This window comes from Henckelia pumila, chromosome 3, assembly GCF_033568475.1.
Source record: "Henckelia pumila isolate YLH828 chromosome 3, ASM3356847v2, whole genome shotgun sequence".
In the NCBI taxonomy this organism is placed as follows: Eukaryota; Viridiplantae; Streptophyta; class Magnoliopsida; order Lamiales; family Gesneriaceae; genus Henckelia; species Henckelia pumila.
Genome location: NC_133122.1, coordinates 153,788,781 through 153,860,869, shown reverse-complemented (window position 1 = coordinate 153,860,869; position 72,089 = coordinate 153,788,781). Strand labels below are relative to the sequence as shown.

The window sequence follows — 72,089 nt, the reverse complement described above, 5'->3', positions numbered from 1 at the left end:
GGGAAGTTGTCTCCGAGATTCATCGGTCCATACGAGATTCTTGAGAAGATAGGCGATCTTGCCTACAGACTTGCACTTCCTCCATCTTTATCTGGTATTCATGATGTTTTTCACGTCTCCATGCTGCGAAAGTATCATCCAGATCCTTCACATATCCTTCAGCCTGACGAAGCCGAGTTAGACGAGACTCTGAGCTATTTTGAACGACCGATTCAGATCCTTGATCGGAAGAAGAAGCAACTCAGAACCAAGTTGATTCCGTTGGTGAAAGTGCAGTGGAGCCATCACAGGGTCGAGGAAGCAACTTGGGAGACAGAATCCGATATGAGACAGCGTTTTTCTGAGTTATTCGGATGACGTGAGTTCTTCTTACTATTTTAGTTCTTTATTCTATCTTATGAGTTGCGATTATTATTGATTTCGAGGACGAAATCTCTTCTTAGAGGGGGAGAATTGTAACGCCCCGTTTTTATCTTAAATGAGTTTATTTGAGTTAATCGTAGATTACAGAGTTCACGAGCCGACTTGATTTTGATCAAGGTCCATTTTGCAAATTTTGAAAATTTCAGGGACTAAAACGCAAATATTGAGTTTTATATATTATCTACACTTGTGTTGACTATTCCAAGCACTCTCCTTCCTCCTCCAACCGAGAGCCTCCATTTTAGACTCCTTCTTGAGCTTTTGAGCTTTGTGATTTCATTCCAAGCTCGATCCGGCCGCTGGAATTTATTTCTAAAGGCAGATTAGCGATCACTGCAGCGAGAGCTCCGTTTTATCGTAAGTTTTTCTACGATCAGATACATTCTAGTTTTTGGATGTTGTTAGAATCGTTCGAGATTCGAGTATGTTGTACTTGGCGGAGTTCTGATCGCTTATTATCTGTCAGTTTTGAAATAGAGCGACGTTCGGAATTGTTTTGATTTTTGGAAGCTATTTTCGAAAGTTTGAGTTTTGAGATTGGTTGGGTTGGAGCTTTTGTTGTTGTATTAGAAATGATTCGTATTGATATCGATATTGAAATGTTGTTTGCGTTTCCGGTTTGTTCAGTTTATAGCCGTTATGCCGTCAGTTTGAGCTTCGAGATTTCAAACCGTTTTGAGTTATTGAACTTGGCTTGTAAGTTGATCGTGGTTATTGATCATTTATTGTATCTGAACAGATTCATTTGGAGTTTGTCAAGCCCAGGGTTAACAACATTTGATCGTCAAGAGTTGGACGAAGATCGGTAAAGAGTTTTCCTTGAGCCGTCGATTGTTGTTTAGATTGTATAGTTGTTGATACAATCTTTTGTTGTAGCTTTTCCAGAGTTGGAACTACTTGCCTTGAAAGGTAAAAGCAGTCATAGTTGTGCGGGATAGCATACTCGGGACAGATGGTTCTCGAGTTTGCCTTAAAATCACATATTGCATCGATACTGGTTCTAGTTTATGGAACCTGCATTTTGTTGATTATTTGAATGAATTATATGGCTAAGTTCCTTTTGTTCCCATATGCATTCATATTGAGCCAGCACTATTGTTTCGATGGGCAGAACAGCCAGTTTGTTAGACGTTTGGGAGTTATAGTCGAGTGGCCTAGGACGTAGTCGTTGCGCCTAGTGCTAGCATACTCATTATAGTTGCTCAAAGTCTAGAGGAGTGGGATACGTGGCACCACCTCGATTGGGAGAGTCGGTGAGTCGTTACGTGATCTCATCCTTGGGATCCCAAAAAGCACAACAGTAATCCCTCGTTTATCAGAATTGATATCCCGATTTAAAGACATGCATTTCATTACGTTGTTATTTGATCATGTATTGCCTTGGAAGCATGTTGATTGATTGTATTACTTGTTATGTTGCTTTTTTTGGGAATATCATTCTCACCAGTTTATCCAGCTGTTGCTTTGTTTTGTATGTGTACTTGGCAACAGGAGGGGCAGGATCAAGTCAGCGTAGACCTGGTTAGCGTCAAGAGCAAAAGATAGAAGTGAGACTCGTTTAGAAGTCGAATCAGCATGTCAATCTAGTTTATGTTTTGCGATCATGTTTTGTCATTCGAACTTCTCGTTTTGTATTGCAAGCAAGAATCGATGTAGGTACTACCGAATCGAATGTTTTTCTTCCCTAAACTATTCTTGTATTGTTATTGGCTTATCAGATACTTTAAATGCAAGTGTTTAGGTTTGGTTGGATTTCTTTTCTGTGCCTTAGATTTCTGGGCAAGAGGACGGCGCGGGCGCGCTGACTTCAGCGCAGGCGCGCGATCGTCTTTTTTTTTAAAAAAAATTATTTCTTTGGTTGCTTCTAATCTTGGTTCTTGTATGCTTATTGGTTGTTTTGTCTGAGATTAGTTGTTTAGAAACGAGGTCTTACAATCAGGCTCAGGCAACACCTGACGATGTTATAGGAAGTAACTGTTCGATTTTTGGTTATTCTGCTCATGTATTGATTGATACGGGTGCGTCTTACTCTTTTATATCTTAGAATTTTGTATTGATGCATGCCTTGCCTTGTGAGCCTTTGTCTGCTGTAGTAGTTGTTACTTCACCTTTGGGTGGGGAAATTGTGTTCGTAAGATTGGTTCGGAACTATAAACTATATTTCGAAGGTAACATGATTAATTTCGATTGTATTGTGCTTGGACTGTCAGATTTTGATTGTATTATCGGTATAGATGATTTGACCAAGTACAGGGCTACCGTTAATTGTTTTTAGAAAGTAGTCCGTTTTAGACCGGAGATGGCAGAGGAGTGGAAATTTTTCGGTAAGGGTTCTCGATCTAGAATTCCTTTAATATCTGTTTTGTCGATGACTCATTTGTTACAGAAAGGAGCAGAGGGATTCTTGATCTATGCAGTGGATGTTCTGATATCTGGCCCAGAATTGGTTGATATACCAGTGGTTAGAGATTTTACTGACGTCTTTCCAGATGAGATTCTTGGATTGCCGCCTATTCATGTGATCGAATTCAGCATTGATTAATTGTCAGGTACTCAACCGATTTCTAAAGCTCCATATCGTATTGCACCGGTCAAATTGAGAGAATTAAAAGAACAGCTCAAGGATTTAATTTCCAAGGGATACATGAGACCTAGTGTGTCGCCTTGGGGTGCTCCTGTTTTCTTTGTGCAGAAGAAGGATGGTTCTATGCGGCTCTGTATTGATTACCATCAACTGAATCAAGCGGCGGTAAAGAACAGGTATCCTTTACCTCGAATAGATGACCTTTTTGATCAACTACAGGGTTGTTCTGTCTGTTCTAAGATTGATCTGAGGTCGGGATATCACCAGTTGAGAGTGCGTGAGGAAGATATTCCTAAAACTGCATTCAGAACGAGGTTTGGTCATTTCGAGTTTATAGTCATGCCGTTCGGTTTGACTAACGCTCCAGCAGTTTTTATGGGTTTGATGAACCGTATCTTTCAGCGTTATCTGGATGAGTTTGTAATTATTTTTGAAGATATTCTTATCTATTCGAAGAGCCGTAGTGACCATACAGAGCATTTGAGGATCGTCTTGCATATTTTGCGGGCTGAACAGTTGTTTGCCAAGCTGTCTAAGTGTGAGTTTTGGTTGGATCGAGTTGTCTTTTTCGGTCACATTATTTCTGGAGATGGGATTTTTGTCGATTCCAGCAAGATCAAAGCGGTTATGAATTGGCCTAGACCGACATCGGTGCCTGAGATCCGAAGCTTTATGGGTTTAGCTGGTTACTATCGCAGATTTATCGAGGGATTCTCATCTATTGCAAAGCCGATTACCCAGCTGACTCAGAAGAATGTGCCTTTTATCTGGATTGCAGATTGTGTGGCTAGTTTTGTTGATCTGAAGAAAAGTGTAACGCCTCGAATTTATCTTAATTGACTTTATTTGAGATAATCGGAGATTACAAAGTTCAAGAACCGACTTGATTTTGATCAGGGTCTATTTTGAAAATTTCGGAATATTTAGTGACTAAAACGCAATTTTGGACTTTGTTAGATATTTAAGCTTTAGTTGAATCTTCTCTCCACTTCATCTCCTCCCTCACGCCTCCTCCCTCCATTGAAGATGCCTCCAACGTTTCTTCAAGCTTGTGATTTCAGTTTCTGGTCGATCCGTCCGTTAGAATTTATTTCTGAAGGCAGATTAGCGATCACGGCTGTGAGAGCTTCGTTCTATAGTAAGTTTTTCTCCGATCAGTTATACTTCCTTTTTTGGATGCTGCTAGAATCGACTGAGTTTCGGATATGATGTTCTAGAGATAGTTCTTATCATTTATTCTCAGTCAGTTTTGAAATAGAGCGTCGTTTGGAATTGTTATGATTTTTGAAGTGATTTTAGAAAATATGGATTTTAATATTTGTTTGTTTTGAGCTGTTATTGATGATATGATATTGGTTTGAGCATATTCGATACACATACTGCTGTCTGTGATTTTGGATTGATCTAAATATATAGCCGTTATGCCGTAGGTTTGAGTTGAGGGCTATAGTTTGGTTTGAGTTGATTGATCCTTTTTCAGTCAAGTTTGAATGTCGATAGTGATCTCGGGCCTTTATTACTTCTTTTGTAGATTCGTTTGAAGGTCGTTGAGTTGCGAAGTTTCAGGAGTTGAATCGTTTTGAAGATTGAAGCCGATATAGTATCGATTTTCTTATTATCGATATAAGATGTTAGAATGAATCTTGATTGAGGAATCATTGTTGTTTCCTGGTTTGGAGCATCGACATTTTTGAGAAGAGGTATAAGACGACTTAGACTTGAATGGAACGATTAACTCGAATCCGACTTGATACGAGTGTTCCGAAGAAATCACATACTTCCATGTTAAATGATTTGCTTGATTTTAGTTGAATGAGTTATGTTTTGCATTGCATTCATATTGATCCAAATGATTTATTTCATTTTGAGTTAGACGTTCTGAGAATTATAGCAGGGGGCATTGGCAGGTGAATTACTGCAATGACCGACTTAACCTTCTATAGTTGCTTCAGAGTCTAGAGGATTGAAGTACACATCTTCCACCTCGAAAGGGGAGTTCGATGTGATTGTTGTGGTATTTTATCCTCGGGATCCCAATAGAGGTAGAGAATAACCGGAGTAACTTTTGATTATCCAGACTTGATAATCCCGGATTTTAAAGACATGCATTTCATTTTAGATTCCTCTTTGAATTACATTGTTGAGAATTGGATATCATTAGTTGATGTATTGAATGATATTACATGTTTGTTGCTTATACTGGGAATGTTTTTCTCACCGGATTATCCGGCTGTTGTCTTGTCTTTTTATGTATGCTTGACAACAGGTGGGGCAGGACCTAGTCAGAGATCGCATGGATAGTAGGGATGTGAAGATAGAATGAGGACTTGGTGTTTTAGAAGTCGAATATGTAATCAAACTTAGATTGTATTCGTACTCGTTATGTTTTGTATTGAATAAGCTAGACTGAAGCATGTTCTACTAGTTTAAGATTGTAAAACTCTAGACCTACCTTGTACTTGCATGTTTTATGAGTTGTAGCATGTTGGAATTGAAGATTTGGATTGTGTTAGCTTGGAATTTGATCTGATGAAGTTTTTATTTTGCTGGTGCAACAGGGCACGGACCCCGTGCCACATCCGTGCAAGGGTCCGTGTCCCTTTGCCTTTGTTAAAGTGTTGAAATTTTGTGAGTGCACGAACCCCGTGCCACCTCCGGGTGAGGGTCCGTGTAGTCGGTCAAAAACTCTAGTTTTTAGTGCAATGTTTAAGCACGGACCCGGACACGGAGGTGGTGCGGGGTCCGTGTGTGCTTTGGATTAAATGCACGGACCCGTGCACGGATATGTGCACGGGGTCTGGGCATACTCTTTAAAAAAATCCTCTTCTTCTTTTATTGCTTCGGTCTTGGATCTTGTATGCTTATTTATTGTTTAATACGAGATTAGATGTTTAAAATCGAGGTCTCACAAAAAGACTGACCAGTGCTTCGATTCTATCTATTCCATCAGGTACTGGAGGTTTTACCGTTTATTGCGATGCTTCTAACCGAGGCTTAGGATGTGTTCTTATGCAGCATAAGCATGTGATAGCGTATGCATTGAGGCAGTTGAAGCCGCACGAGAATCAATATCTGGTTCATGATCTTGAACTCGCCGCAATCGTATTTGCTTTGAAGATATGACGTCACTATCTTTATGGTGAGTCTTTTGAGATATTTTCTGATCATAAGAGCCTTAAGTATTTGTTTTCGCAGTCAGAACTGAATATGAGACAGAGGAGATGGTTAGATTTGTTGAAGGATTTCGACTGTGAAATCAAATACTACCCGGAAAAGTCGAATGCAGCTGCAGATGCCTTGAGCCAAAAGCTTTGTTCTTTATCTCTTTCTACTATCGGTGTTTCTCAGTTGATCGACGAATTTTGCACTTCTGGTTTGGAGTTTGAAAAATATAGGAGGACTATCAGAGTGTTTGATATTCAAGCCGAACCAGAGTTGTTTATGAAGATCAGAGAGGCACAGAAATCCGATCCGAGTATTCAGATTTTGATAGAGAAAGTCAGATCTGGGCATCAGTCTGAATTCCAGGTTAGAGATGATGTTTTGTTTGTGAATAACCGTATTGTTGTGTCTGATGTTTCTGAGTTGAGACAGCTTATCTTTTGAGAGACACATTGCAGTCGGTTCAGTGTTCATCCTGGAGGTCGGAAGATGTACAACGATCTGAGGAGTCAGTTCCGCTTGCTTTATTCCGTACAGGATGACATATAATCACGATCAGATGGCTGAGTTGTATGTTAGCAACATTGTGAGATTACATGGTGTGCCGAAGTCGATCGTTTCAGACCGAGACCCTAGATTCACCTCACACTTTTGGCACAGTCTTCAAGATGCACTTGGTACTCGATTGCATCTGAGTACAACATATCATACTTAGACCGACGGACAGTCAGAGCAAACTATCCAGACCATAGAGGATATGCTTCGAGCAGTAGTGCTAGACTTTGACACTAGTTGACAGAATTCTTTGCCTCTTGTCGAGTTTTCTTACAACAACAGTTATCAAGCAAGTATCGGAATGACATCTTTTGAGGCTTTGTACGATAAGAAGTTCCGATCTCCTTTGTTTTGGGATGATGTGTCCGAGTCACCTGATTTGGGACCGGATATGCTTCGAGACATGGCAGAGCAAGTAAAGATCGTTCAGACGAGAATGAAGTCAGCTCAGGATAGACAGGCGAAGTATGCGAATATCTGACGTAGACCTCTGAGTTTTGATTAGGAAGACCGAGTATTCTTGAAGATTTCTCCTTTTAGAGGCACTGTTAGATTTGGAAAGAGAGGGAAGTTATCTCCGAGATTCATCGGACTGTATGAGATTCTCGAGAAGTTAGGCGATCTTTCCTACAGACTTGCACTTCCTCCATATTTATCTGATATTCACAACGTTTTTCATGTCTCTATGTTGCGAAAATATCATCCAAATCCTTCTCATATCCTTCAGCCTGACGAAGCCGAGTATGACGAGACTCTAAGCTACTTTGAGCGACCGATTCAGATCCTTGACCGAAAGGAGAAGCAGCTCAGAACCAAGTCAATTCCTTTGGTGAAAGTTCAGTGGAGCCCTCATGGAGTCAAAGAGGCGACTTGGGAGACAGAGTCTGATATGAGACAGCGGTTTCCAGAGTTATTTGGATGACGTGAATTCTTCTTTCTGTCTAGGTTCTTTATTCTATCTTATATGATTGATTCTTATTGATTTCAAGGACGAAATCTCTTCTTAGAGGAGGAGAATTGTAACACCCCAAATTTATATTAATTGAGTTTATTTGAGATAATCGAAGATTATAGAATTCGAGGATCGATTTGTTATTGATCAGGGTCTATTTTGCAATTTTTGGAATTTTTAGGGACTAGAATGCAAAATTGGAATTTGTTATATTATCTACTACTTGTTTGAGTTGACTAAGTCCTTATCTCTTCCCTTCTCCTTCTCCAAAACCGATTCCCTATATTGAAGAGACCCAAATGTGAGCTTCAAGCTTTCAGATTTCGGTTTCTGTTCGATCCGTCCGTTAGAAATTTAATCCGAAGGCAGATTAGCGATCACGACATCGAGAGCTTCGTTCTATCGTAAGTATTTCTCCGATCTGTTATGTTTTATTTTTTGGATGTTTTTAGAATCGTATGAGTTTCGAGTATGATGTTCTTGAACTAGTTCTTATCGTTTATTCTCAGTCGGATCGGAAAAAGAGCATCGTTCGGAATTGTTATGATTTTTGGTAGCATATTTCAAAATTTGGGTTTTGAGATTTGTTGGGTTTGAGACTTTATTGATGAGTTGGTATTGTATGGAGTTTGTTTCGATATTGTACTGCTGTCGGTGTTTTTGGTTGATCAGAATATAGTCGTTATGCTGCCGGTTTGAGTTTTGGGTTATCGTTTGATTTTAATTGATTGAACCGTGTTAGTTTGGGTTTGATTGTCATTGTTGATCCTATTTTGCCTCCATACAGATTGGTTTGAAGATTTTTGAGCCTAGTGTTAGTAGAATTCGAATCGTCGGAGAGTTAGTCGAACAACGTTAAAGAGTTTTACCTTGATCGTTTGAATTATTGGTTGAATAGATTTTGATATTAATCTTTTATTGTAGCGTATCCAGAGTTGGAGCTTTTGAATCGAAAAGGTATAAGCAGACATCGGTTAAGCGGGATAGAACACTCAAGATAGATGGTTCTTGAGTTTTTCTTAAATCTCATACTTGCATTAATACTTGTTCTAGAGTGGGGAACTTGTATTTTGTGATTGAACTCTTGTTATTAATTGAATTATGGTTTAATGCTTTGTGTTTTATATATGCATTTATCTCGAGCCTAAATCTTTGATTTCAGCGGGCTGTACGGCCCTTTTAGATGATTTGGGGGCTATAATCGAGTGGCCTAGGACGTAGAAGTTGGCCTAGTGTCAGCATTATTCTTGTAGTTGCACCAAAGTCTAGAGGATAGAGATACGTGACACCACCTCGATTGGGAGAGTCGGTGAGTTGTTACGCGATCTCATCCTCGGAATCCCAAAAGTATAGCAGAAATTCCTTGATTATCAGAGTTGATATCCCGATTTTAAAGACATGAATTTCATTCGTATTAACATTGAATATGTTGTCTTTATATCATGTTATTGATATATTACTTGTATTGCATGTTATGTTGCTTTTACTGGGAATATCATTCTCACCGGAGTTATCCGGCTGTTGCTTTATTTTGTATGTGTACTTGGCAACAGGTGGGGCAAGATCGAGTCAGAGGAGACTTGGTTAGCATCGAGATCGAGGGATAGAAGTGGGACATCGGTTTAGAAGTTGAAAAGCATGTCAATCTAGTTTATGTTTTGAGAGTATATTTTAGAACTCGAGCTTGTTTGATGTATGTTGTATCAAATATTCGAATATTGAGGATTGAATGTTGTTGACACATGTATTTGTATCTCGGCATTCTTATGTTTGATTTAAGGTTGAAGTGTTGATGATTTTATTTCCAGTTTTCTGGTTCAGAGTATGGCTCGCTTGAGCGGAGGTTTATTCTCGCTCGAGCGAGGGGCCTTCTTTTTTAGGCAGAGTTTTGCTCGCTCGAGCGGGTGTGTCTTACCGCTCGAGCGAGCGATCTTCATGAAGGCGGGCAGAGTTTTGCTCGCTCGAGCGGGCGTTCTTCATCGCTCGAGCGAGGCTCTATGCAAAAGAATTTTTTTTACTATCTTTTAACCTTGGATCTTGTATGCTTAATTATTGTTTAATCCAAGATTAGATGTTTAGAATCGAGGTCTCACACATTGGGTATCCGGATGGTTTGAAAGGATATAAAGTTTGGAACCTAGAGTCAAGATGTGGCGCCTAAAATTCAATCTACTAAATCGCATGCATTAAATTTAATAAATATTAGGATTATTATTTTTAAGTTTAATTGATTTAAATTCTTTATGTGAAATTATGTGTTAATAAAATATTTTATTATTTATTCAAATGATTTTTATTGTACTAACTATTTAATTAATGTTTTTAATTATTTAAGTTTATTTGTCAAAATGATTTTTATTGTGCAACTTAATTGTTTTAATATTTTAAAAGTTTAAGTTTTCATATTTAAATGATTTTAATTTTTTAGTTTATTCTTTAAATTATTTTAACTGTTTAACTTATTTGTTTAAATATTTTCGAGTGTCCAACTTATTTATTTTAAATAACCTAAGTTTAGCGACTAGTTATTTTAAATTATTTTAAATGCCTAGATTATTTATTTAAATCCTTTTTAATTGTCCAAATCATTTTAAAGGTTTTTATTTCCGCTTGTGTATTTATTTAAAACTGCTTTTAAACATTTGTCTGGTTTGTTTAAAATTATTTTAATCCCTCTTCTTTTTATTTAAATATTTTATTCGTTGCTGTGACATGAGAATATTTAAAGTGTTTAATTTTTGGATTTTCAAACTTGAGTATTTGCGGGAATTTGGACCTAACACTTTTACTCGCACCATTTAAAATATTACATATTATATATTATACATCATATTTCTTGCACATTTAAAATTTATGTCGCTCGGCCCAATTTCTATTCTTCCCTAACCATTTTACACGGCCCATTAAGGAATTTACCTAACCCAACCTCGGCCCATTTCATTTCTAATCCCCTCTCCAAGCAAATGCCGATAGAACCCATTCCATTTTTTCCCCTTCTTCTCCAATAAATCGAACGTCACTTATTTATCTTCTCCTTCAACCTTCGGCCACCGCAACAGGGGTTTTTCCTGGCAAAACTTTCCACCAGGCGATCTGCTCGAGCTACACCATTTTCCAGCTCGATTTCAACTCCATTTTTCCAGCTCCTAGGATCGGCCATAGCTCACCCGAGCTCTTGCTTCTTCGATTTCTAGCTTAGGCAAGAATGTGGCTTCCTTTCTCACTTTGTAGATGTGTATGTTGTGTGTTTGAATTTATATATATAAACCTCACATTTTCCAAAAAAAAAGGAACGAGTGCCCTGTTTTCTTGAATATTTTCGGTTATGGGAATTTATGAATTGTAGGTGTTTGAGAAATGTTCACATTATGATTTTGTTGAGGAATTGAATATGTTATGGCTTTAAAATGGTGAATGCATTGATGCCATGAGATTTTCAAAAACATTTCCAAAGTTTCTCCAGTGCATTCGATTCTTGACTGATGTGTTGATTTTTGTGATGCTTCGATGGTGATTTAGAGCTACCATCGATGATATGTAGTTCACATGGTAGCGGTTAGGATGACTTGAAGTTAGCTTGTGGGAAGGGGTGAGGCGCATTCGAGTAAGGAGGATGGTTGGGCTCGGTTTGAGGTGTTTTGAGGCTGCCATGTTGGAGCTAAGTTTAAGCAGGTTATGGGCGGGTTCTAGGTGTTGGAAATGAACCTAAGTGCTGGTCTTGACCCTAGCTTAGAGGCTTTGAACTTGGGAGTCACGTAGCTAAGCTTTTGGTTGAGGGTAAAAGGCAAGGTTTGAGCTGAATTTTGAAAGTGTTTGAGCTGCCCGGAAACTTGTAGTTAGGGTTGAGTTCAAATCAGGTTTTGGCCATGGTCTTGGGTCGGAAACTAGTTTAGGATGTTAGGATTACAATGGTGAAGGCGGGAGTTAATTCGGTTAAGTTTTGGATGGAGTTCTAGGCGCTTGAATGGCTAGGTGCAGATTTTGGAAATTTAAGGAGGTTGTTGTCCGGAAAAGAATTTTTATAGAATGATTGGATAAGGATAATACCTCGAGGATAACTTTCTTATTTAGTTCTAAGTGTCACAGAGTCGTGGTTCAAGAGGAATTCTTTTTCAATAAGAATCGAGTAAGTTACAAGTTTTACGGCTGAACCTCTCTAAATGTATTAAGCGCTAAATTATGGTTTAGATTTCCATCCTTGGTTTGCTCCCTAAATCTCCATCCTGGTCATCCATATTTGAGTCTCTTGCATGATTATCGAGTAAATATTTACAAGTACGTTATAATTACATATGCATGCTAAGTCCCGAATCAAGAATGAAAGAAAAATATTTTATGAATGAAGTGAGATTATTGTGACTATATTTATTATGGGTTTGGACGAGTTGGGAGACGTTCTAGCTTCCCTTACCACCTGATGTGTTTGGACGAGCTGAGAGACTTCTTGGATTCCCTTACCAAATTTATGGGTTTGGACGAGTTGGGAGAAATTCTGGCTTCCCTTACCAGAGCAAGACGAGTTGGGGGATATCCTGACTTCCTTGTGGCATAGTGCACTGCAGCCATGATCATGATCGAAAGTACAGAGTCACAATTCAAGGATCTAAGTTCAAAACATTTATGACCATGTTTCAGCACAGTTTATGCAGTTACATTGATTATGTTTGACTTACCTATGAATATGTTTTATTTATGTTCACTTCCTTTTTAGAAATCTTTTGTTTAAGTTAAGGGCACAAAGTATTTTTAGTACAAGCTATTTTTAATTTGCGTGTGCATGTATTTATGTAGTACTCGTTATTTCTCCCATATTATTGCTGGGCCCCTAGGTTCACTACATCTACTTGGTGCAGGTTTAGGTTATCATTGAGATTGCAGGGCGGGACTATCGAGTGGACTATGATGCGGGCTCGGCACATCCCTCTGACCATGCCAATCTTCTGCAAAAGTTTATTTTAGCGCTTTAAAGTCTTTTATCTTGTTAATTTAGTAAATGTAAATGTAAAGATAATATTCTTTGGAATTGTTTGTGACACTTATGTATAAAATCGTTTAACTTTTGGATGTTTGGAGTGTCAATCTCTTTCTCAGGTTTTCGTTTATTTTCTTTTCTCGGTCTAATTTATTTAGTGATGTTGGTTGGGTTTGTAATTTTGCTGTCTGTGTCAGGTGGGTTGTTATTTAAATAGATAGGACATGCCGAAATTTTTTTGAAAACCCGTATTTTATTCAATAATTAATTATAAGAAGTAGTTGGTTGTCTCGTTGGTATCAAAGCATGGTTCTGATTTGGGTTGTGCCTACTTTCGATTGCAATAAACTCGAGAAATCTCGCCTCAAAGTCTGTAAGTTTTTAAGAAATTTTATATGTTAGTCATGCTTGAATTAATACTCTAAATGTTTTGATGTCATCCTTTTGAGAATATTTTCAAACTAGATGTTTAATTATTTAATTGTGTAGCTCAATGTTTTTATTGTTTAAAATTTCTTTCAATAGTTTAAAGTGTACTATTTGACTGTTTATTTTATAGCATGCGGTTTCAAGATAAACGGAGTTGGGGTACCAACATTCCTTCCAGTTTTAAGCAGTATGTGATTGTTGTTTGAGTTATTAGGTAGTACTAATAATTTTGATGAGTTTGTATGAGTTTGCTGAAAAATATTAAACTTGCGTATTAGGAAATATTAATTGTGTGCTATTATTGTAAGTTTTCTTATACTGGATTCTAATCAGATACAACTAAGTGTATATTTTGCTTGGAATTTTTTAGGCGAGTGTTTAGTCAGTTAAGTATATGAATCGTACTCGTGTGAAGACTTGGGTTACGAACTTGATTTTATATTATTATGGATAGTTTAAGTTTTTCATTGTTTATTTGGGCTAGTATGATTTTTGGGAATAGTGAGTCAGTTACTATGAGCCTTTCAATTTTGTGAACTATTATTTCGATCATTATTTCCTTATTCTTCATTTGTGCTTGTATCCATTGCAACATATACTTTTGAGTATCTGAAATTTCTTTGCACATCCTTTGTTCTTTTATGAATTTGTATGACATCAGCCAATGTTGTATTCAGCTACTTTGGCATTGGTTGAACATCTTAATAAAATCTTGTTCATGTTTTACACTTCTTGAATTTTTTCCTTGGTTCTAGAGTCACATGTTGATGTGAGTAAGATTCACCTCGACTTTATTTTTGTGATCTACTTATGTTGTGGTTGACATTCGGATATGTCTTAGGACCTTTGTTTCCCCTGACTATTAACTTGTGTGAACCTCTCTCGACTGAAGTCACACTGACTGTCTTAATTGTGCTTTGATTGTTGAGCATGATTTCATTACCCATGGGTAAAAGATCACGAGATTTGTATCTTGTTGGCTCATATTCATTATTCATGGAGCCTCTATTATTATTCATTCACCCCTAAAATTGAATTATGAGTGAGTTATTTTCACTTATCTAGATTTTTATTTTCAGCTCGTTTGTTTGTAATACTTGCATTATTTCATTCCATAATTAAACAGCATTACTTGGATGTTTGTTTCCTTTTATGATCTATCATGATGAAAATATGGGTGGATCATAATTTCAGTTATTATTCCAAATTCTTGTGTTGAGAATTGGCTCGTAACCGCATAGTAAGTGTTTAAATTGTTGGAATTTAGTATTAGTATTAAATAAAATCCTAAGTTATTGTTGTGATCCGAGGAATGACGACTACTAATTATATCTAGTTCTAACGAGAAGACTACTAGTTAAGTGAATTGGTTGAATGGGTGTTTCATATCAAATATGATCGTTAAGAGTAAACTGATGATTTTGGTAAGTTAATGGGTGAACAGTTGCGAGATAGGAAATAGAGTTGTTCCTAAAGACTTTTGGGTACTTTACATTTGTATTCTAATATTTTGTGAATATCAACCGGTAAGGCTATTACATCAACTATGAGAATAGAATGATGAATAGAATATTCAGATAGTTTTATTTTTTGGATAAGCTGTAGATTTATTTATCGGTGAAATACTAAGGTACTAGAGGAACACTGAGGAAGCTTGTAAGATCGGGTTAAAAACTCTTCAAGGTGTTCAATTGTATACTAAGTTCTTGAAATATAAATTCAGGTTGTACATATAATAATTTGAGAATGATGGATTTTTAGACTTGCTGTCAAGTTGAACTAGGGATTTGAAATATGACTTCAGGTGATACGTGAGAACTATTTGGTATGTAGAGATGATCTAATCCAATAAATGGATGATAATTCGTGGTATATTTTGGCTACAAGGATAAATATGGATTATATAGTCATTGCATCTGAGATAGAGAAAATTGGATAAATCTGTTGGGAAATTTTAACTAAGAAGTTGAACTTTCGGTAGAATCAAAGATGCTAGAGATGAACGTATAAATTGGTGAATGGATAATTGGAGTCTGTTTAGTCACCTATTTGGATTCAATATTATAGGTTTATACCTCGGGACTGAAAAATAGTGGGTTTTATGGTTATATTTTCTTATCAAGGGTTGGATTAGATTTATTTATGGAAATAGGTCGATTAATCCTAAGTGGAGGAAAGTCGTTAGTTCCACTTGAAGGTTAACTGAACTAGAGCCGTTGCTTAAGGAACTTTTTAATTATCCTTAGAAGCGTTGTGAGATGCAGTAACTAATAAGGGATTGAGCATAGTCCAAGAGCATTAAGCAAATCATTGCTAATAAGTGGCGTAGGCCTTTGAAATTTCAAACTGGTTATTATGTTGTTCTTGAAGGTATCATTGTTCCGTAATATTAAAGATTAAGGAATATAAGGAAATTAACTCGTTTTGTCGATCCTTATGTGATTGTTGAGGAGATTGGTAATTTTTTTTATCGTTTGGGCATGCCATAGAGATTTGATGTGGATGTATGGTCAGATCCATCTCATATCTATATGTCTAACGAGGTAGAATTGTATAATCTCTTAGCTATCCTATTTAAAAAAGTTTAGTGTTGGTTGCTAAGTATTTTGTGAACTTGTGAATTTCTTAAGATCCCGAGTTGTATATTATATGAGTTAAGTTTAATTGGTAAATAGACATTAAGCATAGCTTCTTTGTTAGAATTTTTTTAAGTTATGGTTGAGGTCGACATAAATTATTTATTGGTTATATGGACTCTATTGCTTAGAATTCCGACGTAGGATATAAGGTTAGCAAAATGTAGGTCGTGCAGTAACATAAAGATCTAAGAACTTGTAGGTTGTAGAACTTATAAATGCGGTAGGATGACGTTTTTAAGTTGATAAATTTAGATTGAAGGTAAATTGAAGAGTGATAAAATTGGGGATAAGACCACTTGGGAAGATGTAGAAATTGTAAATTTTATATTGCAATAAGAGTTAGTTAGATATTTGATGACATAGATATCAATAAGCATCAGAGTGCGTAGCGAAATCTAATTTGGGTCAACTCATGTGGGTGCTAAGTTGAAAAATTTAGTGTTGATCTAGTCTAAGGTATCCGGACCTAGTTAGTGAGTCTTGAATTTCGAGGACAAAATTCTATTTAAGGGGAGAAGGAATTGTGGCGCCTAAAATCCAATCTACTAAATCGCATGCATTAAATTTAATAAATATTAAGATTATTATTTTTAAGTTTAATTGATTTGAATTTTTTATGTGAAATTATGTGTTAATAAAATATTTTATTATTTATTCAAATGATTTTTATTGTACTAACTATTTAATTAATGTTTTTAATTGTTTAAGTTTATTTGTCAAAATGATTTTTATTGTGCAACTTAATTGTTTTAATATTTTAAAAGTTTAAGTTTGCATATTTAAATGATTTTAATTGTATAGTTTATTCTTTCAAATGATTTTAACTGTTTAACTTATTTGTTTAAATATTTTCGAGTGTTCAACTTATTTATTTTAAATAACCTAAGTTTAGCGGCTAGTTATTTTAAATTATTTTAAATGCCTAGATTATTTATTTAAATCATTTTGGATTGTCCAAATCATTTTAAAGATTTTTATTTCCGCTTGTGTATTTATTTAAAACTTCTTTTAAACATTTGTTTGGTTTGTTTAAAATTATTTTAATCGCTCTGCTTGTTATTTAAATATTTTACAACTTGCCGCGACATCAAAATATTTAAAGTGTTTAATTCTTGGATTTTCAAACTTGAGTATCTGCGGAAATTTGGACCTAACAGTTTTACTCGCACCATTTAAAATATTACCTGCTATATATTATACATCATATTTCTTGCACATTTAAAATTCATGTCGCTCGGCCCAATTTCTATTCTTCCCTAACCATTTTACACGGCCCATTAAGGAATTTCTCTAACCCAACCTCGGCCCATTTCATTTCTTATCCCCTCTCCAAGCAAATGCCGATAGAACTCATTCCATTTTTCCCCTTCTTCTCCAAGAAATCGATCGGCACTTCTTCTCTTCTCCTTCAACCTTCGGCCGCCGCAACAGGGCTTCTTCCCGGCAAAAATTTCCACCAGGCGAGCTGCTCGAGCTCCACCATTTTTCAGCTCGATTTCAACTCCATTTTTCCAGCTCCTAGGATCGGCCATAGCTCACCCAAGCTCTTGATTCTTCGATTTCTAGATTAGGCAAGAATGTGGCTTCCTTTCTCACTTTGTAGATGTGTATGTTGTGTGTTTGAATTTATATATATAAACCTCGCGTTTTAAAAAAAAAAAGGAACGAGTGCCCTGTTTTCTTGAATATTTTCGGCTATGGGAATTTATGCATTGTAGGTATTTGGGAAATGGTCACATTATGATTTTGTTGAAGAATTGAATATGTTATGGCTTTAAAATGGTGAATGCATTGATGCCATGAGATTTTCAAAAAAAATTCCAATGTTTCTTCAGTGCATTCGATTCTTGACTGATGTGTTGATTGTTGTGATGCTTGGATGGTGATTTAGAGCTACCATGGATGATATGTAGTTAACATGGTAGCGGTTAGGATGACTTGAAGTTAGCTTGTTGGAAGGGATGAGGCCCATTCGAGTAAGGAGGATGGTTGGGCTCGGTTTGAGGTGTTTTGAGGCTGCCATGTTGGAGCTGAGTTTAAGCAGGTTATGGGCAGGTTCTAGGTGTTGGAAATGAACCTAAGTGCTGGTCATAACCCTAGATTAGAGGCTTGGAACTTGGGAGTCACGTAGCTAAGCTTTTGGTTGAGGGTAAAAGGCAAGGTTTGAGCAGAATTTTGGAAGTGTTTGAGCTGCCCGGAAACTTGTGGTTAGGGTTGAGTTCAAATCAGGTATTGGTCATGGGCTTGGGTTGGAAACTAGTCTAGGATGTTAGGAATACGATGGTGAAGGCGGGAGTTAATTCGGTTAAGTTTTGGGTCGAGTTCTAGGCGCTTGAATGGCTAGGTGAAGATTTTGGAAATTTAAAGAGGTTGCTGTCCGGTAAAGAATTTTTATAGAATGATTGGATAGGGATAATACCTTGAGGATAACTTTCTTATTTAGTTCTAAGTGTCACGGAGTCTTGGTTCAAGCGGAATTCTTTTTGAATAAGAATCGAGTAAGTTAAAAGTATTACGGGCAAACCGCTCTAAATGTCATAAGCGCTAAATTATGGTTTAGATTTTCATCCTTGGTTTGCTCCCTAAATCACCATCCCGGTCATCCATATTTGAGTCTCTTGCATGATTATCGAGTAAATATTTACAAGTACATTATAATTACATATGCATGCTAAGTCCCCAAATCAAGAATGAAAGAAAAATATTTTATGAACGAAGTGAGATGATTGTGACTATATTTATTATGGGTTTTGATGAGTTGGGAGACGTTCTAGCTTCCCTTACCACCTGATGTGTTTGGACGAGCTGGGAGACGTTTTAGCTTCCCTTACCCAATTTATGGGTGTTGAATCCTGACTTTTGGTGATAACAAAAAATATATCATTGTTTTAGAACGGCCGACATTTACTTGTATGCACAGGTAATCTACCATCGTCAAGACATCAGCTGACCAAGAGATATGAACTGGAATATGTAGTATCAGCTGATCAAAGCTTGTCAATCGAGCGAGACATATCTACCGGCTAAGATATCTATTGAACTTTGAAGGTGGTCAGCTACACGCTACATTTAGAAGTCACAGATTCCCAGTTCTCGGAATGTTGACAAGACAATTTAAATGCAAAGAACGAAGCATTTAAGGAGCCGTCTGATAAAGTGAGAAAGCCATAAATAGCATTTAATGTGAGAGACACATTGAATGGACAATTAAAGGCGCTTCTAGTACAAGATATTCAGAAGATATTATTAATATTTGACAACAGACTCTTTCCTACCGTTGAACAGAAGAGAAAGACGTTGGAGAAAATTGATATAAATATCAGTGTCTTTCTACAAAGAAGCAAGGCCACGATTACAAAGAATTTGCATACTTGAGCTCTTGAATCTACTTTGAATACTCGACCGCTCATTCAACCCTTAGCTAAAAAAACATATCCGATCTACAAAGATATCTTTTCAAGGATCACTCAAATTCAGCTGTTGTTTGAAGTACACCATCTGCTACAAGGATTTGAGAGTCTAAGTCCTTAAGAAACTTAAACGTTTATCATCATCAACTGAAGAAAGAGTTTGATAAGAACTTTATATCTTATCACTGTGAATCTAGGATTTCCATCTTGGGCATTGGATAAGTCCTAACTTGGATCGGGTGTATTGCAGACGTTGTAATAACCAAAGTCTTCTAGTGAATCCTTGCGAGGTGAAAAAGGGGTGACGTAGGAGATTGAGCTCCGAACATCCAGAAACATATCTGTGTTTATTTACGTTACTGCATTACAATATTCCATTACTATCACCTAGCATATTAAGATTTGTTTCCACACTATCATAAGTAGCTCTTATACTTCTAGCAAGCTAACAGAAAATTGGTTGAGTAAACTAACATTTGCTCAATCACATTGCATTAGAGTTAAAGATTATCATAAGTGTGTATTCACCCCCCCCCCCCCCCTCTACACACACATTCGATCCCTGACAATGGGTTTGGACGATTTGGGAGAAATCCTGGCTTCCCTTACCACCTATAGGGCAAGATGAGTTGGGAGATATCCTGACTTCCTTGCGGCATAGTGCACTGCAGCCATGATCATGATCGAAAGTACAGAGTCACAATTCAAAGATCTAAGTTCAAAACATTTATGACCATGTTTCAGTATAGTTTATGCAGTTACATTGATTATGTTCGACTTAGCCATGCATATGTTTCATTCATGTTCACTTCCTTTTTAGAAATCTTTTGTTTAAGTTAAGGGCACAAAGTATTTTTAGTACAAGCTATTTTTAATGTGCGTGTGCATGTATTTATGTAGTACTCATTATTTCCCCCATATTCTTGCTGGGCCCCTAGACTCACTACATCTACTTGGTGCAGGTTTAGGTTATCATTGAGATTGCGGGGCAGGACTATCGAGTGTACTGTGATGCGGGCACGGCACATCCCTCTGACCATGTCAGTCTTCCGCAAAAATTTATTTTAGCACTTTAAAGTCTTTTATCTTGTTAATTTAGTAAGTAAATGTAAAGATAATATTCTTTGTAATTGTTTGTGGGCACTTATGTATTAAATCGTTTACTTTTGGATGTTTGAAGTGTCAATCTCTTTCTCAGGTTTCCGTTTATTTTATTTTCTCGGTCTAATTTATTTAGTGTTGTGGTTTGGGTTTGTAATTTTTTTGTCTGTATCAAGTGGGTTGTTATTTAAATAGATAGGACATACCGAAATTTTTTTGAAAACCCGTATTTTATTCAATAATTAATTATAAGAAGTAGTTGGTCGTCTCACAAGAGGTCCAAAGTACTTCAACACCAGAGATGTAAAGTTTGATGAGACGAAACTGAGATATAAAATGAATATGGAAGGAAAGGGCAGTGATCGAGATCAGTGAGAACCTCAAATTATAGATGGAGTCTTCCTTGCAAGATACTGGTTCAGAAGAGGTGCAAGATGAGAATATGACAACAAGTGATCCGAAAGAGGATTTGAGTACTTATATTTCTTGCTAGAGACAAAACTAGAAAGGAGATCAAAGCTCCAAAGAGGTTTGGAGAAGCTGATTTGGCTTGGTATACACTTACAGTAGCTGAGGAGGTGGAGTACTCAAGGCCTAATTCATATGCTGAAGCTATGACAAGTAAACACAAAAACAAGTTGATGGAATCTATGAATGAAGAGATGAACTCACTGCAAAAGAATCAAACCTGGACATTAGTAGACAGACCGAAGCATCAGAAGACTTTGGGATGCAAGTGGATCTATAAACAGAAGGAAGTAACTCCTGGTACAGAACAAATCAAGTATAAAGACAGATTTGTTGCAAAGGGTTTTGGTCAGGTAGAAGAGATAGATTTTAATGATGTCTATTCTCCAGTGGTAAAACATTGTTCCATCCGGATTATGTTAGCACTGGTGAACCAGCTTGATTTGGAGCTTGAGCATCTGGATGTGAAAATTGCTTTTCTACACGGTGACCTTGAAGAAACCATCTATATGGAACAACCTAAGGGATTCTTACATCAGAAAACACAGAATAAGGTCTTCTTATTGAGAAAATCCTTGTATGAACTTAAGCAGAGTCCGAGGAAATGGAACAGGAGGTTTGATGAGTTCATGATTGTTATTGGTTTTGTGAGAAACCAATATGATAGATGTTTCTATCTGAAGAAGGATGAAAATCAGGTTATCTTGTACCTACTGATTTACGTTGATGATATTCTGATAGCAAGTAAAAGTAGGGCAGAGATATCATCCTTGAAACAACAGCTCAACTCAGAATTTGAGATGAAAGATTTAGGAGAAGCAAGGAGAATTTTGGGCATGGACATAATGAAAAACAGGAAAAGGAAGGAGATTCATCTGAGTCAGAAGAACTATTTGAGGAAGGTGGTTTTGAAGTTTAACATGAATCAAGCGAAGCCTGTTCTAACCCCTCTAGGACAGCATTTGAAGCTATCATCTAGTCAGTCACCTGAGTGAGGAGGACAAGGTGAAGATGGCTTGTACTCCATATACTAGTGAAGTTGGGAGTCTCATATATGGAATGGTATGTAGAAGGCCTGATTTGGCACATGAAATCAGTTTTGTGTCAAGGTTTATGGCTAATCCAGGTACATATCATTGGGAAGCTCTTAAATGGATTCTCAGATATCTCATAAACACTACTGAGCTTGGGTTGAAGTTTGAGAAACATCAAGATGGAATTGATCCGGTGGTTGGATATGCGGATTCGGATTTTGCTGGGAACTTAGACACGAGGAAGTCATTGACTGGATATGTGTTCACCTTTTACGGCACGACAACTACGGCACGACAATTACTTGGAAGTATAATCTACAGTCAGTGGTTGCCCTTTCTACCACTGAAGCAGAATTCATAACTGTTACTGAAGCCATAAAAGAAGGGTTGTGGCTAAAAGGGATGATAGCAGACCGTGGTGTGAAGCAAGATCAAGTTGTAGTACACTGTGATAATAAAAGTGCGATACACTTGACAAAACACCAAGTTTATCATGAACGTTCGAAACATATAGATGTGAAGATGCATTTTGTCATAGATGTTATTGAAAAAGGAGATGTGATCCTTGAGAAGATAGCATCAGAAGAAAATTCTGCAGATGCTATGACAAAGTCACTGCCGTATGCTAAGTTCAAGAAGTGTTTGGACTTAATTAATGTGGTGATTGGAAATAAGCTAAAGGAGGCTAGATTGGAGAGCAGCAACCAACGTGAAATAATCAAGGTGGAGATTGTTGAAGTGTGCTTCTATCAGCTCGACTGGAAAGGAAAAGAGAAGGGATCAGATCGAAGAGCAGTGGTCAGATGAACTTAGTGCCAGATAATTTCATGGTCAGATCAAATACTGAGATCGGATTGAAGTTTATGGACAGATGAGTTCTTCAGGCAGGTCGATTGCTCGAATACTGGGCCTTGGTCAAAAGTCAGTTCGATTGTCCGTAAAGCTGGAGTGAAGTTTGAAGGCAGATCGAAGTATGCGAGCAGACCAGATTGATGTTAAGAACGCTTATCGGGTTGGGCCATGTTGACTGAAGAATGGTCCAAGAAACTTACCGACCTAAAAGCCCACGAAGAAAGTCGGTGGCTTCTCTATAAATATTGATCAAAGTTGCGATAGAAGAAAATAACAAAATTACAAAACACAACTGATTCTTCAACCTCCAAACGATTTCGAGAGAAAGGAAGAACAGAAATCATAGAGAGGGAACTATTGCGCTGATTGTGGCGGGAGAATTCAAAGTGTTGAAGTTTGAATTGTGTCTGTATCTAACATCTGAATTGTTCTGGTCTGATTTGTAATAAGCTCTAGTTTGAGCTTGGATTTCTTTCTTGTTCGTGATTAATAAAGTGATTGGTGTTTCTCTCCCGTGGACGTAGGCAAATTCATTGCCGAACCACGTAAATACTTGTGTTGTTTAAATTGCTTTCGTGTGAGTTGGTGATTGATCTGTGTGTTGAGTTTTTATTGGATTTTTGGGATTGTGTTCTTGTTATTGTTGTGTGTTTGTTTGGTGAATTTCCAAAGAATATCGAATTTGTTCTTTCGATCCTAAATTTTTTTTTTGAGGCTTAATGTTTTGTCATCACTAAAATAAATTGCCAGATCTCTTAGTTTTGGTAATAACAAACAATATTTTTTGTCCTTAGAACAAGCCGTTTTTAATGTATCAACAAATAAAAGACAACTTAGTCATTGATTCAGAGTAAAGTCTCTCAACCATTTCAAGGCTTGGTCTCAACCGCTCAAAGAATACTGAGTATTTAAATTCTTTCAACAGCTCCAAGATTATTGAACACTCATAAGATCAGCCATTCAACCGTTTACTGAAGCTCATGACTGAAGTACAATCATGCAATCACTTAAGTTAACACATTCAACCGTTTTTTTTATTTTTTTTATTTTTTCCATTCAACCATTGTTTTTTACTAAGAGTAAAGTACTTCAACCGAAATTTCTTCAATTGATGCCTACCGCTTGATGAACAGTCCATTCAACCACTAAGTATTTTTCTGATATCAGTTGTTAAGATCGATTTTGTGTGTAGAGAGGGGTCAGTACACACTAAAAAAACTTTTGAAGATTTTAAACTTTCTCCAAAACGGACTTATATATAGTTATTAGACTATGAAGACTCGGTTTCTCAGCTTTCATAAAAACGGTCGAACACTGAAAGTAGTGCGGAAAACGGTACGATAGATTCAATTGATGTTTAAATGTTTTCAACAAATCTCCAACACAAGGTAATAAATAAAATAAGCAAGATAAGTAAATTACATGATATTTTTACGTAAGTTCAAAAGAAAATCCTTCTACGTCTCTCCGTTTTCCACTTAGGAAGATTTTTACTAGAAGACTTTGGTTTTATAAATTTCGTAACAACCCACTTCTACTATAGAACTTTTTGTTTATCAACGTTCAACTATAGCCTATTAAATGCAAAAGTAAATTTGTCTTTGTCCTTTCTTCACTTTATTTACTATTCCATTAATTTGCAGTTTGGAATTTTCCTAAAGCGGAAAGAAATCATTTTGACTAGCCTAAAGTGATCGACTTGCAATTGCTTATTTTAGGCAAACATTCAGAATTTTTGAATCCAGCTTGTTTCTTGTGTATTAAATATCAATGATATTTTTTGATATTTTTATCATGTGTGATGGGTAACTTTTCCTTGAAGTATCACACTTTAAATATCAGAGAAATAATGAGCGGTTGAATGGACTGTTCATCAAGTAGTAGGTAGCGATTGAAAGAATTTACTCTTATTATAAAATAGCGGTTGACTGCGCTAACTTAAGTGATCACGTGATTTCACTTCAGTGAGCTTAAGTAAATGGTTGAATGGCTGATAGTCTTCAGTAATATTGGAGCAGTTGAAAGGCTTAAAATACTCATTATTCTTTGAGCGGTTGAGACCGAGTCTTGAGATCTATTGAGAGACTTTACTTTGAATATTTGATTAAGAAGTCTTGTACCTGTTGATACATAAAAAAACATCTTGTTCTAAAGTTAATGAGTCATTGTTTGTTATCACCAAAACTAAGAAATCCAACAATAGTTCCTTTTGAAAACATTAATGCATCCCCACCTGCAGACTCATCATCATATTTATCATACTCGGATATAGATAGTAGTTTGATCTAAATAATAAGTATTGTGTTTGGGCTGGTCATCCAAGGTAGCAGTAGTAGTATCAGCAATTGGAATTAGTGGAGAGGTAGTAGCATTATCAGCCGTAACTGCTGAACCATGTTCGCATGAAATAATAAAGCTAAATCAAGATCAAGATCCTAACCTGACCAAAATCAAAGATCAAATCAATGAAGGAAAGAGTCTTGAACACCGAGTAAACAACAACAATGTACTTTGGATGCAAGATCGGATGTGTGTGCCCGACGTTGAAAACTTATGCCAAGAAGTCATGGTGGAAGCACACAAGTCAAAATTTTCTATTCACCCTAGAAGCACCAAAATGTTTAAGGAAGTAAAGAAGAGATTTTGGTAGAATGGAATAAAGAGAGACGTCACAAGCTTCGTCTCCAAATGTTTGGTTTGTCAACAAGTGAAGCCAAACACCAAAGATCTTGTAGATTGTTGCAACCATCGGAAATTACGGAGTGGAAATGGGAGCACATCTCCATGGATTTTTTAGTAGCATTGCCGAAGTCACAACAGAAGCATGGCTGTATATGGGTAGTTGTGGATAGACTCACTAAATCCGCACTTTCCTACCCAAACACATGAAATACAACTTGAACAAGTTGGCAACTCTCTACATAGACAATATTGTGAAAATACATGGAGTACCAGTCAATATTATTTCAGATCGAGATCCGAGGTTTGCCTCAAGAATTTGGAAGAGCTTCCAAGAAACAATGGGTACCAAGGTAAAACTGAGTACGACATATGTTAGGATCGAATAATTCTGAATATGATCGAATGAATGTGTGTAAAGGGGGGTGAATATACACTTTAAAAGTTTCTTCAAAGGTAAACTGAATTCAGTTGAGTTGGCAACTGAAGTCTCTCTTTATCGGTTGTCTATGATAATTGGAAAACAAATGATTGTGCGAAAATATGCCAACTAAAATATTAGAACTATTATAGTGTATGGATTGGTAGTTTCAAGTATAATTAAGCTGAATGCATGTAAAAGACACAAGAATATTTTTGGATATTCGGAGACTAAAATGCTCCTACGTCACCATTTCTTTCACTTCGAAAGGATACCACTAGAAGACTTTGAGTATTACAAGTTTTTGCAACACTCCACCTCAGCTAGGACTTACCCCACTGCTTACAACTGAGACTCCGAGACTATACAATACAAATTTTTCCTCGAATGATAGGTTACAACACATCAACTGAGGTTCCACAAAGAATGTTTACAACTTGATATCCAAGCACAATGTGATCCTTAATGATCATATGTATACTATGTAGTTTTTTCTTTGATCTTCGGCACTTGTATGATTCTTCAACTTAAAGCTTGAACTCTTTGAAACTGACTTCAGTTGACTTGAATAATGTAGTAGAGTTCTTTCACGAGCCGGCGGCTTTTTCAAATGAGCTTGCTTCCTATTAATAAACGTAAAAGCAACGATAATATTATTTGAAATATCTTCGTAAAAGAGTCGTTTCTGTGTCTTTTATTCTCCGTCAACTCTGAATTCTTTACAAACAAATAGTGCGCCTGTACAGTATCCGTTTGTGCAAAAATCCTTACCCAGAGCTTTAGATAGTGTAAGGCTCGAAAATATTAAGTTCTTAATGACGGAATTTAAGATTTAAATTCTGAATAAGAGTGAAAAGATGAATTTAAGAATTTATGGAAATCATATATTTCAATTTTGGGTCAAAAATATTTAATTTGAGGATTTTTCGGATTTTAAGATTTTAATATCCGAAATTCTTAAATTAAAAGATTAAAAATATTTCAATTGATATTTATGGAATTTAAGATGTAAATTCCATGATTATAAATATCAAGGATTTAATTTGAGGATGAAATTCGAGAAATGGCCAATTTGCAAATATTGAGAAATTCAAGGACTAAAATGTGATAAGGTCCGAAATAATTTAATTTTAATCAGAGAATATTTAATTTGATAATATTTAGAGTTTAGAATTAAATTCTAATATTCTAAAATTATTTAGGATTGAAATTGAATTAAATCGCTTGTCCGGGGACTGAATTACAATTAGGCCAAAGTTCAGGGACCAAAGTGCAATTTGCCTTGAAACTTGCCATTTAAACGTGAATAGGGATTAAAGTGGATCAGATTCTCAGCCAAGAAACCGAGAGAGAGGGAGAAAGGGGTTTCAAGACATTTTCGATTCTTCAAGCTCCGATAAAAATCGATCCGCCCGGTAGAATTTTTGATTGAGCATATATTTGCGATCACAGCTCCGAGTGCTATGTTTTGACGTAAATTTTAAGAAGTTATACCATGTTTGAATTTTAAGTTGTTGTTAGAATTAAGATTTGATTGTATAAACATGTTCTAGCATATATGACGATAGCATATCTAAGACGGATCGAGAAAAGATCGTCGTTTGAACCTGTTTATGAATTTTTGAAGATTATTTGCAATTATGAAATTTAGGGGCTGCATATTTCGAAATTCAGCTGAAGAATTGAAGATGATATTATGTTGAGATTATAGTATTGATGACGTTCATGTGTTTAGAATTTCCGATTTTGATCCGTTACGCCATCGGTTTGAATTCCGGTCACGTGATCAAGTTATTAGATTGTTTGATAAGAATGAAATGATATTGAAAGCTCATATTGGATTAGATATCAATGCATTTCAGATTTGAATTGCAACATATCGATTTCGAGTCGGCGAACTCGAGAAATTAGCCTTTGAACCGAGAAAGACTGAAGAAGGTGTGAAGCTAGTTTGCCTTGAATGATTGTACTGATTTGAGCAGATTTGAATAGAAGTTCTTTAATGTCAGTTGTCCAGACTTGGAGCTTCTCATATTCAGAAGGAAATGTATGAATATACATTAATAAGATGGGCAGAATAACTCGAGATTGTTTCTGATTATCGAGTTGCCTAAAATCACATACATGCATGTTTAATATATGTTATTGTTTACGTTTACATAAATGGGATAGATTATTCAAGATATTTATCTTCTTGAATTCCCAGAATATTTATGTAAATGTTTACTTGTCTTCTTTGATTTATATTATGTTCTGTATTGAACATGTTTTACGTATTCTATGTGATGCTTACAGATTTTTCGGTATCCTTGAGTGTTATATGATCATATGATTATATGATTGACGTGTTCAAGATGTTGTTTTAGCTTATGTATGATTTGATGCATCCAGATTATGTTGCATTCATCTTGAACTCCAGCCTGAAAAGCACAGAGGGTTGAATGGCCTAGAGTGCAGATGACGTTTGGAGAACTGTAGTTGAGTGGCATGGAATGTAGATTTACTTCCAAAGTCAGATGACTCATGGCACGGAATATAGATTTATTTCCAGAGCTAGAAGACTCACTATAGTTGCACCAAAGTCAGGGGAATTGAGATATTCAACACTACCTCGAGTAGGAGAGTCGGTGGTTGGTTAAAGATTTTATTTCCCCGGGATCTCTGAGCTACGATTTATTGATATCAGATTTGATAGTCTATTCCTTGACACATGCATTGCATTTATGCATTAACCTAGAGATTACTATGGTTTAGAATATGCGGTCATAAATGCTAGCATGTTAGTATTTGACATTCAAGATTTGAATGAGTTTATATGCTTGGTTTTATTTTATCATAGATGAACGAATATACTATCATGTTTTGTCTGTGATTACATGATTTGAGATTTAAGATTCATTTGGCATATAGATTTAATATGCTTAAATGATGTATATGTATGCCGTTCATACTGAGATTTATTCTCACTGAAGTTATCCGCCGGTTGCTTTGTTTGTATGTGTGCATTGCATCAGGTTGGGACATAAACAAGTCAGACTTGACTTGGATTGCACGAGATTGAAATATTAGAAGTGGAGACTCGGGTTTTAAGCAGATGACATGTATTTTATGATTTGGTAATTATGTTAGAACAACAAGCACTTTTGTATATGTTGTTGTTGAGTATTGATTCATGTATTACAGATATGAAGATTGATGTTTAAATGCATGTCAATTATGTAGAATCATGTTGGAAAGCTTATATGATATATTATATCATTATTCAGACTTGATAGCGTAAAAAGACTGAATTTTATGCACAGGGCACGAACCCCTTGCATGCCATGTGCATGGGTCCGGATGGACTCTGTCCCAAAATGTTTTGAGAAAAGGAGGCACGGATCCCGTGTAAGCCTCCGTGTAAGGGTCCGTGTGTCCTCTATTCTGCAACTCCTTTGAATTTCATTTTCTGCATAGGCACGAACCCTTGTTCAAAAGCTGCACGGACCCCGTGCAATGGTCCGTGCAAGGGTCCGGACCAAGGTCTGGTGTGAGTAGAATTTAAAAAAAAAAAATTCAGTCTTTGATTTCATTCGTTCAAGTGTGATTCTTTTATGATTAAATGTTAATTTACCCCTTAAGATGAGATTAGCACCCGAGGTCTCCACAACAGGTGGTATCAGAGCGTAAAGTCTTGGACTAAGATAGAAGTTGAGCGGGATAGATTGAGTCGCATGCATTTATAGTATTGCATGATTATGCTTTACTTGCTTTACAGAATTGTATGCGACTATGATCTCTTGAGTGAACACTGCTTGCTTTACTGAGATGCGAATTACATCCTTATATGCTGATATGTATGCCTGATTTCTTGAATTCATTAGAATAAATGAATTCGTTGCAAGCATGTTCTATTTGAAAAGCATGAGAATTTGCAAGCCTGTGTTTTATTCAGAAGCATGAGATTATATGTATGTTATACTGAAATTGTATTTTATAATCTCTGCCATATATATTGCTTCTGTTATCGAATAAGACAGATTGTGAAAATAGCATGAGAACCTCAGACAGAACAGAACCACAGACATAACAGAACAGTGTTGAGGTAAGTTTTTGAGCCGATCAATATGATGATTGCACTGAGGAGTATGTTAGTTGAACAACTCCAAAGCTATTAATCACCAACTCAGAAAGATACAGAATATGCTATGTCTAGAAAGAGGTTGAATTGAAGAGCTGGATCAGTTGTTCAAGAGAAGAATATTCAGATGAACATAGAATCAGCTTGATTTATATCAATTCCAGGACTTAGCAAGAAGTTGGTGAAGTTGCCAGAAGAAGTATTGAAATGTTTGGCAGGTAAGTATACAGAATTGTTTCTTTTCGTATATGATAAAGAAGATAGAAAAGTAGACTTTGCATAATAGAAGCATAACGACTTCAATGAGTTGATTTCAAGCCAGTAATAGAATAAACGAAATCACGAACCAGTAGTACAAGGCAAAGTTGAATTTTTATTCACGCCTCTGTAATTGTGAAAACTATTATCATCACCTTCACTATAACTTTCATAGCAGTATAGCTATGAAGCAAGAGATAGTGACAATAGCATCAAAGATCAATTTAGCCTAAACTCCAGCACATAAAGAAATATAAGCATAGCTTCCATAGCTGAAATAGATCAAGAGAATATTTGAATGGCAGATAATTTCATAGGCAATAAGCCAATACAGAAAATAAGGTTCAAGTTGTATCAGATAAGAATATTACAGGTAAGTGAGTTAATTCTAGTTAATCGCTTATATATTGATTGCATAGCATACATTTATAGATCAGTGATTTGTTATGCTACAATCCGTATCTGATGAGCATTTATTTATCGTATTTGCTGAGATTTTGCCTTTGAGTAGATGGAACACATTTGCAAGATTAGTCATAGAAGATGAAATACAGAATTGAGGAAAATAAAATTGAATGTGCTGATATCAGGCGTAAGGTATTAAGCTAGCATGCATTATAGATATTAATGCAATAACTGAGTACCAGTTAACAGCTGATTGAATCAGTGCACTGATTAAGCAATAAAAATGACTAGAAAGTTATGATATGAGTTTCAGACATTAGATGTTTGTTATTCGGTACTGGGTATACAAAGAGGAAAACGTCGGAAGAATTTTAGTTGATGTACTGAATTAGTATAGAACTAACCTAGAATTGACAGATATGTCAGTGGTTAGAATATACAAAAATATTCAGAAGACATATTCCGACTTTTCTACGAAATTAAAGGAGTTCTATAGAAAGCAATGTCTAGTATGAAAGTCTGATGACAACTCGTATAGAAGAGCATTACTTGAACTGAAGAACTCCAGAAACAGCTAGAAGATTGAGTAGAAAAGAGTTATTTAGTACCGAAATGATGATTAGTTCTATGACAATAAGTTAAGTCGAAAAGATTATATTCGACTATTGTCAGCTGAGAATTAATAAATGAACTCATGTCAATAGAGAATAAGACAAATCAGTTACATTTGAGCTTTCTCTTCAATTTTGTTGAAGCTATTACATCATAGAAATCATGATTCTTGAATTTCTTGATATCGATTCTGAGGTTGTGTTATTTGACCTCGATCGATTTTGATTGACTCTTATTATTTTGCTAGAGTCTGCTTTACTTAACTCGCTGTCATTCAGAATATTTGATTTTGTCTGACATTTCCTTGAGCGAGGTTCTTTGATTGAAATTTGAGAATTATTGATTATTTGATGTATCCATTCAGTGTATCTTGAAGTATTTGACTCGTAATTGATAGAAACTCAGATTCAAAGTATCCATAATATTTATGGGTTGATTGCATAATTTGCTAGTACTTGGGAAATAGAAAGAAGAAAAGTAGATTAATGCTTGATCGAGTGACTACAGATCTATAATTTTTATACGTGAGTTGCTAGACAGATACTCATACAATTAGAATTGTTGCAATCCAAGATAATATTGATTGGTTTGGAAAGATAAAAGCAACATGGATATGAGATCAAGCAATGAAAATTAGATTGTAAATGCTAGATTAAGATATGAGATAAGATAGCAGATCAGAACAGATGAATTTTGCGGTGAATAATCGTTTGAATATGCCAGATATTCTAGATATGGAATATCAGATTCTGAAAGAGGCATAGGACAACAGATTGAATATCCATTCAATTGTTTACACATGTATGATTTACATGTAGTCATTACTTGGAAATGAGTATTGGTGAAAGAAATGAAAGCAGATACGACAGAATTGACATTACCAATACTACTATTCCAATAAAATAAGCAGAAAAGAGGAACTCAAGTGGTTTCTGTAACAGATTAGTTACATAAGAGCTGAAAGAAGATCAACTTTGCAGAAGATTTTAGTTCGAATCTACTCGAATCGTCATGATTTTGCGATTTAAATTGTAGTAGATTTCGACTGATTCACGAATATGTTGTATTAGATATGATACAAATATAAAGAAATACTTGTTATGAATTTAGCAAGATGATCAGATTACAGAAATTATTGAAATCTATTGTCAAGATAGAGACTGTAGATTTGTTTTCTAGATTGTGGCACTGATTTTCAGATGTTCTGAGTGTTTGGTTGTATGAGATTTCATTATACCATCCTTCGATTAGTGGAATATCAGATGTGATTATCCAGATTTCTGAGGATATGCTCAGAACTATAGTACTAGATTCGGTACTAATTGATTGATTATGTGCCATTTGATTACCATAATTCCTGTGACAGCTATCTGATAGATATAGAGACAGTCTTTTGCATTTAGGTGATAAGAAAAACATAATTGTCTTTATAGTGAAACGATATTTCAGAAGTATCAGCTATCAGACCAGATATGAGTCAAGAAAAGATAGAGAATTTGAAGATTGATTTGAACATAATAAGAATAGAGCAGCATTGACAAAGCTAGCAAATGAGCAATAGATATAGATTTTGAAGCCTGAACAGAATGATCAGCAAAGAAGTTCTTTCCAAGCATCATTAGGTTCAGAAAGAGATTTAAGACTCTATGAGTATTTGATCTGGCTTATTGATTAATACTCAATCTCGAATTGTCAGACAGATGACTTGTTATCCATATGCATTGGCTGAAGAATATCAGCTAGAATATGTATTTTCATTCAAGTCAGATAACTAATACAGAGTTAGATCACGAGAAAGAGCAACTTAGAGCTAAGTTGACTCAGTGATTATATGTTCAGGAGAATAGATATGATTGCAGAAGCGATCAGAAAGAAGAATAAGATACTATAGAAGAGAATATATCAGAATAGATATCTAAAGCTCAGAGAATTGAAGTGAGTATTACTTCAGTCAGCTATACAGCTTACGAGAATCAGCAGTAAGATCGAATGCGATTTCGAGGACGAAATCATTCCTTAGAGGGGAGGAATTGTAAGGCCCGAAAATATTCAGTTTTTAATGACGGGATTTAAGATTTAAATTCCGAATAAGAGTGAAAAGATGAATTTAAGAATTTATGGAAATCAGATATTTCAATTTCGGGTCAAAAATATTTAATTTGAGGATTTTTCAGATTTTAAGATTTTAATATCCGGAATTCTTAAATTAAAAGATTAAAAATATTTTAATTGATATTTATGGAATTTAAGATGTAAATTCCAAGATTATAAATATCAAGGATTTAATTTGATGATGAAATCCGAGCAAGGGCCAATTTGCAAATATTGAGAAATTCAAGGACTAAAATGCGATAAGGTCCGAAATGATTTAATTTTAATCCAAAAATATTTAATTAGAGAATATTTAGAGTTTAGAATTAAATTCTAATATTCTTAAATTATTTAGGATTGAAATTAAATTAAATCGCTTGTCCGGGGATTGAATTGCAATTAGGCCAAAGTTCAGGGACCAAAGTGCAGTTTGCCTTGCAACTTGCCATTTAAATGTGAATAAGGATTAAAGTGGATCAGATTCTCAGCCAAGAAACCGAGAGAGAGGGAGAAAGGGGTTTCAAGCCATTTTCGATTCTTAAAGCTCCAATAAAAATCGATACGCCCGGTAGAATTTCCGATTGAGCATATATTTGCGATCACAGATCCGAGTGCTACGTTTTGACGTAAGTTTTAAGAAGTTCTACCATGTTTTAGTTTTAAGATGTTGTTAGAATTAAGATTTGATTGTATAAACATGTTCTAGCATATACGACGATAGCATATCTAAGACGGATCGAGAAAAGATCGTCGTTTGAACCTGTTTATGAATTTTTGAAGATTATTTGCAATTCTGAAATTTAGGGGCTGCATATTTCGAAATTCAGCTGAAGAATTGAAGATGATATTATGTTGAGATTATAGTATTGATGATGTTCATGTGTTTAGAATTTCCGGTTTTGATCTGTAACGCCGTCGGTTTGAATTCCGGTCATGTGATCAAGTTATTAGATTGTTTGATAAGAATGAAATGATATTGAAAGCTCATATTGAATTAGATATCAATGCATTTCAGATTTGAATTGCAACATATCGATTTCGAGTCGGCGAACTCGAGAAATTAGCCTTTGAACCGAGAAAGACTGAAGAAGGTGTGAAGCTAGTTTTCCTTGAATGATTGTACTGATTTGAGCAGATTTGGATAGAAGTTCTTTAATGTCAGTTTTCCAGACTTGGAGCTTCTCAGATTCAGAAGGAAAGGTATGAATAGACATTAATAAGATGGGCAGAATAACCCGAGATTTTTTTGATTATCGAGTTGCCTAAAATCACATACATGCATGTTTAATATATGTTATTGTTTACGTTTACATAAATGGGAAAGATTATTCAAGATAGCTATCTTCTTGAATTCCCAGAATATTTATGTAAATGTTTACTTGTCTTCTTTGATTTATATTATGTTCTGTATTGAACATGTTTTACGTATTCTATGTGATGCTTACAGATTTGTCGGTATCCTTGAGTGATTATATGATCATATGATTATATGATTGATGTGTTCAAGATGTTGTTTTAGCTTATGTATGATTTGATGCATCCAGATTATGTTGCATTCATCTTGAACTCCAGCCTGAAAAGCACAGAGGGTTGAATGGCCTAGAGTGCAGATGACGTTTGGAGAACTGTAGTTGAGTGGCATGGAATGTAGATTTACTTCCAGAGTCAGATGACTCATGACACGGAATATAGATTTATTTTCAGAGCTAGAAGACTCGCTATAGTTGCACCAAATTCATGGGAATTGAGATATTTAACACCACCTCGAGTGGAAGAGTCGGTGGTTGGTTAAAGATTTTATTTTCCCGGGATCCCAGAGCTACGATTTATTGATATTAGATTTGATAGCCTATTCCTTGACACATGCATTGCATTTATGCATTAACCTAGAGATTACTATGGTTTAAAATATGCGGTCATAAATACTAGCATGTTAGTATTTGACATTCAAGATTTGAATGAGTTTATACGCTTGGTTTATTTTATCATAGATGAACGAATATACTATCATGTTTTGTATGTGATTACATGATTTGAGATTTAAGAGTCATTTGACATATAGATTTAATATGTTTAAATGATGTATATGCATGTCGTTCATACTGATATTTATTCTCACCGGAGTTATCCGGCTGTTGCTTTGTTTGTATGTGTGCATTGCATCAGGTTGGGGAATAAGCAAGTCAGACTTGACTTGGATTGCACGAGATTGAAAGATTAGAAGTGGAGACTCGGGTTTTAAGCAGATGAAATGTATTTTATGATTTGGTAATTATGTTAGAACAACAAGCACTTTTATATATGTTGTTGTTGAGTATTGATTCATGTATTACAGATATGTAGATTGATGTTTAAATGCATGTCAATTATGTAGAATCATGTTGGAAAGCTTATATGATAGATTATATCATTTTTCAGACTTGATAGCTTAAAAAGACTGAATTTTATGCACAGGGCACGGACCCCGTGCATGCCATGTGCATGGGTTCGGATGGACTCTGTCCCAAAATGTTTTGAGAAAAGGAGGCACGGATCCCGTGTAAGGGTCCGTGTGTCCTCTGTTCTGCAACTCTTTTGAATTTCATTTTTTGCATAGGCACGGACCCTTGTTCAAAAGCTGCACGGACCTCGTGCAATGGTCCGTGCAAGGGTCCGGACCAAGGTCCGTGTGTGAGCAGAATTTTTTTTTTTAAAAAAAATTCAGTCTTTGATTTTATTCGTTCAAGTGTGATTCTTTTATGATTAAATGTTAATTTGCCCCTTAAGATGAGATTAGCACCCGAGGTCCCCACAGATAGACTGAATGTATTTTGATAAATTGTGTTGAGACTGACTTGATGGCTTTAGTTGAGTCTCAACTTTTATTCCACTATATGGTTCAGCTAAGATATCTTTGGTTTAGTTCGTTAACCAAGTCAATCAGTTCTGCTTGAAATTCGGTTTGGCAAACTTCAGTTTGGCTAGGTAAACTGTCCAGTTTGGATAACAGTTTGGGTAGTAGACAATTTACTCGACTAGTTGAGTTACTTGTCCAGTCTTCTTAATTTTTCCTACTAATATTTTGTGAAACACCAAAACTAAATAATTGTATTCCCGACAGCATACCATTCGCAAACTTATGGGCAGACCGAAAGAACCATTCAGATCCTTGAGGACATGTTATGGACATGTGCATCAGACTTCAGTTCACACTGGAGCTATCACCTGCCTTTGGTAGAATTCTCCTATAAAACAGTTATCACGGTAGGGTATGGCACCCTATGAAGCTCTGTATGGATGAAAGTGCTGATCACCTTTGTATTGGGATAAAGTGGAAGAGAAGACCATCATCGGACCCGAATTAGTCTAAACCACCGTGGAGAAAGTAAAAGTTATCCGGGAAAGACTCAAGGTAGCCAAAGATCGTCAGAAAAATTAGGCAGACCTTAAAAGAAGGCCTTTGGAATTTGAAATTGGAGAAAAAGTGTACGTAAAAATTTCTCCAATGAAAGGGGTGATTCGATTCGACAAAGTCGAAACGTTAAATTTTTAGTAACTTAACTCCCAATCGAGCAATTAAACTATTTAAGCAAGTTTAAATGGTTAAAACATGATTAAAGAACACTTATTTGAGGAAGAAAAGTATAAAATCAGATTTAGGACGTTCGGAAATGGCCCGGAGGGTATCTAGGTCTAAGAAATTCTGAAGGTCCGAACTAGCGCATGTATAGATCAAAAGATCCAAACTGGTTCAGATGGAAATGATGTGTTCGGAAGCACCGAGCAATTCAGATGCTCCGAAACCGAGATCAAAACATCTGAACTCTCCAAGACATATAGAGTATTGGTTTCTGATTGGTGATTTGACTCGAGTGAGTTCTGAAGCTCCGAACGCAAGTTCAAAGGGTGCGAACCCTACAAGCACAATGTGTTGTCCAATCAAAAGAAACACATTTGGTGTTTAGAGATCAAAAGGTCCGATTGTGAGATTCAAAGTTTCTAAGTGCGTTCAGAAGCTCCGAACCTATGATCGGAAGCTCCGAACTTCTGTCTATAAATAAGGGTCGAGACCCTCATTCAGAATTGTCAATTTCCCAGCTTTCCTATCTAGTTCTTAGTCGATATTTGGGGCTTTTTAGGTGTCGTCTCGAGGGTCGGATGATAGCAAGGCGCTACCAAAGTCGTAGAGAAGTTCTGCCTAATTTGGGGCCATCACCATCAGTGGGCTAACGATAGATGCAGTTAATACTTCGAGATCCTTGATAAGTTTGGGAGTATCTATTAGCTTAGTCAAGACTTTTAGAATGATATAAGTGATACATTATATATTTATTTATAGGCTTGGATACCAAGATGTTCACCTAAAATTGACCTACAGAGGTGCGTAAGTAATGACTGAGATATCAGCTGAGTATTCATTCTTATGTGTTGCATTTTATCTGCCATGATATGCATGTATTACTGTTCATATGTTGCATTTTCATGTATCACGTTGAGTCGAATATTCTTCAAGATAGCCATTTTTAGTATGGTCGATCAGCCCTAATTTGTGGACGATTGATCATGAGTCACATGTAGAGATATCAATTTGGGTTAGGCCCGTCGAGTCGGCCCGGCCCGCCACACAATTTAATTGAGTTGCGTTGAAATTTTTTCAACCCAACTAACGGGCCAACTCGCGCGGGTCGCGGGCCTTAGTGGGCCAAACCCGCGGCGAGCCTGGAAAAAAAATTATTTATTTATTTTTTTTACTTTATGGTGATATATGTATTTTTTAATGAAAGTTGTGAATTTTTTTGTGGTAATTACTTTATATAAAATTTACACGTGTGAAATCAATAATTAGAAATTTTATTAATATGTTTCTATTAATAATTATTTATGAAATGAAATTTATAATTAATTATAATTATTTTTATTTTTATTTTTATTTGTAGCGAGCAAACCTGCGGGCTGGCCAGCCTAACCCGCAACCCACCTTGGGTTGGGTTGGGTTGAGTTGGGTTGAGGATTTCCAATCCATCGGGATGGTGGGCCGGCCCGCCCTCGACCCACCAAACGGTGGGTTTATGGTGGACCGGCACGCCTTGCCATGGGTTGACCCATCTGACAGCTCTAGTCACATGACCGATTGGCACGGCGGGCTGTGATATTTCCATGATATTTTCAGATCCACGTCCAGATGATTGTGCTAGTGATCTAAAGGGGATTTTCGAGTTGATACTATGCACTCTGGTGCCTCCAGTTTGAGCATGAGTTTTTTCTGTTGATCAAGTTATCCCGTTCACATCATATGCATACACATAAGTTTTTATACTCATATTTATTGTATTGGACGTTACCGCTCACATCCTTGTTTTTATCTTAGACACCTCATTCAGCCATTCTACGGGGTAAGCCTCGGGTTAGATGATGCAGGCAGGAGTGAGCCCCGAGGCAAGGAGCAATGTCGTTGAGTTTCCTGTTATCTGGTTTGGTTGTTTTAGTTGGGATTGCATTTGATACACTTATTTGATATGGTTGTACTTTAACCTTTATATTAATAGATGTTTTTGATTTGGGTTTGATGTATTCTAGTTTCCGCTGAATTATCTTATTATTGTTAATTAATATTTAATTGCATGCTTAGGATTTTATTTAGTAAGTGATTCCGGTGTGGGTTACTACAAAATACAAGATATGTGGGACCATAAAAAATACTAAAAAGAGTAGGGACACTCGTGTATCAATTAGCCCTGCCCTCTAACTTGTCCCGAATTCACCCAGTCTTCCATACATCGCAATTGAGAAGATACATACATGATCCAAGTCATGTACTTGAAATGGGATCTTTAACAGTCCAAGAGAACCTGAAATAGGACTTGTAGTATGAAGAAGTTCTCATCTACATAGTAGATACTATGGATCGAGTTTTGAGACGAGGAACGATACCATATGTCAAAGTCCAGTGGTCCAACCATACGGAACGTGAAGCTAAATGGGAATTATAATAAGATGTGTAAACAATATCCTTACCTCTTCAAAAATTTGGAAGTATCAAGTTTTGAGGACAAAACTTTTCATAAAAAGGGAAGGATGTGAGAACCCGAATTTCAGTTGAGGACTAAATTCAGTTGAGGTTCCTAAATCTAGTTGAGAACTAAATTAAAATTTAGTTATTGAAATTTAGTTGAGCTCAAATTTCAGTCGAGCTCAAATTCATTTGAGCTAAGTTTAGCAGAGGATCAGTTGAGCTACAGCTGCTGCTCCAGATTTGTAACTGACGCATTAGCTCGAAATCATGACAAATAATGGCATTAAATGGGAGCCTAACAATCTAAATTTTTCCTATAAATAGCACTCATATTTCTAAGATAATTTTAAACAAAATTCTGTGCAAAATTACATAGAAACTCGAGTGGGAAAATATCAGTTGAGCGAGAAGAAGCAGTCAGTTAACTAAGTGCAGAATTATGGTCACGAACAAACCAAAATCTATTTAGAAATATTCTGTAAGTGGGATATCTGATTTAAAACTTGATTATATATTTAAAAAAATTAGCATGTATACTTGTGTTCAAATCCTGAATTTTTGAAATCTATATTTTGATGCACTGAAACTTATGAACTAGTGATAGGAATATATATTCTGAATACTCTGTTATGTTATGTTCTGTTCTATTCTGTTCTGACCTCATCCTTAAAAGAATAAATATATAAGGGATTTATATCAGATAGCCACGAAACTCATAAGCGAATTTAGTGCATAAAATGATGCCTGATATTTCTGATGAATATATGACTCAGGTTCTGATTTTTGTATGTGTATAAGATTCCTATTTAAAAAAAACTTATTTTAAAAGTTGGGATGATTTTTCTCATTTACTAAATGACAACCATATCACTCACCCACCCAAAACTATCTCATATAAGAACGAAAAAGAAATCGAGGAAGATGAAAAAAACCAGTTATGGGGCTGGCGAAGATCGTGATTTCTGCTGCTTAGTTTTTTGTTCCAGTTTTATTATTTTATCCGCTGTGTTAGACTCTGTTTTCGTTTCATTTGTAAAGACGATTGGATTCCAGTTTTATAAATACGATGTAATTCAGTTATGAATAGATATACTGATTTTATTTCTGAAATCTATACTTCTGAGGCTTGTTGTTAATTTTGAAGGAATAATTTGAGAATGCCACCTGTGTCGATTAGCCTCAATTTCGAGGTATGACAGGCTCGGTTGCTAGGGTGGCTAGGTCTCTTAACCAACTTAGTAGATGATACTCACTGAAATTGGAGGGTTCAATACAAGGCCTAAATCCAACCTAAGTCCAAAGCTTTAAGTCTAGAATGAACCTAAAACCAAGCAAAAAGCGTTAGAGGGGCCGGGAGGGTGTCTCGACGTAGCCCCTTCGATGCTCAAGTTAGAGTCAGAAAATAAATAAGCGGAGAGGGGAGCTTGGGCACCCCTAAAAAATGAAAGTAATGAGTTGAATATTAAATGAGCAAACTTGGTATTTATAGGAGGCGTAGTAGAGGACCACACCTTTTTCACAAGGGATCACGTGTGTGTAGCTCACATGCTTCTTCATCCAGGAACGCCTTCCTCGGGCGATCTCATGTGTGACCTCGCACTTGATGCAAAGTCGAGGCTAGGGCTCGCCCCCTTTGATCGAGCTCTACCCTAGTTACTCTCATCCACCAATTCTAACTCCAACTCCAAGTACTTCACCCACAATCCACAACCTCACTTGGATTACCTCTTAGCCCTTAGCACCTTAGCCTTTAACTCCTCTCCCATGACATACTTGTTTAACCAGCCTCTGTCACTTCCACCACCTACCCTCATGAGCTAATTTTACCACTTGGATTTGGACCCGAGCCTTTCTTGTAGTGACCCTGCATTGAATCACCTACTAACTGGCAACTAACAGCATGCATTAAACTTAATTAAAGCAATAATACTAATCAGAGAAAAACGTGCGAAAACATAACCCATAATTTACACATAATCTTATTACAAAAGTTTCAAGCTTGTTTATCAGTAGTGATACAACCATATCGAAACAACTAGTAAGTAAACATTATACATCTATAATGAATCCTGCTGTATACATAACTCTTCAAGGCTCCTGCTCCTTAGTCCTGCCTCAAACAACCGGCTCCGTCCATCCTGCGACCTGCCCCATGGAATAGGGTGTCCAAGATAACAACTAGGACGTGAGCGTTAACGCCCAATACATAAACATGAGTAAACATATGTATATGATGCATGCAACCGTGATGACTGGTAAAGGGTCATCTGATAAGTCATGCTCAGTACGGGCACCACATGAGTGCTGTAACCTCAAGGATCAACCTCTGGGTACAACCACACTTGTCTAGTACACCAGAGTAGTCAGACATACATGTCCCCGCCGTCGCGGTACTCTCAGTGACAGACTAAAAAATATAGAGCTGAGCGGCTCTATAATCAGGTATAACAAGGTATAGGCTCAACGTGTATATGCACATGACATATGAATATGAAAAGCGGTAAATCATATATCATGTCATATAATAATGCCAAATAAATGCAACACATAAACATGTATACTCGCTGACAATCTCAGTCCATGTGTACGTACCTCTAGGCTAGTTCAAGTCTAGTAGGATTCTAGGTTCCAAGCCTAAATTCAAAAGTTCACCGTATCACTACACAAATTTTATAAGCCTTAACTAAGCTAATAAATACTCCCAAAACTTAAATAGATTCCCGGATCATACCTTCGTTCGTAGTAAGCCCTTTGGAGTCGCTAGTCCCGGATGACTATAACAACGCCTTGGTTATTTCAGAACCTTACTATAAACCGATAGGGCTCTCAAGTGTATACCTCACACTATATAACTGAAGAAGGAAACTCGGAATTCGTAATTCAAAATGAATCCCGGAGACCCCTATTTATAGGCCAAACTCCCGGCCACGATCGGAACTTCCGATTTCGGGATCGGAGCTTCCAATCTGCTCTACGTTTGACACTTGTCAAAACTCATGGCTGAGTCATCGCACATTGCTGGCAGATGAGGATCGGAGCTTCCGATCGTACCTTAGTTCGGAAGTAATCAAGCTCTTTTCGATGCTTCCGATCTGGGTTCGGAGCTTCCGATCTTGTCCATGCTTGGAAGTCCAATTCTTAACTCTTAATCATGATTATCGTATTATTATCTTAAAATAAAATCTGGGTTACTACATTTCTTCTTGACTATGGACTCTAATTGGGCAAGCATGTGATGAACCTACTTGTGGGGTATTAGTAGATTTGACTTTATCACGAATCATTAATGATTCTCAAATGTTTTCATGTCTACTATATATAACAAGTCTAAAACTATGCTCTGTTAATAAGCTCGGGTCGGATCTTTAGTATCCCCGTGCTCGATCAGGAATCCCTGCTCAAGGGCTCGATCATGCTTATTTTCGGGGCTCGGCTTCCAAGGCCGAACTAGGCAAGCTTGGTTATTATGGGCTCGGACAAATAGATCCAGCTGCATGGGCTCAGCTTCCAGGCTTATCTTTGTGGGCTTGGATTTTCTTAATATCATTATGAGGTTTGGGCCTTTACGAGATAGAGTCTAATCGTGTTTATTATATGATAATGAGCTCGTCCCTCCAAGTACAACCCTAGACTTGAAACGATATCTTGGACTCAGATAACTCATGGATATGGACTCGGGTCGGAGCAGACCGAATATTTTTAAGAGCATCATACTACGTTTTTAACCATTTGCTTACCTTTTTGTTCAAACATTCTACATGCATACCATACTTCACATCTCCTATAATCGAATCCAAAATTTTATATAATATACAAAATGCCTTATTTAAAAAAAGAACAGAATTGATTTTAATATTTAAACTCAATGTATATATATATATATATATATTTTCAAAAATAATAATAACAACAACGTACAACTAACGAAATGAAAAAAATATTTCACCCTAAAAAAAAAAATATTTCATATATTTATTTTCCATTTATAAACCGTGACCTTTAAAGAGGAAGTATCATGTGTAATGTCTCTATATCCATGAAATAAGTAGACTTGGTCCATCTCCATTTAAAAATAATTTTTTTCATAAATAGATTCGGAGATACATATCGTAAAATTGATTATGACTATGTGTCACGTGACTTTTTTTGCAATTTAAATAACTCTTTGGGCCAAAATCATCTCCAAGATTTTACCCAATAGCAAGAGCCTGATGATGATTGGGCCAAGAGCCCACAATCCGGTGCAGATCATCAGTCGCTTCTTTGCAAGAAGTTAGCGTTCGTAATCTGTTAGCCGCCGGAGACTGCTGCTTCCTACAGTTCTACTCCAGAATGAACTTGGATAAGGTAAACCCATGTTTGATACAGATGCACGCCTCTCAGTGCGTGTAGTTTTCCGTATCTATATGTGTGCATTTCGAGAAATTTTTAGTAAAGTCTAAGATTTTGATTATTTGCCGATGAGGGCCTGGGATGATTAAAAAAAAAAAAAGAAGTGATAGTAGTTGTTGCTTTCTTTACGGTTGTAATTTATGTTACTTATTAGTTTTTTTGGTTCGAAAGTAACTTAATCCTCTGGTTCATGGGGTCTGGTGAATAAGCTGGTAAGAAGAAGAGTGATTAAAGAGAATATTAAATGTGAATATTCGAGGAATGTAGAGAAGTGCGTTTTGCGAGTATGCGAGTGTGTTTTCTTTTTATTTCGGAAAGTATGATTCTTGGCTGTGCTTACTCTATCAAAAATTAAGAAATTTACTGTTTTTATTTGTTGCAGCAAGAGAATGATGATGAACTTGCATTGGTTCTTGAACTTCCTGAAAGTGACCCTTTATTCATGAAGAAGAAGGTGCGGCAATTTGGCTTTAAATTTCTCTTTGTTATTTGATGTGATGAAGAACCAAGTATCTAGTTGAAGTAGTGATCCGGTTTATTCCCTTATTGCAACTACTTTGTTATAATTTGGCAGAAATTGCTTGGTGATATGGGTTTCGATTCGAAGGTTCAGGCACGCCTTAAATGCTCCTCCACTTCCACTCCCTATCAACCGAATGACTTCTTGAACAGGTTGATTCAACAAGCAAGAATCATAAACTTTGATGAGGTGATCACCTTCTCATTACTTTAATCTCTACGTTTGTTTATGCCATTCTTATGCAGATGGATAAAGTAAACATACTTTCCCTTTTCAAATAGTGAAAAAGGACTTTTGAGTTTGCAACAAATAGATCATCTTAGATTCAGTGTTCGAAAACTCGGGCTAGGCGGCCGCCTAGGCGCTAGGCGCCGGGTGGCCGCACCGAAAACATGCTAATCGGTCGGCCTAGGCGGCCTTGGCGCCTAGGCGGTCCTAGGCGGGGCTAGGCGGCCCTAGGCGGTCCTAGGCGGGGCTAGACGGAAATAGGGTAGGATTTTCAGATTTTTTTTTTTAATTTGGGCTTTTAAATTCAAAACCCAAATTACAAAAAAAAACTGAAATGTAATTTTTTTTGTTGGGCTTAAGTTTTATAAGCCCTAAACTGATGTACGACAAGAAAATTGATTCGTTGGCTTGCCCTAAATCAAAATTCATCTTTCATTGTCTGCATGATTGAGTAACCAGAGCATCTCGCAAATTATAAGGCTGAAGAATCAAAGCGAATGAAGAAGCCCACATTTTGAGTGCCATATTTGAAGAAAAAATTGGTGTTTGCTCTTTTTTCAAATGCTGAACTCATTTTAAATTTGATATTATTGTTTTGGAGTTATAATATTTCATTTATTAAGTTGAAACCGTGGAATCCGCCTAGTGCCGCCTAGTCCCCGCCTAGGCGGCCTAGGCGCTAGGCGCTGGTCTGGCGCCCGACTAGCGCGTAGCGAATTTTAGAACCATGCTTAGATTCCACCGTTTCAAAACCAACCTTTTATCTATTACATGTCCTACGTCGGAAACTGAAACAATTGGTGGAATAACTTACGACATTGAGAGATTCTGTCACCTAAGACAATAGTCTTTTACGTTGCTCTTCTTTGTTAGGTTATAGCCGACGTTGATGCTTTCACGATGGGAAAAAACAAACCTAAGTTTGGACTACTATTGTGTTAGTGGCAATAATGTGACATGCTCACAATATTAAAGTATAAGATTCTATTCAGGTGCATGGACTGAATTTTGGTTGGTGATTGAAATTTATCCAAAATAGTGCTCCGTGGATGTTGATTTCTCATGGGATTGGCTATGTTGTTGTCATGTGTTAGGTCTAAAAGTAATATAGAGATATATAAATTTGAGAGACTCTCTATAGGATTGAGCGCTTTCGCATTACCTAAAGTTATAGCTTGTAGTAATTGTGCAAATAAAATCTTTTAATCCGTTCAACAACTCCTAATATCAATTGTTGGATGTTTGCCGAAAATTATAGTTGGTTGTGACTATCCAATTCAAATATTTTAAATTGTATAGCAACCCAAGCATCACATTACAATCGCTCTCATTTCTCCTAATAAACTAACTTTTAAGATTATGCTTTTGAATTAGAATTATCGCTGAATGCTATCATTGTTTGCTCAAGAGTAATATGAAAAACCAACAACAGATTATGAATGGATGCAGGTGGAAATTTACTTTGATGGAGACAATACGAGTGATTACAGTAATCCCAGGAATGAATTGCAAGCTCTGAATTATCTACTTGAAGTCACTGATACTTCATTGTCTGGTGACAAACACAAGATGAAAAATGTTATGCAGAATTTACGAGATGAAATAGTCGATAGGATCCATAAAGTTGGAAGAAAATTTGGTGAAGAGTCGAAATTCGTTGGATGCGCTAACTGGGATAAAGAAAAGTGTCTATTAGATTGGTCTGTCGCTCAAGGTGTTAGGACCAAATTGGATATAGCTTGTGAGTGCAAGATTGCAAAGGCATAATTTGTTGAACATCTTTCCCTTAATGGTTAATTAAGTGCAATGTGGAATTTAGTCGGTTTCAATATTCATACAAATGATGGAAATTTTGGGTAAAAGAATGACGTGGTTTAAAAATTGTTTTTTTGTCGTGATTGTCATCACGTAGATATTGAAGGAGCGGGAAGAGGGGCCATAGCCACACAAGACCTAAAAGTAGGAGATATTGCTTTGGAGATTCCTGCATCTATCATCATCTCAGAGGAGCTTGCGCGTGAATCTAACATGGTACACCTTGTTGTCTAGTAAGGATTTTATTACTCATTGACTTGCCATACCATTTCTTTGTATGTTATGTAATCAGCTCAAGTGCAAATTGGTAATCATGGTTTCTTGGAGGTAGTTCCATATTCTCAATGAAATCAATGGGATTTCAACAGAGACAATGTTGCTCTTGTGGTGCATGAGGGAGAAGTACAACAAGAATTCCAGTTTTAAATTATTTTTTGAGACATTGCCTGAGAAATTTAACACTGGTAAGTCTGTTATTAACAAAGTTTGTTGTTAACATTAAGTGCTCAATTGGAATCACCTCTTTCCTTCTCTCTATTATTGTGTTTATGTTGATTGATCTATCAAACTCTCTAGCAAGTATTAGCTCAACTCTTTGCCCATGTGCTGTTGACTCGTAAAGACAATTTGGAGGTTAACATTAATAAATACCAAATTGGTTATATTAGAGTAAAAAAAAGTAGGAATTTTAATGGGTTATGGTAGAGAAGTCCTCTAACCTGTCATAGCTTGTGCTTTAGTTCTAACGGATGTCATCTCCAAAAGTTGGTTGTGCCTGATATATGAATATTGTCTGAAATGGACTTTGCCATTTGGTTGCATTGAAATGCAGGATTGAGCTTTGGAATTGATGCTGTCATGACTTTAGACGGAACCTTATTGTTAGAAGAAATTGTGCAAGCCAAAGAGGTCATTCAACCCCTTCATCTCAATCATAAAGACCCATACTTTCACAATTAACAGTAGTTTCTGTAAATTACATATAATACGACTCAATTTCCATGAAGTATCTAACGGTCTTCACGCCAGCACTATGGAAGACCAATTTCGGCTGGAAAATTTATCCATCATAAAAGTTTCTTGGCTTTTGGTGCAACTTTATTAGGTTGCAGCAATTGTTTCCATTAGCTAGTATGTTCTTTTGTGATGCATTGATCAAAAAAGGCATTTGAGCTATTATACTATTAAAAATATTTGCTTTGAGACTAACCGTTATATTTAGTACAATGGCAACCATGCGGACATGTCAACAGTGTAAAGCATGGCTCGAATACAGTTTCTTTTTGTTTCAGCACCTACGGGTTCAATATGAGGAGTTATTTCCTGCACTAAGTGATCTTCATCCTGACGTATTTCCGCCGGAGTTGTACACATGGGAGCACTTCTTATGGGCTTGTGAACTCTTTTACTCTAACAGCATGAAAGTTGTCTTCACAGATGGAAAGCTAAGAACCTGTTTAATTCCTGTGGCTGGCTTTCTCAATCACTCGGTCAGATAATTAACCAGTTTCTATTGCTTTGTTTCTGTGATTCATGTTTCTTGATTCGTCACCAAACGGCTGTTAAGACTTGTATATGGCAGAATGGCGAAGTAAACTCAATGAAGAAAGTGGAAGTCAAAACCTTTTCATCTAACCCCACCCCACAAAAGAACCAAAAATAGATATTGAGATTAATTAAGTAATCAAATACGATAGATATTGAATATCGCACGGCTTACATGGTTTATAGCTCATACCAATTGTTTTTCCTTCTTGTCAGGTATGCCCCCATGTATTGCGTTATGGAAGAATAGAAGCGAGTACACATTCCTTGAGGTTTCCTTTATCAAGAGCATGCCATGCAGGAGAGCAGTGCTTTCTTGGTTATGGAAAGTTCTCCAGTTCTCATTTGTTAACTTTCTATGGCTTCTTACCGCAAGAAGATAACCCTTATGATGTTATTCCACTCGGTACTTCTCTTGACGTTTGTATTCTCTTGTTTATGTTTTTCACGTTTGCACCACGTGATACGTATAAATCCCATGAATATCACTAAATAATGCAGACAAAGAACCCTTGTATTTGTGTATGTATATGCTGTGTGTGCTATATTATTAAGAAAGGGAAAAACGTAGATTGTACTTCTACCTTTGATCTTTTCATCTTTTGTCTTTTGTTGTGTTTTAATTGTTATTCCTAAAATATCCTATATAATAACTATTTTTGTTCTTCTGGTTTCTTCTTTTCTTCTATACATCCCTGTTCATGTGATTAATTAATAATACTACATTAATTTGTAATAAAGTATATCCCATGCCTTACACTCACGATGTATGTATTTAATTAGAATATTATCAAGTGTTCCTTGAGTAACAATTTTTTGGTCAGTTTCACGTAGCTGTGTTCATTTCCTAAATACCCCTTCCTATATACTATATTTGTGTTATCTTGTCTTTTCTAGTATATTTTTGCTGTAGTTAAATCTTTTTTATCCTAATGTCTCTTGTGTGTGTTTCCTTGTATTTGAAACTCTCTCTTGGTTAATAATGAAATATAGTTATAAATTTGATTTAAACATGACAACGTTTTTCTTCCCATAATTAAGTTTAAGACATGCCACACGCTTATGAACGTAAATCTTATTGCTCCTCACTCCCATGTTGTCACAGTTCTCTATAACTTATATTTACAAACATTGTGTGTGTCAGAGTTCGATGTCTGGCAGGACGAAGATTGTGAAGATGGACGGATCACACCTGAATGGCTCACTCACATGGTTCGTGGTACATGGTATTCAAAAGACCATGGAATTTTTCGGTATGGGTTGCCGACTCCATTACTGGATGTTCTACGTAGAGCTAGAGATCCAAACTGGCAATCAAGTACCATTGTACATTCTCTAATCCTTACGACTTGTACTACCACTCTAGGAACTACGAATGCAAGATATGCTTATTCATGAGTCATCTTTGCAATGCTTTTATAGACACAAAAAATCTTGGCAACAGAACTCGACGTCCTTAGAGACCTAAGCTGCACGTTCCAAGACAGAATGGATGCTCTCGGGGATGAAAATTTTGATGACAGGTAACACCAATGATCATGTGATGCATATAGTTTTTGGAAAAAGAAAAAACATTTGAAGAACATATCATGTAAGCAATTTTGTTTGTTAGGGAAAGTGGGATTTGGGATGTGAAGCTCGCAATAGAATACAAAAATTTGCAAAGGAAGATACTCTCCTCGATCTTAACTTCGTGTAGGACTGGCTGTGAATTGTTAGAATGTGAACTCCTCAAATATACAGGTTAACAAGCATGTGTAGCTTATTTGTTGCAGTCGCGCTCCTCTCGGAAACGATGGTTTCTTCACTTGTGTCTGTTGACATTAAATTTTTCTAAAAAACTGTTCAAGTATACATTTATTTTCATTGCTTCTTGTGTATCTGCATTTCATGAATCTGCTGCTGCCGTTTTATGTTATTTGATTCTTGCCAGGATGAGCATCCCTTCTCAAGTTCGAAGCAAACTCATGTGCATTATATTTTAAAAAAGAGCTTCCGGAAGAAAGAAAGTGTAAACGGGGAGAATATGTAATGTTTATCTCAAATTTTAATTCTTAGCTCGCAGGAAATCAAAACTATATTATATATATATATATATAATATAGTTTTGATACCACGCAGTATAGTATGTAGGATTTTTGTGACCGACCAGTGTTTCATTTTTTTTATATTGAGTTTTAGTGGTATCTCACGAAAATCTTGCACACTGAGTGTGTTGTGTCAATATTATGGGTGAGACTATCTACACCTGGTGGAGCTAAGCCCTTGGATCAAGGTAGGGCCCACATGAGCACACCTAGTGGAGCTAAGCCCTTGGATCAAGGGAGGGCCCACATGATAACATGTGGGTCCCACATGTTTTCATGTGGGCCCTATTGATCCAAGGGCTATGCTCCAGGTGCAGCATAGTCTCATCCCAATATTATATATATATATATATATATATATAATTTTGATCACAGGATTTTTCGTGTGCGACCGGATTTTAGTGGTTTTGTTTTTTACTCTAAATTTTATTGGTTTTGTTTTTTACTCTAAAATCCGGTACCGGATTTTAGAGGTCGCACACGAAAAATTCTGCATCCTAGGGTGCAGGTGATCATGACTATATATATATATATATATATATATATATAGTTTTGATCAACTGCATTCTAGGGTTAAGGATTTTCGTGAGCCACCACTAAAACCACCAGTAGGTTTATTGTTGCAAAAAAACAAAAACAGAAACCAGTAAAACCCATTGGTGGGTTTTAACAGTCGCTCACACGAAAATCCTGCAACACGGGGGATCAAAATTTTATATTTATATATAAAGGTCATTGTTCACAAAGCTGACGTGGTCAAATGAACATTAAAATTCGCCGTGGGGAATATTTTCATTGTATTTATTATTATTATGAGGTTTGGGTGGTAGGCTATGATTGTCAATGAGCTGGAAAATTTTAATTGTGGTTTATAATCCTGTATCTATCTATGCACATACTAATGTGTATATATATATATATATAGCGAGAGGGAGACGATATTTTGTGTTTTTTAATTTTACGATTACACACATGAACATGCTGATCACGGATATTATTTTGTTCCGCAGAGATTTTTGTATTAAAAAAAAAAATTCCAAAGAAGCAAAAGATGGTGCAAATTATGGGAGATGAGATCGGACAATGTAAATCAAAATTTGAAGATAATTCAAACCAAAATTTGAGTTAAATGCAGTGAAAATGGTGGAAGTTGAGGTATTCTTGGAATAATTGAAAAAAGCTTTGCCACCGTACCAAATTTGTTAATAAACTCTTTTAACCAGTGTTTTCAAAATCGAATCGGATTGATCGGTATCGAGAACCGGTCACAAATTTGGTCCGGAACATGCTAAAAAATCGTTTTAATAATCAAATCGGTTAAAACCGGCTAAGAACTAATTGAACCGGTCAACAACCAAAAACCTGTTTAACCGATTTTCCTAATTTTTTTATTTTTAATTTTGAAAATTTAATTTGTTTATTTTTAAAACCTTAAATTTAATAGTTTATTATGTATTTACATTATTATTTTGAATGTGTACTTCGTAAAATAGTAATTTAGTAATACTATATTTTTTAAAAAAGTGTATAAATTGATATTTTGAATAAATAATATAGTTATTTAGTTTTCAAACTATGCTAAATATATATATATGAATTTTCAGCTGTCCAACAATGTTTTTCCACTTGGTCCGCGACCACTAAAACCCGGTAGTGGGTTTTAGTGATGCAAAAAAAAAAAAAAAACAAAAACCACTACCGGTTTTTAGTGGTCGCGGACCAAGTGGAAAAACATGATTGAGCAGCTGAGCATTCCATTATATATATATTCAACTGCTATTAATTAATTTAAGGGGATAATGAGTAATAATAGTAAGCTTAATTAATTGTGGTTCATTTGTAGCGACGACTTATTATTACATTATTAGAAAATGCATGACACCATGCTTTATCAATTTTAATAATCTCAGCCGACAATTCAAAAAAAAAAAGAATAAAATAGTGATTGACTCGCATGGGTTGTGTGTAAAGTGTAAATATGTTAGATTCAATAATGGATGATTTAATAAAAAAAAATGAATTCTATTTAAATAGCTAACAATTTGATTATAATCACGATATATCGAATGATTTTCAGATATCAATGTATGAGTGGAAAAATTGGCTATAGCCAATCAATTAATTGATGAGTGTATAGTAAATTTTCGATATATTTCATGATAAATTTCTCTTAGAATTCAAAGATTTATGTAAGGCACTCGGAAATCGTTGTTGGTGTGTACGATGTACAAATCTAAAACATTTCTAGCTATGTCTCTACTTGAAACAAACGGCCAAGTATCTCACACGGAGGAAAGATTTCTTGGGTAAAATATTGATCTTGAGATTAATGGACTATATGCGGGTGAATAAAAATTCTGTGGAAAAATAGTCGAGGCATGAGTTTGACGCTTATTTCCTTAAAACATTAATGTTCTTCCCTGGTGCTTACGACTATTGACAATTATACGCTTCCCAAAATACGACTATCCATTTTAAAATAGTAGTATTACAAATTTTAAAGTCACACAAACTTTGAAATATTTGAAACGTTATGAGTTTGAATTTTAATCATTCAACTAAAAAAATCCAAATCCAAGATTTTATTTTTTGCAAAATTTGGATCTAAGTGTTTTGCTTAAAATTCGAAACAACTCTCAAATTTAAGCGCAAAAAACTTAGAAAATCCAAACCAAGATTTTATATCTTGTAATTCAGATTTTAAGCGCTAAAAGCTTAAAAGTTCGCAGAATAATTAAACAAGAGAGAAGAAAGAAGAGAATAGAAAATTGGTATGTTGAATGCAAATGAGGAGGACCCTATTTATAGATGTTGAAAGATTTTGATGAAAAAACATATATTTTCACAAAATGGTGCAATTCTGAGATTGCATCAATTCATCTACACACAATTTGGAAGAAATTGAGGCGCCTCTTCCAAACACTTGGCCGTGTGAATTAATTGTTTAAATCTAATTTTTCAACACTATAAAATTCGAATTAATATTAATTAATTTTCTCATTCACCCTATTTGATAATCGAGAAATAATTTGTTTACGAATTTTACTCGTGATATAGAATTCGTTTCTTATGTAACTTGTGCGAATTATTTATCGATTTTAAATGAGTACACAACACATTTTTCCAACAATCTTCCCCATGAATGAAAATTGATGCACATGACTATGCTGACTCGACAAATAGCGTTCTAGCGAAAAAATTACTGCATCGGGATAGGTAGCTTTTGGCTTTAAACCTTTCCTAGTGAAACATAATCGGATTTACTTGGCAATTAGTGGACGTGATGCCTTGAACTATTCGTTGTTTTGTGTAAACCAAGACAATTATGCTCACACAATAATCTTTCTAACATTTCATTTGGTTCTCACTGTTGTGTCCATTTCAACCTTGGACACAACTTGGTTCCGCGAGTGCTTTACATATTTGAAGCGGCCACACTTCGCACTTACGTATGTGATCTCCTAAGAGAGTATTCCGCAATACTTTAACATACCAGTTTGTATGTATTAGGAATCATTAAAATTACAGACCTATCCTCATACACTTAGTGCGGACAACAACTGTTATCATAGGAATGGGTAGGAGATTTCTCCAAGATATTTCTCCAATCTCGTAATTTAGTTTTCTCTTTTGAACCTAGATATTGGGATCTCCAGTCAACTAGGTTGGAAACCCACTACAAGATTTAATTTTGAATGAGTGTAGTTCATGATATACATCAAGTTGTCAATTATCCTTGAATATTCCAATTGTGATACATGTTCACCTTTATTTTTGGCAATATGTAGATTTGGATCTACGGATGTTTTGATCAAGTACATGTCATTATCATTTTATTTTTCGAATATTTTCTTCACATAGTGAGATTGCAACAACAAACATCCTTCCAATGTCTTGGTAACTTTAATTCCCAAAATGACATTTACTTCTCTCATATCTTTCATATCAAAATTCTTCATCAAAATTTTCTTAGTAGTTTTGATGATATTAATATTGCTTCTCACAATTAACATATCATCAACATATAGGCATACTAATACATATGCTTTGGGTGTGCCTTTAATGTAAATACATTATCAAACTCGTTAATTTTGAAATCATTTGACAGCATAGTTTTGTCAAATTTATCATGTCATTGTTTTGGTTCTTGTTTAAGCCCATATAAAGATTTAACAAGTCTACACATTTTTTTCTCTTTTCCAGGAACCACGTACCCTTCGAGTTGTTCCATGTATATTTCTTCCTCAGGTTCCCCATTAAAGAATGTCGTTTTTACATTCATTTAATGTATTTCTAGATTATGTAATGCTGCAATCGATATCAATACTCGAATGGATATTATTCTCGTCATTAGCGAGTATGTATCAAAATAATCAAGACCTTTCATTTGTCTATAACCTTTGGCTATCAATCTAGCCTTATATTTTTCAATAGATCCATCAGTCTTGTATTTTTGTTTGAGAATCCATTTGCATCTCAATAGTTTATTTCTCGAAGGAAGATCAACCAATTCCCCCATGTGTGATTTTGCTTAATGGATTCAATCTCATTGTTCATTGTCTCTTTCCAAAAAAGGGCATCGGGACTTGACAGTGCTTAATTGATTGTCCTCATTTCATTTTCCAATATATAGTAGAAAATCAAGACCAAAATATTTACCAGTTTTAACCCTCTTACTATGTCTTAGTTCTTGTGGTTCTTCCAGGATTTCACAACTCGTAGCTTCTAAATCCTTTTTCGAGAACTTATATCTTTCTTTTCTTTACAAGGAAATGTTTCTTCAAAGAAGATGACATTCCTTGATTCAATGATAGTTCCTTCGTGCACATCACTTATTTCAAACTTATGTACCAAAAACCGATATGCACTATTTTATTCACATATCCAATAAATATGCAATCTATGGTTTTTTATCCAATTTTTACTTGCTTTGGTTTTGGTACTTCCACCTTTACCAATCACTCCCACACTTTTAAATATTTGTAGGAAGGTTTGTAGCATTTCCACAACTCGTAAGGAATTACGTCCGTATTCTTGTGTGGTAATTTATTAATAATGTAATTGGATGAAAGGATAGCCTCCCTCCACAAGTTCTGTGGTAATCCGAAACTCAATAACATTGCGTTCATCATTTCTTTAAGGCGCGGTAATTTGATGAATAATACCACATTCGTTGAATTTATCAAATGGTGCTCCATATTCTCCGCCTCTATCAGTACAAACAATTTTTATCTGTTTTCTTAATTGGTTTTCAACCTACTTCGTATAGTGTTTAAAACTTCAAGAGCCTCGTATTTGCTTCGCAGCAAATAGACATAACAATACCTTGTGCAATCATCAATAAAAGTAATGAAATAATTTTTTTCACTTCTAGTTTGCACAAACTTTAAATCACATAAATCGGTGTGAATTAATTCTAGAGGTGACGTGTTTCTTTCCACAGATGAAAACAAGACCTTCGTTAATTTAGCTTCCACACAAATCTCATATTTGTGTTTCTTGTTAACATCAATTGAAGGCAATAAATTTAATTTTACTAGTTTACGTAGTGAATTATAATTTACATGGCACAAACGATCATGCCATAAATCACACGACTCAACCAAGTAAATAGTTCATATCTTTTTATTGCTTTCAATGTTACGAAGTACATTCATCGTGTTTAATTTGAAAATGATTTTTTTCATATAGCCTTTTCCTACAAACATATCATTCTTAGATAGTACAAACTTGTTAGAATGAAACAATAGTCTAAATCCAGCTTTGACAAGTGTTGATCCAGATACAAGGTTCTTTCGAATGTCCAGAACATGCAATACATCAATAAGAGTTAGTTCTTTGCCGCATGTCAACTTAAGCACCACTTCACCTAGAACTACGATTTTTGATGTAGTGGAATTATCAATGAAGAGTTCACGTTCACTAATCGGGGTGTGAGTAGAGAGCATCTATTTTTCGGCACATACATGTATTGCTTCTCCAGTATCAATAAACCACTTTTTTGAATTATCCACTAGATTGACTACAAACACAACCGCAGACAACATCATATCAGACATGTTATTTGACAATTTATCATCTTCGGTGATGTTCACTTGGTCCGTTAATTTATTTCGATTACCTTTGTTTTCTCACCAATCTCGTGCCAAATGGTTGTGTTTGCCACAATTGTAACAATTTTCCTTGAACTTTTGACTTTTCCCTTCTTTGGACCATTTCCTTGCTGTTTTTTCCTTTTGCTAGTATTTTGTTCCGCCAAATTTTCCCCCACCTCAATCCTTGTTCCGGCCTTTTTTCGGATGCTTTGTTGTCTTCCTCTATTCGTAGGTGCACGATCAAGTCTTCAAGACCCATCTCTTTGCGTTTATGCTTGATATAATTCTTAAAATCTTTCTACATAGGAGACAACTTTTCGATCATGGCCGCCACTTGGAATGAGTCACTAAGAGTCATTCATTCCGCATGAATTTCTTGCAAGATTACTTGTAATTCTTGCACTTGAGCCACAACTGTTTTGGATTCAGTCATTTTGAAATCCAAGATTCGTTCGATTATGAATTTCTTCAAGCCGGCATCCTCAGATCTATATTTTTTCTCAAATGACTCCCATATCTCTTTTGCAGTTTTCACTTGACTATACACATTGTAGAGTGCATTGTTAAGTCCATTCAAGAGATAGTTTTTGTATAGAAAGTCGCTATGATTCCATGCATCAAGAGCAGCCCTCTTTTGAGGATCTTGTTCTCTTTCGTCAATAGTATGCAGGTCTTCGTTAAGAAATCTTGCCAGACTGATGGTAGTCAAGTAAAAAAGCATCTTTTGTTGCCACCGGTTGAAATCAGACCCATTGATTTTTTCGGGTTTTCTCCATGATGAATAGTAGGGGTATTGTAGTTGTAGAGGCTATTTTGGTTCAAATAATGTTTTAAGATTTCTGAGTAAAATAGTGATCTTGGCATTAATGGACTATATGCGGGTGAAAAAATGGCTATGGAAAAATATTCGAGACAAGAATTTGACTTTTTTTTTCCTTAAAATGGTATTGCCCCGTCTTGGTGCTTTCGGCTATTGGCAATAACTTCCCAAGATACAACGAATATCGACTTTAAAATAATAGCACTACAAATTTTGAATTCACACGAACTTTGAAATATTTGGAACGCTATGAATTCGAATTTTAATCGTTCAACTTAAAAATCCAAATCGAAGATTTTATGTATTGCAAAATTTGAATTTAAATGTTTTGCTTAAAATTCGAAACAACTCTCGAATTTAATTCTAATGCTTGAATTTAAGCGCAAAAAATTTAGAAAATTCGAACCAAGATTTTATATCTTGTAATTCAGATTTTAAATGCTAAAAGCTTAAAAATTCGCAGAAAAATTAAACAAGAGAGAAGAAAAAAAAGAATAGAAAATTGATATATTGAATGCAAATGAAGAAGAACCTATATAGATGTTAAAAGACTTTGATGAAAAGATATATATCTTTACAAAATTACTCAATATTTGAGATTATACCGATTCATCTACACACAGGCTGTCCACCTACTGTGCTCATCTAATGGGAAAAATGAGGGATATAGACTGTGGGGACCCGTGTTGCTAATCTTATCTTGGGGCAATTTATGATTAAACACCATACGTAAATAATATTTCAATGTAAGTCAATTAATTAATAAAAGATTTTTTTATAAATGTCTCGCGCGTGCGCGAAGGCAGCATTCCAGCAACATCGCTGGTCGCCCGCGCTCGCGCGAAGCTCTCGCCCGCGCGCGAGGCAAATAACCAGCGACCCCTAGATGTATCTCGCTCGAGCGAGGTCTTCCCAGCCAGAAAAATACGGAACTTACCTCTTATGCTTTCCATTTCATTTTTAATATATCATGAAATGTCAATCATGATTTTCTCATATAATCTTATCAAGCTTCTAATCCAAACATATGTATTCATACATTAACATCGTGTTCTAGAATACACAATATGTACCAATCTAAAGAGTGACGAATATCAAACATATATACAAAATATCTTGTTTTCTAACATGTTTGATAAAATATCTAATACATCAACTGCTAAACCCGAATCATCACATGCTAATACTCTATCTCGATCTATTCCTGTCGCTTCTGACCAGCTCCTGCCCCACCTATTGCCATGCACACATACAAAACAAAGCAATAGCCGAATAATTTCGATGAGAAATATAATTCCCAGTATAAACGATATGAAATGCTATAAAGCTAAACAAAAATACAATGCATGTTCCAAAGGAAAGGATATCAAGTCTGATACAAAGAATTCTTGGTTCTTGGGATCTCGGAGAATAAAATCTTCAACTAAACACCGACTCTCCCTCTCGAGGTGGCGTCGAACATCTTAAATCCCCTGACTTTGGTACAATCATAGTAAGTCATCTAGCTCTAGGATTAAATCTGTAACGATCCACGTCCTTCCACCGCATCCCTCCCCAGCCTATAGCATGGGCTCGGACCGCATGGTTCGACGGGCATCGCACTCATGACCTCCCCACTCCTGGCAGTGGATTTTTTTCCCTCCACAGGGATTGAACCTTGCACCTCCAGGCTTAAGTACAAGTTCTTATCATCCCTGGTACCATTGAGCCCAGGTATCCCGGCCTCCAACCACATCACTTTCCACCTTCACTTCAACTTCCATAAAAATATTTTTCATAACATGCTCTTAAACTTATCATGAAAATTCTTAATGATGCATGAACTTAAAATTCTCATTTATTTCTTTATGTCATAAAAATTTGCCCGTAAATATATATTTAATTTATTTTCTTAAAAATCATACTTATATAACTAATAAAATACATGCATGAATTAAATATATATTTACGGACCCTTTTTATTTTCCATGGACTTGTTCGAGGTGCTGACCACTTAACTTAAACCCATAAATTTCTAGACTGACTCAAAAACAAAAAAGCCCAACCTGACCTGGCCCATTAAATTTCATGGGCCCCCAGGCCCATGAAAAACTAATGGGCTCACTTAAAACATAATTTAGGTCAATCAACGTATTAACTTAATGTTGAGCAGCAAAATAGTTTTATGATGGGAATTGAAGTAATGTGACAGCACAGAGGTGGCTATCCACTATTTATGTTAAGAGGTAGTTTACTACCAGCATAGAGGTGATTTATCACCGCCACGTACGTTGGTTCAGGAGACTGATCAGTCGGCACAGATTTAGTCACACTTACTGATAGGACCATAGACTGTTTCAAAATATCATGCTCAACTATGTTAAGTATGCTTATGATGTCAAGTTATACTTATGTTCAAGAATCAGATCAGTGATGTTTATGGCAGGATGATGAAATATTTTATTCATGCATACATGTTCATGTATTATGTATATGTATTAGTATGATTATGTGATGCATTACTTTAACCCTTATTATAAAGGATTCGACATGTTGAGCCTCTAGGCTCACTACGCTTATATGGTGCAGATGAGCATGATGATTCATATGTAGCTCCTACTGATGGTGAGGACGTATGAGCTCGCCGACATTGGACCCACCCCGTGACCGCCGCATTGAGTCTTAGCATGTTTGGGTTACTTTCGAGAATTTATAAAACATGTTTCGTATTATCAGTTTCCAGTGTTTGAGACATATATTTTTATTATTTTTACGCATTCGAGGTTTATGAATTTTTTTTTCTTAGATATTATCATTATTTTTATTTAGCATGACGTAAGATTTTCAGTGGATTAATGTTTATTATTTACTTAAGCTTTTGTTTTAAGAATTTTATTTATTACTAGTATTTTTAATGTTTATACATATATGTATGGAAATATATGTATAGTTTTTATTTTTTTAAAAAAAATGTTTTTTCGCATTTTATTAGTAGTTGACGTTTCATTTGGTATCAGAGCGCGGTTTTTGGAGGGTGTCTATCTGCCACGTGAAGCTCAGAAATTCCACTACCGGTCTGTAAGTTTTAAATATTTTATTATGATTTATCAGGAGCATATATTATGACTTAAGACTTTATGTTAGCAAAGTTTTAAAATACTTAGTTATGCATTGCGATTTACGTGAAGAATGTCTGGTGATGCAGTATGCCCCAAGACATGTTATACGACAGGTTGACGACAAGAAATTTCGAATTTGGGAATTTGGTTTTATTTTGTTGAAACTAAGTTTGATATTTATGATATATGGGTTGTCACTTGAATTTTTGTAGTAACTTATTGATTTTAAGTTAGAATGATTTTATTGGAAAGTTATTGGGTTTGTGATGGTAAGAGGTAGCGGGCCCTATCTAGGAAGTTTTTATGAAGGTATAGCGGAAGATAAAACAATAAAGGTAAATTCCGATAAGAGGTATTAAGCTTATGTGATAGCAATAGAATTATTGCTTGAGGCGAGGGTAGGATTCCTCGCAAGAATGATTAATCGAGGGTTGTATCATTTTCTTCTTTGGTGAATTTAAAATGTTACTTTATAGAGGCTAGTATATATTTTTGGGAATTAAGTCCGCAAGTGTCAAATTATGCTAGTTGGGTTCACAGATATCATATTATCATTCATTTAACTATTAAGGTTTTTCCTTTGACGAAGAAGTCATGATTTTCTTGGAGATGACACTTGTACCATAAGGTTATAGTTTGATGGTTTGGGTTTTAAGTTTGTACTCTTAATTATATGAGGTATAAATTGATGATAAGTATGTTTTGTATTAGGTTCTTGAATCTTTGAGAATAAAAATAATCATGGAGTTAGTTTGATAAAGAATTGGATAATCTTTGATAAGACTTAAGGGTTCGCATGGTTGGTGTTACCAAGTAAGCTATTTTGGATTTGACGTTCAAGTCACTACGTTTAAATAAATAGATTTGGTAACTTGTCAGCCTGACTTATAGATGTTGTGTTGACCAAATGATGAAGGTGTAAATTTTTTATAGGCTTGTGTAATTGGTCAGGTGTGGCATAACACAATTGTTATAAATTTTGGTTTCGATGTCAAGTATAATATAAGCTTTAGATATGGCCTAAGAGTTGATGATATATATATATATTGGAGTGAGTTCTTTTGTTAAGAGTTGAGTCGTTTGAGAATTTGGGTTGTTGGTTCTATGCATGTATGGGTATTTGAAGCACTTGGAATAATCACGAGTCAGCGTAACGACTTGATATTATAACTGTTATCTCGATACTTTCGTTTTACGTTGGGGTTAATTGTATATAAGTATTTGTATTGATGTTTTTTCAATATCCTTGGGTTGTATAAATTTGAATTACGGGGTCATGTTATAAGAATGTCTCCACCAAGATTTTTGTGATGCATGAGCAAAAAGGTACTAGTTGTGTTTTGACTGTACATGGGACCAACATGTACCACTTGTGAGCGGATTATTCAGTTTATTAGGTAATTGACTTAGAATTTTGATTTTGAGGAGTTTAGGTTCCATGGACTATAAGTAGAGGCAACTAGGAAATGATATGAAATTAACTACTGATTGTTATATGATTACGCTTATGCATAAAAGGGCGCCCTTTTATGTAACGACCCACGTCCTTCCACCGCATCCCTCCCCAGCCTATAGCATGGGCTCGGACCGCATGGTTTGACGGGCATCACACTCAGCTCAATGGTACCAGGAATCATAAAACTTTGTACTTAAGTCTGGAGGTACAAGGTTCGATTCCTGGGGAGGGCAAAAACCCACTGCCAGGAGTGGGGAGGTCATGAGTGCAATGCCCATCGAACCATGCGGTCCGAGCCCATACTATAGGCTGGGGAGGGATGCGGTGGAAGGACGTGGGTCGTTACAAAATCTATATCCCTGGCCACTTACTACAACACCAAACGTCAATTGAAATCTAGGCCGTCAGGCCCTTTATGTGTCTTGGTTTTTGGTTCAATATGAATGCATAAACGACTAATGCATTAAGCTATAATCCATATAAAATAAACCAAAACCAAAACATATAACACATGCTAGACAAACAAGTGCACATTATACATACAAACAAGCAAAATCAACTAAGCATACAGGTATGTGATTTAGGTAATTCGAGAATTGTATCTATCTCGAATATTCTATCCCGTCATGGTTGTATCGATTTATACCTTTCAATGTCGAGTATGAAAGTAATTCAAATCTAAAAACATAACATCAAGAACATATCTTAAAATCTGCTCAACTTTCCAACTCAATTCTTCAAAAGAAAATGGTTTCAAACCTTGTTCTTGTCTATTCCGATGTCGCCGCTAAATTCTCGAACTCGAAACACCATAAGAACAAGCTGAAATATATGATAACAAACCACCATATCAGCCTTTAATCTTATACATTTCTCAGCTGCAAGAACACTAAACAAAATCATGATAATTTCTTGAACCGGCGGCGTAACGGTACAAAATCGGTAACCGACACAATAACCAAATCAATTCTAACATCGAACCAACTTCATATCAGCTAAAATATATCACAAAACCAGCAAATCTGAATTAGAAAAGGTTCGAACATAGCTGGAACCTCAAACAATTACATATGACATTAGTTCTTCGATCCGACGTCAACACACATTCAATATCATCTCAAGATCACATATAAGCAACCAAATCTGATCCTCAACACTAGAATTTCGAAATATGCTGATTCATGGAGATAATTACATCAAATTGTAGCTCGTGGAGAGAGGATCGCAACGCTATGTCCGGCTTTGAAATCGGACGACCGAATCTTGAGATAATGAAGATTTAAGATAGAAATATGACTTGAGGTCTTCTTTCCCTCTTCTCTCGATTTTTGTTGCTGCAAATCTGATGAATTTGATGCATATACACGTTCAAACCCATAAAGAAGCCATGTGTCTTCCACTAAATCTGAAAATTGCATTTTAGCACCTCAAATTTTCACTATTTGTAAATCAGTCCCCGAAAAAGCTATTTAATTCAATTTCAATCCTAATTAATTTAAGAACATTAGAATTTAATTCCAAACTCTAAATATTCACAAATTAAATAATCTCGAATTAAAATTAAATAATCCCGGGCCTTAAATATACTAAGTTTTGTTTTTAATTCAATAGATAGACCTCTGAATAAAATATATTATTTTCTCTCTCCAAATTTTCTCATATTCTTTATTTTATTTTATTTTCTTTTTCCTACCCAGCCCAAGTGAGGGCTGGGTCGACCCAGGCGGTCGACCGCTTGGGTGGACCATGGCTGGGTCAACCGCTTGGTCGGCGATCATGGTCGACCGAGGTCGACCATGGGTTGGGTCGACCCAGGCGGTCGACCGCTTGGGTGGACCATGGCTGGGTCGACCGCTTGGTCAGCGGTCGACAATGGTCGACCATGGGCTGGGTCGACCCAGGCGATCGACCGCTTGGGTGGACCATGACTGGGTCGACCGCTTGGTTGGCAGTCAACAATGGTCGACCATGGTCGACCGAGGGAGGATGGACGTTCCACATAATTGATTTTTTTTCCAAAAAAAAAAACCAAACTACCCTTAATGAGACCCTTTGACTGAATTAAAAAATCAAGAGTTCCTTTTATTGAATTAAAAACAAGACCAGACCTATATATTTAAATGCCCCCATCTAATGTGCCCACCATGAGGTGTCACTCAACTATTAGATGATATATATATATATATATATATATATATATATATGAGCATTGATATTTATACTTTATTTTTTGTTAAATGCATTTCATCTTTAATTTTTATATATGACATAAATTGACAATGATATCATTTTCTTCATTATTCTATTTCAAGTATATATATATATATATATATATATATATATATATATATATATATATATATTAATGATGAAATTGATTAATTTCTGAAAGCTAAATGCAATTAATATATGTTCCACGTTTAAAAATTAAATTTTTTTAATCATTTACCATAATTTTCTATCATGTATACATAAAAACCTAAATTGAAATAAATTAATTTTAATATTATATAATATTTTTCATATTTTGTCTCAAATCTTTAGCAGGTTTTACAAATTCTTAATATTTATTTTCAGAAATACTTTAAATATTGCGGTGTAAAAATTTTGGAATAAAATACGAATTTAAATAAAACTTAAAATTATTTTTTTATTTTAAATTAATTTTATTCGTTTTTACAAAATGTCTAAAGGTAAATTGTATACTTTTAATAAAATATATTGTGAACATTATTCATTTGACGTAGCTATTTTTATTGTGAAAAAAATATGCAAACAAATATATTAACTATTTGTATAAATTTTTATTTTAGTTTTAAAATATAAATATCTTTTACTTGAAAATTTAAATATTTTATATTTATAATAAAAATATCATATGAAATAAGATATTAAAATATGAGAATGAAATATCACTTGGTTGAAAATTTTAAAACAAGAAAAATATTAAAATTAAAAAAGTAACAAATCGGTAAAAAGTAACCGACAAATACAAAAGTAAAGATAATTTAAGGTAATGAATTATATTTATAGTATTGTTTTCTAAATTTTTATGTATTTTTATATATTTAATGTTGTAAGTAATTTATTTTAAGAATTAAGATCATCATTAATAAATTTACTCAAAATAGAAAAATCAATAAAAGAGTATCATTGTCAATATATACTATAAAAATTAAAGGTGGAGTGTATTTAACAAAAATTAGAGTGTAAATATCAGTGACATCACTCCTCATATTATAATATATCAATCCTCATATTATAATATATCATATATATATAAATATATCTTCCCTTCTAATTTCATAAAAATTGAATTAATATCAATTAATTTTCTCATTCATCCTATTTGATAATCGAAAATAGTTTTTTTACAAATTCTACTCGCGATATAAAATTTGTTCCTTACGCAACTTTTTCGAATTATTTATCGATTCTAATTGAATACACTTTCCAACAAGATTTAGTGCTTTATTAGAAAAAGAGTTACCTTGCTACTCTAGCATCGATCTGAAAGGCCTTTCGTTGCCAGGACTTTATCTTATTTGGTATCCTTCAAATAAATAATTAATAATGACGGTTATTTATCTATACTATTCTATAAATTTGAGGGGTTGGTACTTTGGTATGATCTACCCATTTATTTGTTGCCTTTTATTATATATTTAATTACAAAAATTTCTTTTTTATCCATTGATAACTAATTATTTACGGAAATGCCACTTTCACTATATTTTTTTGGCTTCTTATGGATATTTATTTACAATAATGTCATTTTTTTTATTTCACAGTCTATTATTTTTATTTTCAGTTAAAAAAATGAACAGTACGCAACGTGTGTGTTCCAGTACTAGTACAATATTAAACATGAGGGAGACTTTGATACGTTGGTATGACATCCCTCATGTTTTTTGTCCTTTGATGGCTATTTAATTATATAAATATCACTTTCACTATAATTTTTTTGTCCTTTTATGTATATTAATGTATTTACAAAAATATCAGTTCTTTTATTTCATTATTTATTATTATTATTATTTTTTTAGTTAAAAAAATAAACAATAGAAAGGACATATAATGTACGTCCGAGTACTAGTATATATAATATATGTAGCTAATTCTCGCAATTGGCTTGCCTCAAGCCATACATTTGTGGTTATTGGTGCTCGCACATCGTCTTTCCATTATCCAGATAGTGCCTTAAAGCATTATTTATCTTGTATACTTTAGTAATCGTCAGTGCTTCATATTTTGTAATTAGATTATTTTTAAGACTTTACTTAGAATAAAGACAAATTATTTTAATTTATTTCCTTATTTCGAAATGAGAACTATATAATAGTTAATAAAAATAGTTGCATGCATAAATTTGTACATTAGCCACAACTCTCCAAGTCAAATTTCATGTACGTCCCATAATATACTCGATGCAACTCGAATTCACAATCTTTCTTTGTATTTATGTATTTATGTTTTATTTTCCAAAATATTGATTTCATTTTTATTTTTATTATTTGCTAGCCATCACAATTATTATAAGTATATTTTTTTTTGTGACGAAATTTTTGAAAATAAAATTTTTTGATTTCAGCTCTCAAATAAAATTCATAATCATCGAGTGAATTATTATGAGTAATCTAACAATGCTATGGTATGGTGCAAGATGTATATACTTGATACTTCTATATATAAGTTAATGAGGGACGTAGAATTCAGAGAGGGTGAAATTGGTCAAGTCTTCAAGTGTGCGAAACTTAAATTTGAGGGCATGAACCATTAAAATTGAATTTTTAAAAATATATAATGTAAAATGTTTTTTTTTCCTTCCAGAGAAAGCAAGCATTTCTTCGCATGACCTGTTCTACATTTCTCACAAATAAATAGACTTAATTTATAGTATATATATAACTTTATTAACAATCGGAAACCATTAAAATGCAAAGGACGCTTTTGCTATAAACTAAAATTAAATGTACAAAAAATTAGACCCAATACCAAATAAAAAAAGGGGGATGGGTTTCATGACTTGTGACTCAGCCTCCATCACAAATAAATCTTGTTATTATTAGTATTATTAATTTTTTTTATATAGAAACAACACATCAACTAAAATCAGAGTTCCCATCATACCCAATTTTTTAAAAACAATATGTAATAAATTTAATTGAATGAAATGAAAATAACATATTGTTTAGTGATTGATTTAGTACAAAAGTTTCATAAAAATGAAACTTTCTAAGATCAATAATGATACTGTTCAAAACAATATTATTGAAGAATATGATATTCCTAATAATTTGGAATTATTGAACAAATGAACTATTCCTAAAGTAGAACCAAAATTGGTTTATAAATTAAAAACTTTTGAACGATTAGGTTTAAAGCAAGTAGTAAAAACTACTGAAGAATCTATTCCTCTTCATAGAAATGAGATGGTAATTAGTTTATTAAACAAAAAGGATATTTTACCTTTTCAAAAAACTCATAAGTTTTTACATATAGGTTTAGTGCAAATTGCTTTTAAACCTCTTACTTTAGAAGGACTACCAGAAAGCTTTTTAGCAGCTTTACGTGATGGTAGAAATTTGAATTGGAAACAATCCCTTATGGGAATAATTCAGTCTAGTCTGGCTCATGGACCAGTCTATTTTGATGTTTATCCAAATCTCTCTTTATCTTTATCTGATATAAATATTCTTGATGCTTTGACATTAAATGTTAAAACTCATGGTTATAATTATATTCCTGGAACAGAAGTTATATGTATCTGTTATAGAATATATTTTAAACCTTTATTTACTTTAAATCCTATGTGTAAAAGAGTAGATAAAGATTTGAATGAAACAATTCTTATAAAGACAAATTTTAGTAGATCTAAAATCACTACTCGTAGATCTATCAAATGGAAAGAAATTATATTTCCTGAAAATTGAAAAATTGAACAAGCTGTTCCTAGAAATCCTATTATAAATAGTGATTTACAAAATATTGTTCAAAATAATGAAGGATCTGTAGAAATACAGTTTCATAATGAACAAAGAAGATTATTGCCTTCCTCTGCTAGATCACTTTCCAGAACGAGATCTATGTATTCTCATATTTCTCCTGTAGACTATATGATTGATATACCTCAATCATCCAGAGCATCCACTTCTCAAATAAGAGAAGACTATGGATCTCAATCTTCTAAAGAGGATGTAGTTGATGAATTAATTATCAACAAAAATAATATTGTTCATGGTATTCATAATGTTCAAAACATTAGAGACACAGATACAATATCAGAAATAAATTTTATATAGTTGTTTTTATGGATAGTACGCCCAAACTTGATTTTTCTAAAGGATTTTTTTCTAGGCAAAAGATTAATTCTGAATTTTATCTTCCAAAATGGAATCTTTTTAGAAATTGGTATTTTCAAAGTTTTTCTGAAAAAGAATATGATATCATAAGATATGAATTCTATTCTTTCTGCGAAAAGCATAATAAATTAATTCCTTTTGTTCCTTGGTTTATTAGAACTTATGTGATTGATTATATCAATGTTATTGAAAGAACTTATAAACTTTCTTCTGGTTCTATACAAAAATCTTTGTATCCTCCTCAGCAATCTTTTCAAATTGAAAAGAATAATAAAATTTTAAGTTTTTCTTCTTTCTCTAAATTGTTTGAGAATGATGCTTTGCAGGTTACTGTTAAACATATTAACCAAATTTTGGAAAAACAAAATTACACTAATCTTTATTTGACAATTTTAGGAGAAGAAATTACTTCTTTACATAATAGAATTGAAATGATTATTTCTGCTATAATTCAGATTAAACCAGATGTTCATATACAATAGAAGGAAGAGACCAACATTGTCTCCATAGCTTCTTCTTCTATTCAGCCTCCTCCTGATATCAAAGATTTTAAAATAAAATCTTCCATGTCAGAATTAGAAAAATTCATAGAAGAAAAATTTAAAAATTTTAATGTTTCCACTTTAGATGGCAAAATGGATGATAATTCTTCTATCTCAGATAATGAAATAAATAAATTAAAATGGGCTGATAGACCTACTCATAATAAATATTATTATAGTAGACCTACTCCTATGGATGTTCTTAATGAAGAACAAGAATATATTATTTCTAATAATTATAATAGGAAAAGCATTTATGAATGGAATATTGATGGTTTTGCAGATAAGCATATTTATAATATTGCTCACCGTATGCTTATGTATAGCACTGTTTGTAAGAATAATGGTAATACTGATAAAAATATTGCTAAAATGCTTACAGCAGGCTTTACTGGCCAACTTAAAGGTTGGTGGGATAATTATTTATCTCAAACTCATATAGATGAAATTTTAGGAACTATAAAAATTGAGAATAATATTCCCACTGAGTAAAGCCTGCTGTAAGTTGGCCAGTAAAGCCTGCTGTAAGCATTTTAGCAATATTTTTATCAGTATTACCATTATTCTTACAAACAGTGCTATACATAAGCATACGGTGAGCAATATTATAAATATGCTTATCTGCAAAACCATCAATATTCCATTCATAAATGCTTTTCCCATTATAATTATTAGAAATAATATATTCTTGTTCTTCATTAAGAACATCCATAGGAGTAGGTCTACTATAATAATATTTATTATGAGTAGGTCTATCAGCCCATTTTAATTTATTTATTTCATTATCTGAGATAGAAGAATTATCATCCATTTTGCCATCTAAAGTGGAAACATTAAAATTTTTAAATTTTTCTTCTATGAATTTTTCTAATTCTGACATGGAAGATTTTATTTTAAAATCTTTGATATCAGGAGGAGGCTGAATAGAAGAAGAAGCTATGGAGACAATGTTGGTCTCTTCCTTCTATTGTATATGAACATCTGGTTTAATCTGAATTATAGCAGAAATAATCATTTCAATTCTATTATGTAAAGAAGTAATTTCTTCTCCTAAAATTGTCAAATAAAGATTAGTGTAATTTTGTTTTTCCAAAATTTGGTTAATATGTTTAACAGTAACCTGCAAAGCATCATTCTCAAACAATTTAGAGAAAAAAGAAAAACTTAAAATTTTATTATTCTTTTCAATTTGAAAAGATTGCTGAGGAGGATACAAAGATTTTTGTATAGAACCAGAAGAAAGTTTATAAGTTCTTTCAATAACATTGATATAATCAATCACATAAGTTCTAATAAACCAAGGAACAAAAGGAATTAATTTATTATGCTTTTCGCAGAAAGAATATAATTCATATCTTATGATATCATATTCTTTTTCAGAAAAACTTTGAAAATACCAATTTCTAAAAAGATTCCATTTTGGAAGATAAAATTCAGAATTAATCTTTTGCCTAGAAAAAAATCCTTTAGAAAAATCAAGTTTGGGCGTACTATCCATAAAAACAACTATATAAAATTTATTTCTGATATTGTATCTGTGTCTCTAATGTTTTGAACATTATGAATACCATGAACAATATTATTTTTGTTGATAATTAATTCATCAACTACATCCTCTTTAGAAGATTGAGATCCATAGTCTTCTCTTATTTGAGAAGTGGATGCTCTGGATGATTGAGGTATATCAATCATATAGTCTACAGGAGAAATATGAGAATACATAGATCTCGTTCTGGAAAGTGATCTAGCAGAGGAAGGCAATAATCTTCTTTGTTCATTATGAAACTGTATTTTTATAGATCCTTCATTATCTTGAACAATATTTTGTAAATCACTATTTATAATAGGATTTCTAGGAACAGCTTGTTCAATTTTCCAATTTTCAGGAAATATAATTTCTTCCCATTTGATAGATCTACGAGTAGTGATTTTAGATCTACTTTTTGTCTCTATAAGAATTGTTTCATTCAAATCTTTATCTACTCTTTTACACATAGGATTTAAAGTAAATAAAGGTTTAAAATATATTCTATAACAGATACATATAACTTCTGTTCCAGGAATATAATTATAACCATGAGTTTTAACATTTAATGTCAAAGCATCAAGAATATTTATATCAGATAAAGATAAAGAGAGATTTGGATAAACATCAAAATAGACTGGTCCATGAGCCAGACTAGACTGAATTATTCCCATAAGGGATTGTTTCCAATTCAAATTTCTACCATCACGTAAAGCTGCTAAAAAGCTTTCTGGTAGTCCTTCTAAAGTAAGAGGTTTAAAAGCAATTTGCACTAAACCTATATGTAAAAACTTATGAGTTTTTTGAAAAGGTAAAATATCATTTTTGTTTAATAAACTAATTACCATCTCATTTCTATGAAGATGAAAAGATTCTTCAGTAGTTTTTACTACTTGTTTTAAACCTAATCGTTCAAAAGTTCCTAATTTATAAATCAATTTTAGTTCTACTTTAGGAATAGTCCATTTGTTCAATAATTTCAAACTATTAGGAATATCATATTCTTCAATAATACTGTTTTGAACAGTATCATTATTGATCTTAGAAAGATTCATTTTTATAAAATTTTTGTACTAAATCAATCACTAAACAATACATTAAATTTTATTGTTTGGGTAATTGAGTAAAAAAAAATTTGAGAAAGAATAATGTGTGGAAGTGGGAAAATTGGGGGAGTAAAAATGGGAGAAGCTACACGAAAATTTATGGAGTTTTTTAAATTAAAGTTTCACTCATATACTTTTATAAATTTTAATAAAAAATATAGATATAATAAAAATAATTAAAAGAGCTTATTGGATTCAAGTTCGAATGATGACAAACTTATTCTCAAATTCGGGTGAAAAAATTTAAAAGGTAAGAACTCGAATCTTTATCATTATATTTTAATAGTTGAGACTAATTGGAACATAAATAACAAATATTATTCTACTTTCAATCAAACTTCAGATTACTTCAGTGAATTTTGTGCTCGAATTTCAATATAAAACAAAAGTGATATTCGACTTGAACCAATTGATTTATATCCCTTACCAAATTATATTCTATTTGTTGCATATATCAACAATATCAAAATCAAGGATGACACAGCTGGTACAGTTGAGAATTTACGAGAGTTTAATCTCTATTTTTCGTTGTCTCAACATATATTTTATATGAGAATGATAGAGTGAAATCTTGGAGAAGTGTTCGAATCGGTAGAGCAAATAAGCGTTCGATCAATAATCTGAGAATAAGTACAACATTTTTAGTCTTGTTATTTACACTTTTTTCATTTTCGGTCATGCTAACGGCAGAGCCGTTCTTATGTGGAGTCCAAAGAGTCAATGGACTCAGGCCCACAATTTTTGAGGGCCCATAATTTTTTTTAAAAACTCCATTATATAGATATAGTAGTATTTAATTTAAATTTATTATACATCAAATTTTTTCCAAAACAAAAGTAATATGACTCGCATAACAGATTTGTGTTTCCAAACTGTTTGTGATGCTTATCGAGACTAAACTCAAGGCCTCGATGAATACTAGTAAAAAAAATATCATACTGTTTCCAAACTTAATTTGGGGTTTACCGAATTTTTTTCTTGTAATTTTTAATTATCTTATTTTTAGTATTTTCATTAAGTTTATATACACAGATCATTAGGGGGCAAATGTTAAATCTAATCATGTTATTTGGAGAATTAATTTTAAGTCAAACTGTTCAATTTTAGGTCAATCATGTCTTCCAAGTACATGCCCGGGTTTTAAAAGAAGAAAAAGAAAGCAAAAAATTGAAAAATTAATTCAAAGTCAAGCCGAGAATCTATTCTATATTGTTAAGTTTGAGGCATACATAGTATAACTACTTTGGTAGGTTATGTCATGCATACCAATTTTATCTTCGAAACCCTATCTCATAACTAACATAATTCTTTAAATAATAATAAATTAATAATAAAAACA

At 34.6% G+C, this 72,089-nt stretch overlaps 1 protein-coding gene and 1 long non-coding RNA gene across 5 annotated transcripts; one reads left to right on the top strand and one right to left on the bottom strand.

Annotated features, from left to right (window-relative positions):
* Positions 1-43,382: 43,382 nt before the first annotated feature.
* LOC140888125 (uncharacterized) lies at positions 43,383-49,830 on the top strand. 4 transcript variants are annotated; one of them, XM_073295808.1, is made up of 13 exons: positions 43,383-43,506; positions 43,934-44,005; positions 44,126-44,260; positions 45,749-46,040; positions 46,212-46,330; positions 46,446-46,578; positions 46,947-47,023; positions 47,407-47,604; positions 47,876-48,065; positions 48,804-48,985; positions 49,082-49,182; positions 49,272-49,402; positions 49,593-49,830. In XM_073295808.1, exons 1-13 carry the CDS (start codon positions 43,492-43,494, stop codon positions 49,595-49,597), a joined length of 1,650 nt encoding a protein of 549 aa, XP_073151909.1. In that variant the 5' UTR covers positions 43,383-43,491; the 3' UTR covers positions 49,598-49,830. The 4 variants fall into 4 exon arrangements, with proteins under 4 accessions (XP_073151909.1, XP_073151912.1, XP_073151911.1 ...); XM_073295811.1 differs by lacking the exon at positions 49,272-49,402 and having other exon boundaries at positions 49,593-49,829; XM_073295810.1 differs by lacking the exons at positions 43,383-43,506; positions 49,593-49,830 and adding an exon at positions 43,631-43,763 and having other exon boundaries at positions 49,272-49,525.
* A 7,990-nt stretch (positions 49,831-57,820) lies between these two features.
* On the bottom strand, positions 57,821-62,546 carry LOC140886684 (uncharacterized). The gene is made up of 3 exons (XR_012151628.1): positions 62,411-62,546; positions 61,975-62,037; positions 57,821-57,894 (listed from the first exon to the last, which is right to left on the bottom strand). It is a non-coding gene; the product is annotated as an uncharacterized lncRNA (long non-coding RNA).
* Between the last annotated feature and the right edge of the window lie 9,543 nt (positions 62,547-72,089).

Bases quoted from the DNA above. Each gene is read 5' to 3' on its own strand.
- LOC140888125 (XM_073295808.1), top strand. The intron at 44,006-44,125 runs GTGCGGCAATTT...ATAATTTGGCAG, and splicing joins CTTTATTCATGAAGAAGAAG to AAATTGCTTGGTGATATGGG. The intron at 47,605-47,875 runs GTCAGATAATTA...CCTTCTTGTCAG, and splicing joins CTGGCTTTCTCAATCACTCG to GTATGCCCCCATGTATTGCG.